At 47.2% G+C, this 71184-nt stretch overlaps 2 protein-coding genes and 1 pseudogene across 2 annotated transcripts; 1 reads left to right on the forward strand and 2 right to left on the reverse strand.

The window, feature by feature from the left end:
- The first annotated feature begins 17282 nt into the window (after positions 1 to 17282).
- On the forward strand, positions 17283 to 20899 carry MAP1LC3C (microtubule associated protein 1 light chain 3 gamma). The gene is made up of 4 exons (XM_003267322.4): positions 17283 to 17431; positions 17532 to 17587; positions 17744 to 17850; positions 20005 to 20899. The coding sequence occupies exons 1-4, from the start codon at positions 17374 to 17376 to the stop codon at positions 20225 to 20227; spliced, it is 444 nt and encodes a 147-aa protein (XP_003267370.2). The 5' UTR covers positions 17283 to 17373; the 3' UTR covers positions 20228 to 20899.
- Positions 20900 to 22720: 1821 nt separating this feature from the next.
- LOC100603203 lies at positions 22721 to 44525 on the reverse strand (annotated as a pseudogene).
- A 10059-nt stretch (positions 44526 to 54584) lies between these two features.
- Positions 54585 to 55880, reverse strand: BECN2 (beclin 2). The gene has a single exon (XM_030812483.1). It carries the CDS (start codon positions 55878 to 55880, stop codon positions 54585 to 54587), a length of 1296 nt encoding a protein of 431 aa, XP_030668343.1.
- Between the last annotated feature and the right edge of the window lie 15304 nt (positions 55881 to 71184).

Here is a 71184-nt window from a genome sequence, read left to right on the forward strand (position 1 = left end):
AAATCCATATACCAAAGCTAAGACTTTAAAGCGAGAGATTTAAAGGTGGCCTGGCTGCCCTTGGGTGGTTTTAAGTACATGCTATTCCATGATTTGAATCATTCTGTAATACTCTCCACCCAGGAGAGGAACATTCCCAGCTGTGTTCTTGGCTTAAACAGAGCTTCTGAAGCTTGGAAACAGATAACCCAGTTGATGCACAATTGAGAACATAAACAGAGAAGAAATGATCCACTCTTACCTTCCCAGTGAGTGAAGAGGCTGTATCAAGCACATCTTTGCATATTGCACAATTCTCACTAATTGTTGGTTGAGAGTAAGCCAAATCCATTCATATTTACTGAGCCCATGAGCACATTCAAAGTTAAATATAAATGCACCTGGCGATGCCATACCTACAGGAGATATTTTAGGATAAAAGATATTCCCTGGAATAAGATCCGTGCAAGAGCGAAAGGAAACACCAAGAGCATCTAAGACGCAAGGATAAAAACTCAAAGTTTGGAGGAGGAAATTGGAATGGGTGCTAATGGGGCAAGGAGGAGCTGGGCTGGAGGGTTTGTAGAGCAGGATGAGACACAGTGTTGGAGGGATTGAGATCAGACCATGAAGAGTCCTGCCTGGGATTTGCACTTGACCCTAGGTGTGAGGAGTCATATTTAGGAGTTTTGTCTTTTCCTTAGATTTCTTTGTCCCTCATTTTCGTGTTCCAGGGGGCAATGGCTATGTGTGATGAGTAGGAAGATTTATATAGGGATGGCCCAGACTGAGTAGATAGGACATATATCTCTGAATCTCTCCTCTTTACATCTGATCCTTTCCTTGTTGCAGAGAGAATCTTGGAGGCTCCCAGTAAACCAGACAAGGCCAAACAGGACATGCTGGTGATGTCAATGACTGAAGAAAAACCCTTTTCCACCCAGGTGCGGTGGCTCACGCCTGTAATCCCAGCACTACGGGAGGCCAAGTCAAGAGAATCGCTTAAGCCTAGGAGTTCAAGACCAGCCTGGGCAACATAGCAAGATGCTGTCTCTACAAAAATAAATGTAAAAAAAATATAAACCTTTTCCACAACCTCTCCTGCCTTTCCCTTCTTCTCCATTCCTAAGTTATCTTTCATTCCCCACATCATAGTCTGCAGGTTGAGAACATCCTTGTTATTTTAGAAAGGGCACACAGGAACAGAAGAGAGTTAGACAGAGGCCAGGTCATGGGGGTCTTTGTCAACTGGGATAACAATATGATATCTAAAGTAACCAGCAGTGCTTTTATTTAAAAATAGTATTTATTTGGCCGGGCGCGGTGGCTCACGCCTGTAATCCCAGCACTTTGGGAGGCTGAGGCAGGCGGATCATGAGGTCAGGAGATGGAGACCATCCTGGCTAACACAGTGAAACCCCGTCTTTACTAAAAATACAAAAAATTAGCCAGGCGTGGTGGTGGGCACCTGTAGTCCCAGCTACTCGAGAGGCTGACGCAGGAGAATGGCGTGAACCCAGGAGGCGGAGATTGCAGTGAGCCGAGATCGCGCCACTGCACTGCAGCCTGAGAGACAGAGTAAGACTCTGTCTCAAAAAAAAAAAAGAAAGCATTTATTTTACCACTAATGGTGAATGATATTGGGGTGGGGTCCATCAGTGATAAAAAGTTTCCTTTCAAAATAAATGTGCCATGTTAAAAAAAAAAATTAAGCAATTTAAGGCAAAACTTTTTTTTTTTTTTTTTTTTGAGACGGAGTCTCGCTCTGTCGCCCAGGCTGGAGTGCAGTGGCTCCATCTCGGCTCGCTGCAAGCTCCGCCTCCTGGGTTCACACCATTCTCCCGCCTCAGCCTCCCGAGTAGCTGGGACTACAGGTGCCGGCCACCAGGCCCGGCTTATATTTTTTTTAATATTTTTAGTAGAGACAGGGTTTCACCGTGTTAGCCAGGGTGGTCTCGATCTCCTGACCTCATGATCCGCCCGCATCAGCCTCCCAAAGTGCTGGGACTACAGGCATGAGCCACCACGCCAAGCCAGGAAAAACTATTAAGTAATAGTATTACAGGGCTACTGCAGATGCCCTTAGCATGATATACAAACGATTGAAGTTTAAGAAGCCATGCCTTATTCCATTCAATCTGCAAATATCACCCAACCACATTAACTCCTTCTCAGGACTTAAATGGCCTGCATGTGTTAAAAAAAACAAAAGGGCGGCCAGGCATAGTGGCTTACAGCTGTAATCCTAACACTTTGGGAGGCCGAGGTGGATGGATCGCTTGCGCTCAGGGATTTGAGACCAGCCTGGGAAACATGGTGAAACCCCATCTCTACCAAAAACACAAAAGTTGGCCGGGCGTGCTGGTGTGCAACTGTGGTCCCAGTTACGTGGGAGGCTGAGTTGGGAGGATCACTGGAGCCTGGAAAGTTGAGGTTGCAGTGAGCTGTGATCATGCCACTGCAGTCCAGTCTAAGCAACAGAGCAAGACCTTGTCTGGGGAAAAAAAAGCATTTTCCTTCTTTTTCAGTCCTCAGCAAGATTTGAGGGACAGTCCCTCCTTTCAGGCATACACCTTGCTTCCATCACACACAGCCTCTGGGTTCACCCCTGTCTCATTAATTCACTTGTGTCTCATTATCAGGCTCAGCCTCTTCTCCACCGTCTTTGATGATTAGAATTGCTCTAGGCTCCAACCTAGCGCCCCTCTTTTCTTACGAGATATTTTTTCCCAGGCATCTCAGCAACACCCATATCTTCAACTCTCTTCAACATGAACTCCAGTTGCTTAAGCCATAAACTTAGAGTTATTTCATTCTATGCCATTGATCTTCTTAAGCCAAACTTCCAACTTTTCTCCACTAAACAATGACAATAGCCCCACCTCCAGTCTATTCTCCACGGTCCTAACCGAACAATTTTTTCAAACTGCAAATTGAATCCATTCTTCTCTGTTTAGGTGGTTTCACTGGTTTGCATTGACTTTACAATAAAAATCACACCGTAGGCCCCTGACACTTCAGCCCCATTCCACATGGCTTTCCTCCTGGAGGTCCCAGCCACAGTGGCCTCCAGTACTTTCTTCTCTTCTCTCTCTTTTTTTTTTTCTTTAACAGATGGGGCTTATGTTGTCCAGGCTGGCTTTAAACTTCTGGGTTCAGGCAATCATCCTACCTTGGCCTCCTGAGTAGTTGAGACTACAGGCACATGCCAGCACGCTGGCTTCTAGCACTTTCTTAAACAATATCCCCTCTTTCCAAAGCTATTATCATTGCCTCAAACACTGCCCTACCCCCTCTTCCCACCTCATGCCATTGCCTTACTTTGCCTGGTTAACACCATATGAGCTCAAACATCATTTTAGGAAAACTTCCTTGACCTTCCTCTACATCAACTAAGTCAGGTTCCCTAAGAAATTCTCTCCCAGCACCATGGACCCCTCTTCATTACATGTGGCACAGTTGGGTTCCTTTGATCATCATCTGCTGCCCCACTAAGCTGTAGGCTCCCTGCTTGACATAAGAGATGCTGTTGGGTATTATTTTTTTAGACAGAGTTTCGCTCTTGTCACCCAGGCTGGAGAGCAATGGTGTGATCTCGGCTCACTGTAACCTCTGCCTCCCAGGTTCAAGCAATTCTCCTGCCTCTGCCTCCCAAGTAGTCAGGATTACAGGTGCCTGCAACCATGCCCGGCTAATTTTTATATTTTTTTAGTAGAGATGGGGGTTTCACCATGTTGGCCAGGCTGGCCTCAAACTCCTGAACTCAGATGATCCACCCGCCTTGGCCTCCCAAAGTGCTGGTATTACAGGCATGAGCCACCAGGCCCGGCCTAGTTTTTACTTTTCTATTGTATCCCTATAACATATTAGTACACCTATCACATGTTAGATATGATAAATATTTGGGGAATTAAGAGTGAATGAATATTGTCATCAGGCTCGGTGGCTTGCGTCTGTAATCCTTGGGAGGCCGAGGCAGGTGGACCACCTGAGGTCAGGAGTTTGAGACCGGCCTGGCCAACATGGCAAAACCCTGTCTCTACTAAAAATACAAAAATTAGCTGGACATGGTGGCACACACCTGTAATCCCACCTACTTGGGAGGCTGCGGCAGGAGAATTGCTTGAACCCAGGTAGTGGAGGTTGCAGTGAGCTGAGATTGTGCCATTGCAATTCAGCCTGGATGACAGAGCAAGACTCTGTCTCAAAAAAAAAAAAAAAAAAAAAAATATTGTTGTGAAGCCAAAATAATTGTCTCCATTTTTTAAGAGATGAGATCTTGCTATGCTACCCAGGCTGGACAATAACTTCCCTTCATTTTTACAGATAGAAAGCTGAAGTTCACTGGCAAGAAGTAAACTCCCAGAAGCAGGGAGCTGAGACGTGTCTGACTCAGCTTGCATTAGGGCTGGAGTCAAAGCTGATACATTCCCAGGGCTTCAGAGCAGCAGACTCTCGTGAGAGGTCACCGTTGCATCCTCCTCAACCACCAAAGGTGCTAGAAGTGGGTTTCCTAGTAGACAACGGACTAATACCCAGTTTCCTTCAGGTCCAGGTAGATCCTGAGCGCCACAGATGCTGAAAACAAGAAATGCCTCTGGCTCTTGAAAAAAGGAATTTGACAGCTGGCTACCTCTAGGAAAGCCTGCAGTCCTTCCCCAGCCAGCTTCCAGACTCCCTCACCCACCACATTAGATATTTTTCCCCCTTTTTCTACTTTCCTGTGTCTAAGGGATTACTAAGCCCTTAATGCCTCCTGATGTGAGCGCATCATTCTTCATCCCGGGTGGTGGCGTGGGGGTGGGACGCAAACACCTGCAAGGCTGAGTCACAGAGCAGGAGAAGCTGGGCTTTCTGGCAGTGGATGGCGGGAGCTGGGAAAAAGGCCACAGCTCATTCCTTCTGGCAGGCAAGGATCTGGAAACAGCCTGCCCCGCCACAGTCTGGGCCACTTGGCCTTCATTTCCAATGGTGTACCCGTGAGAAAAGTGGTTGGGAGCTGGGTTATTTGCACTTTGGGAGAATCTCAGGCGCATAGTCTGTTTTAATAAGAAGTTGGGGGGTCCCTTCGGCATAAAGAATAGAGGTTTTGTGCATGTAGAGCACGAACCCTGGAGCTGCTAAGAGAATGTTTCAGGAAGTATTTTCCTTATGATGGTGATGGTTCTATTTTAAGCCAACTTTAACAATTCTAGAACAGAGGCCAGGTGCAGTGGCTCATTCCTGTAATCCCAGCACTTTGGGAGGCCAAGGAGGGCGAATCGCCTGAGGTCAGTAGTTCGGGACCAGCCTGGCCAACATGGTGGAACTCCGTCTCTACTAAAAATACAAAAATTAGCCAGGCACGGTGGCAGGCACCTATAATCCCAGCCACTCGGGAGGCTGAGGCAGGAGAATCGCTTGAACCCAGGAGGCGGAGGTTGCAGTGAGCTGAGATCGCACCACTGCACTCCAGCCTGGGCAACAGAGCAAGTCTACATCTCAAGAAATAATAATTATAAATAAAATAAATAAATAATAAAAATAAGAATAAATTCTAGAACGGAAAGCATTATGTCATAACGGGTTTCAGTGGCATCAAGTCATAGGCTCAGATCCCAGCAACTGAGTGATCTTGAGCAAATGACCTCAACTCTCTGAGTTTCAGGTGTGTTTTTGTTTCCAGAAAGATTGAATAAGAGAGTGGCATAATCATAGCTCAATACTGAACATGTGTATGTGCTCCGTAACGATTAGTTTCCACCTTAGCCCAGTGACTGTACATGATAAAATCCAACAAATGAAGATAACGACAATGATGGTGAAGACTGTGGTGGATGCAGAGTTAGGGTGCCCAGATCCCTTGCCCAGAACTGAAGCACTGATCGCCCAGCTGTGGGGGTATTGGTGAACTAGGTGGTAAATGGTGGAAGGAAGTCACTGGTGGCTTGAGAATTAAAGAAAAAGTAATTATAGCTATTACCGGGAGCTATTGATGCTTTCCAGAAAGTAAAAGAAAGGCTGAAAATGATTAATAATTCTTTTTTTTTTTTGAGACAGAGTCTCAGTCACCTAGGCTGGAGTGCAGTGACATGATATCGGCTCACTGGGACCTCCTCCTCCTGGGCTCAAGTGATTCTCCTGCCTCAGCCTCCCAAATAGGTGAGATTACAGACATGCACCACCACACCCATCTAATTTTTGTATTTTTAGTAGAGACGAGGTTTCACCATGTTGGCCAGGCTGGTCTCAAACTCCTGGCCTCATGTGATCCACCTGCCTCAGCTTCCCAAAGTGCTGGGATTACAGGCGTGAGCCACCGCACCCAGCCCTGATCATCAATTCTTTAATCGATGACATCATGTTGATCTAATCAATGACATTATGTTGATTTGATCAGGTGACCAAGGAGTAAGACGTCTTTTGGAAGCCTTGGTAAGACACATACGCCCTAGAGGTAGGACATGAAACCCTGAGGGCCTCCTTGGCTGAGACTCATATCCATTATCTATAGGGCAGAAAAAGCTAAGGATTAGGGCCAAAGCACAGTTACAGGGGTAATAGAACACCAGAGAAGGTTGAACTGTCAGTCTAGGCATGTCTTCTATGCCAAGGTCAGGGCGCTGGTTGGGAAGTATTGGAACCTAAAATTTGGGATAGATAAATCTGGGTCAATACACTTGAAAATCGTGGACCCCTTGAAAGACCTGGCCTGTTTTTGAGGGCGAAATGTTAGTACTTTTCCCTCTTGCCTGAAGATTATGTGGACTCATTTGCCTTCCAAGACAACATGTATCCCTGCTTAGGATAAGCCTCACCTCTTCTGCTGGCCATTATGCTAATAACTAGGCTTAGGTTATGACATTACCCGGCTGCATAAATTGTGACCTCTATTTGGTCAATAGCATAATGGCCAGCAGGAGAGGTGGTGCATGTCTTCCTCTCAAAGGAGATGCTGGATGGAGCCAATATGTACCCCCAGGATCCAGAAGAGAACATGAGGACCTGGATTCTGAATGCCCTGGATGGGAGGCAAAAGTGGAGTGGGAAGGCATGGAACATAAAGTAAGGTAAGGGAGAAGTTATTGATATAAGAGCATTTTCCTGACCAGGCGCAGTGGCTCATGCCTGTAATCCTAGCACTTTGGGAGGTCGAGGAGAGTGGATCACCTGAGTTCGGGAGTTCGAGACCAGCCTGGGCAACATGATGAAACCCTGTCTCTACTAAAAATACAAAAAATTAGCCAGGCATGGTGGCATAATTAAAGTAGCTGTAATCCCAGCTACTCAGGAGGCTGAGACAGGAGAATCACTTGAACTCGGGAGGCAGAGATTGCATTGAGCCGAGATCACACCAGAGAACTCCGGCCTGGGTGACAGAGCAAGACTCCATCTAAAAAAAAAAGAGCATTTTCCCATTATATGGACTTTATATCCTGGCAAGGAATTTGGAAGATGCTGCGTTTATGCGAGGGTGGTTCTTGGAAGCTCAGCCAAGCAGCAGCTCCAATTGCAGCTGCTTCTGCCAGATGCTGTAGAATATCTGCTGGCAAACATTAACATGGGCTCAGATGCATGGCATCTGGTTCTTTATCTTGCAAATGTATTCTTTTTCATTCCTACCAAAAAGAACTAAAAACAGTTGGCATTTACTTGGGACAGATAATTATATAAATTAATGGACATGCTCCAAGACCATGTTAATTCTCCCATCCTTTGTCATATTTTAGTCCAAAGAAAAATAGATTGTCTGGACATCCCAAATAACATGGCGCTAATCCACTTTTTTAGTGACCATTTGATCTAATCAGATGAGCAACGAGTGAGAAGTCCCCTGGAAGCCTTGGTAAGACACGTGCACCCCAGAGGTGGGACATACAGTTTCCAGTGACTCAGGAGGCTGCAAAGTCAGTGAAGCTTCACAGATTCAGTGGTCTGTGCGTGCCAGGACATCCTCTCCAAAGTAATGAAAAAATTATTGCATTACGTATCTTTCTTTTTTCTCTTCTTTTTTTTTTTTTTTTTTGAGACAGAATCTTGCTCTGTTGCTCAGGCTGGAGTGCAGTGTCACAATCTCGGCTCACTGCAACCTCTGCCTCCGGGTTCAAGTGATTCCCCTGCCTCAGCCTCCCAAGTAGCTGAAACTACAGGCACATGCCACCACGCCTGGCTAATTTTTGTATTTTTAGTAGAGACAGGGTTTCACCATGTTGGCCAGGCTGGTCTTGAACTCCTGACCTCAGGTGATCCACCCTCCTCGGCTTCCCAAAGTGCTGGGACTACAGGTGTGAGCCACCACGCCCAGGCACAAAGAAGAAAAGGCAATGCCTGATTGGCTTCTTTGGGTTCCAAACATAGCCACATTTGAGAATTCTGCTTCAACTCATATTCTAGAGGACACAAAAGTTGCCAGCTTTAAGTTGGGCCAGAGTAGGGAAGAGTTCTGTTGAAAGCACCCCTGCCACTTGTACCCCATAACCAGGCAGACCTTATGGTACAGAGGTAGATAGGGTGGGAAAAGACGCTGTGTGGGTCTATGGTCAACTTCAATCTACGAAACACAATGTAGCTCACTAGGGTTCAGAAATGTAGTTATGCCATTTGCAGCAGAGAACGATGTATCTTTCAAAAATTAGTTGACCATGAGCCATTTAGAGACAACGTGTCCAGAACCGGCCGTAATGAACAATATTTTGTCTGACTCACGAAGTCATTAGCGGCAGCAACACATCATAAAGTGGAAGTGGTGTTTGTAGGATCAGACATGTGCATGAATAAACTGCATGATCAGGTGGCCCAGAGCCCCAGGAAATCTGCCACTGTTGCACCCATATCCCTTCCTTCCTTTGTTCACTACTGGCCATTGTAGGGGAGGGTCGCTTGTGATCAACTGACAGAGGAAGAAAAAGGCTAAACTTAATTTACAGATGAGTAGCTTAGTTGGTGGTGCAAGCCAAACATGGGCTGCACCTGCACCAAGGGTGGCCCTGAGAGACAGTGTTGAGGGGAAATGCTCCTGCTGGGCAGAGCTTTGGGCAGCACACCGAGTGCTTTACTTGGGTAAATACAGATTCATGGGCTCTGGCAAATGACTTGATTGTCGGTCAGGGGCTTAAAGAAGAAAAACTTGAAGATCAGGATAAAAAAAAAGTGCCTGGGGAAGGGGCATAAGTATGGATCTGTAGGCATAGACGTGAAATGTGAAGATCTATGTATCACATGTTCATGCCCCACAGAGAACATCCACATGGAGGAGGCACTACAATTTGTCTAGTTGACCAGTTGACTTTGGTCACCATCCCTTACTTCTCCCAAGACTGGAACAAGAAATGAATGAGGGAGTATCCATGGTGGCAGGGATAGAGGTTATGCATGAGTTCAGCGGCATGGACCCCAACTCACCAGGCCTGATGTAGCTACACTGTTGCCAAATGTCCAATCAGCAGAGACCAGTGCTGAGGCCTTGATATAGCACAATCCTCAAGGAGACAGCTCAGTGGCAAGTAGACAAAGTTGGCCTCGTTCTACCCCGTGGAAGGGGTTGCAATTCATTTTGCATTTAACCAACATGTATTCTGGATATGAGTTTGCCTTTCCTGCTTTCTGGACTTCACAAGCAACATCACTCTGTAGCTGGGCACTTTTCCCTGTTAGCAATTTGCATGCAGATAAATCAATTCAACTTTTATAAGCATGTACTACGTGCCAGGCTCTGTGCTAGCTACTGGGGATGCGCAGATGAAGTCCTGCCCTCAATCATGTAATAGCTATTATGGACTTTTTAAAATCCTGCCTTAGAGTAGGATAGCAAGATTGCCAATTCTAAAACCATTTCACAAGTTTTAACTAAGCAGATTTTGAGCTCAAATGACTTCATGATTCTGTGGCTCACTTGGGACTGGGAACCAGAATCATTTATTTCCTTTGATGGCCTGACTCTTAAATAAAATGTTTTTATCCCATGTTGATCAGATCAATAAGTATTACTGGTAAGTAGCATCTTTGTTTGTTTGTTTTTTGAGACAGAGTCTTGCTCTGTCACCCAGACTAGAGTGCAATAGCACGATCTCAGCTCATTTCAACCTCTGCCTTCCAGCTTCAAGTGATTCTCCTGCCTCAGCCTTCCGAGTAGCTGGGACCACAGGCACATGCCTCCACGCCTGGCTAATTTTAAAATTTTTTTGTAGAGACAGAGTCTTGCTATGTTGCCCAGGCTGGTCTTGAACTCCTGGGCTCAAGCAATCCTTCTGCCTTGGCTTCCCAAAGTGCTGGGATTATAGGCGTGAGCCACCACGCCCAGCCAACCTCTTATTTTAGGTGTACACATTTCACTTCCATGTTGTTAGAGTTCCCAAACTTGTTTCTCCCTATATCAGAAACTGTAGCGAGGAAGGATGAAGGACAGCAGCCACAGGAAGCAAACTTGATCTATCCCAGTCACTCCCTGAGTCCCAGACACCCACACTTGCCAAGAGGCAATCTTATTTTTAATCACATTGCAAAAGCTGAGTCACCTTAGGAAACTCCTCAGGAATGATTAAAATCATCCCAGAAAAGCATAGAGAACAAGGAGAGAATTGTGGGGGAACCAGGGCAAAGCCAACATCAAGGGTCAAAAAGGCCACTCGTGGCTCTCAAATCTATACACAGTAAGGGCTGGCTGTAGCGATGGTTGCAAGGACTGGTGATCCTTTCAGAACCTCATCTTAAAGCTCCATTTGCCTATCAAGTCTGTTGCATTTTCGCAAAATTGCCTACTACAGATAAGAATGCTGACGAGTTTTGTGAACTTTTTTTTTTTTTTTGAGACGGAGTCTGGCTCTGTCATTCAGGCTGGAATGCAATGGCACGATCTCGGCTCACTGCAACCTCCATCTGCCGCGTTCAAGCAATTCTCTTGCCTCAGCCTCCCAAGTAGCTGGGACTACAGGCATGTGCCACCATGCCTGGCTAATTTTTTGTATTTTCAGTAGAGAAGGGGTTTCACCATGCTGGCCAGGCTGGTCTCAAATTCCTGACCTCATGATCCACCTACCTCAGCCTCCCAAAGTGTGCTGGGATTACAGGAGTGAGCCACCACTCCCGGCCTTTTTTTTTGGCGGGGGAGGGCGGGGGAGACGACATTTCGCTCATGTTGCCCAGGCTGGAGTGCAATGGCACGATCTCGGCTCACCACAACCTCCACCTCCCAGGTTCAAGCGATTCTCCTGCCTCAGCCTTCTGAGTTGCTGGGATTACAGGCATGCACCACCACACCCGGCTAATTTTTGCATTTTTTTGTAGAGACGGGTTTTCTCCATGTTCATCAGGCTGGTCTCGAACTCCTGACCTCAGGTGATCTGCCCACCTTGGCCTCCCAAAGTGCTGGGGTTACAGGCGTGAGCCACAGCACCTGGCCAGAAATGAGGACATATCTTAGTCACATATATCAGCTGTCCAATCTCAGACTGGGTTGTCTTGCAGGCCCTAAAGAGAAGTGGTCCTGCAAATAAAGGAGAGGTAGCAGCAGGGCCCAAGAATAAAGGTCAGAGGACAGGGAGAAGAATCCAAAGAATGTGGTGTCTTGAAATCAGACAGAGAGTTTTCAGAATGAGAAAAGAAAATGTTGGCTGGGTGTGGTGGCTCATGCCTATAAGTAATCCCAACACTTTGAGAGGCCAAGGCGGGAAGATCCCTTGAGGCCAGGAGGTCAAGACAAGCCTAGGAAACATAGCAAGGCCTTGTCTCTACAAAAAGCAAAAAAATTAAGCAAGTATGGTGGTGCATGCCTGTGGTCCCAGTTACTTGCAAGGCTGAGGTAGGAGGATAGCTTGAGTCCAGGCGGTCGAGGCTGCAATGAGCCATGATTGTGCCAATGCACTCCAGTGTGGGCAACAGAGCGAGATCCTGTCACGAAAAAAAGAAAAAGACGAAAAAAGAAAATGGGCTGGATGCAGTGGCTCAGGCCTGTAATCCCAGTACTTTGGGAGGCCAAGGCAGGAGGATCACTCTCAAGCCCAGGAGTTCGAGACCAGCCTGGGCAACATAGTGAGACCCTTGTCTCTAAAAAAAATTATTTTGAAAAGGAGAAAATGGCCAATTCCAAATGTTGAAGAATCAAAGATGAAATAATACGATAAGGACTAAAAAGAGTGCTTGCGCGTGTGATTGCTGACCTGCCAGGAGCACCTCATGAGTGCTGGGACAGACTCCAGATGGTAGGAGTTGAAGGAGTGAAGAGGCGGTGAGCTAAGTGGAAAGAGTGAGGTGGGACAGCCCTTTCAAAAGGTTCCAGGAAGTACAAGCAGAGTGGGCTAGGCTCTGAGCTTCACGAGGCATGAGCGATGTGAGAGATCTCCCATTTATTGAGCTCCAACTGTGTCATCCCATACACATGAGTTTATCATACAGATTTCCTCACTCAATCATCTCACAACTCTATGACACAACTGAAAACATCTCCATTCTGCTAACAAATAATATGAATTTCAAAGAAGTTTGCTTTCTTTTTTGTGTGTGTTTTATTTTTTATTTTCGAAATGGACTCTTGCTCTGTTGCCCAGGCTGGAGTACAGTGGTGCGATCTCGGCTCACTGAAACCTCTGCCTCCCGGGTTCAAGTGATGCTTTTGCCTCAGCCTCCCAAGTAGCTGGGATTACAGGCCCCCTGCCACTATGCCGGCTAATTTTTGTATTTTTAGTAGAGATGGGGTTTCGCCTTGTTGGCCAGGCTGGCCTTGGACTCCTGATCTTAAGTGATCCACCCACCTCAGCCTCCCAAAGTGTTGGGATTACAGGTGTGAGCCACCAAGCCAACCTATTAGCATTTGTTGTAGAGACAGGGGTCTCACTTTGTTGCCCAGACCAGTCTCAAACTCCTGTCTCGAAGCAATCTTCTCAGTTCAGCCTCCCAAAGTGCTGGGATTACAGGCATGAGCCACTGCACCCGGCCAGTTTTTTGTTTACTAAAATATTAGTAGACTGGACATGGTGGCCCATGCCTGTAATCCCAGCACTTTGGGAGGCTGAGGCAGCATTGCTTGAGTCCAGGAGTATGAGGCCAGCCTAGGCAACATAGGGAGACTCCATCTCTACAAATAATTTAAAAAATTTGCCAGGCGTGGTGGTGTGAGCCTATGGTCTCAGCTACCTGGGAGGCTGAGCCGAAAGGATCGCCTGGGCCCAGAAGGTTGATGCTGCAGTGAGCTGTGTTCATCCCACTGCATTCCAGGCTGGGCAACAGAGTGAGACCCTGTCTCAAAAACTCAAAACGAAACAAAAAAGAAATTAAAATATTGATAGACAGACCTCCTAATCCAGCGAGGGCACTCTTGCTCCAGCTGTTCTCCACAGAACTGTTCTTATTTCCTTCCCCATGGTCCATGTAGCATCCATAGTGTGTGGTTTTGGTCACCTCCCAGCCACCGAGGTCTCACTCCACTGCCAGAGGAGCACCAGCCAGGAGCACAATGCCATCAGACAACACACCAGACACTGCTGCCCTCAAAAGATGGCTTTCAACCCCCAGAAAAAGAAAAGAAAAAAAAACGGGCCAGGCACCGTGGCTCTCGCCTGTAATCCCAGCACTTTGGGAGACCAAGGCAGGTGGATCACCTGAGGTCGGGAGTTCGAGACCAGCCTACCAACATGGAGAAACCCCGTCTCTACTAAAAATACAAAATTAGCTGGGCGTGGTGGCGCATGCCTGTAATACCAGCTACTTGGGAGGCTGAGGCAGGTGAATCACTTGAACCCAGAAGGCGGAGTTTGCAGTGAACCGAGATTGTGCCATTGCACTCCAGCCTGGGCAACAAGAGCAAAACTCCGTCTCCCTCCCCACCCTCCAAAAGAAAAGAAAAGAAAGAAAAAAACGACCCAGCCCATTCCTCTGCCTGAAAGATGATGGATCTGGAAGTGTTGCTGCATTTTGTTTTTTCCCAATGCTTCATTCTATTACCTCCTTCATCTCCATTCCATCTGAGAGGCAAGCCTGCTTGCATTAGATAGCAATCCCCGTGCCTCAGCCCAGAAAGTCAAACGCAAGGCAGTTAAGAAGCATCTCAAAGCCCTTATAATCATTGACCAAACACCACAGCTGGGATTTATTTTCTCCTGGCCCCAACTGAGCACTATTTCCTTCTACCTCTGCCTTCAGCATTCAGACCTGAATGCACATAAAGTTTCTTGGGATTATAAAGATTTGGGGGAACCATGGCTTGGGGAAGTGAGGGGAAAATACATATACTGAGGGACAGTGGCAGGCACTATGCTAGCTGCTTTACAGAAACCAGTTCCTTTAAGCCTCACATAATCGTTCTGAGTTACAGATTACCATAACCATTAAAAGCCATATTTAGTAAAGTGAAGCCATGTATCCAAGATCAGAAATTAAGGTGCATAGGTGGGAGGGCCAGGCTTGGAACCAGCTTTGCCTGGTCTTAGAGTCTGGGCTGTTCCTGGAGATTGGCCAGTCTGGGTTGGATCCCGGCGCAGTTTGCATTCTGGCTGAATGATCTAGACCAGAGCAGTGTGAGCATCCCGCCTGCCCTTCCCACCTGCAAGGCGACTGGGAAAGTTTACATGAGATTGCAGATTTGAAAGGTACTTTAGCGCAGAGCACTGCACACCTGCTCCTTACTATTCACACCTGACGGGATGCCTTCTTTTTTAAGACAGAGAAAGAGGATGAGGCCACCTACCTCTTCAGTGATGCCATCATTTAATCTCTTGACATCTATTTCTTATCATTGACCTAAAGCCCCGAGAGTCAGGCCCTTCAATTCACCTAGCAAATGTACCATCTCCTTCTCCTTTGTCACATTTTGTTCATTTTAAGACTCTTCACTGCTGAATGACTACAGAAAATCATGGCATACACTGCTAACAATAAAGGAAAGGCAAGCCTTCCGGCCGTGCAGAGTCCGAAGGGCTACCTGGATGGGCATAAGTACCGGGAAGCAACCCCTGGCCCTGGGAAATGGAAGAGCTGTGTCTTGCCCTTCCTAGCCCCTTTGATCCCAGGCAAGGGATTAATTTCTCAGGCCCTGTGATACTGAGAAATATATGTTTAGTTTTCATTCAATTTCCTGGCATACAAGTTCTAAAAATTCTTTGAATTTTCTTTTTTTGTTTGTTTCTGTTTTTTGTTTCTGAGACGAAGTCTCACTCTGTTGCCCAGGCTGGAGTGCAGTGGCACAATCTCAGCTCGCTTCAACCTCCGCCTCCCGGTTCCAAGCGATTCTCCTACCTCAGTCTCCCACATAGTTGGGATTACAGGCACCTACCACCACGCCTGGCAAATTTTTGTATTTTTAGTGAAGACGGGGGTTTCACTATGTTGGCCAAGCTGGTCTCGAACTCCTGACCTCAAGTGATCCACCCACCTTGGCCTCCCAAAGTGCTGGGATTACAGGTGTGAGCCACCGCACCTGGCAATAAGTGTCATTTTTTAGTTCATCAGTTGACTGACGGCTGGCAGCCCCTGGGTAGCTTCTGGATGGGGTCTGGTCGCCAGAAAGACAAAGGTGAGATTAGAGGGTTGGAATTTTTAGCCCCACCTCCAGCCTCTGGGGAGGGTAGAGGGGGTTGAAAGTTAAATTGATTACCAGTGGCCAGTGGTTTAATCAATCTTGCCTACATAATGAAGCCTTTATAAAAACCCAAAAGGCCTAGGTTCTGATAGCTGAACACGTGGAGGTTCCTGGAGGGTGGCATGCCCTTCCCCCATACCTCGCTATGCATCTCTTCATCTGTATCCTCTGTGATATCCTCTGTAATAAGCCAGTAAATGTGTTTCCCTGAGTTCTGTGAGTCATTCTAGCCAATTAATGAAACCCAAGGCGGGGGCTGTGAGAAGCCTGATTTATGTCCCGTAGATCAGAAGCCACTGAAAACAAGCTAGAGGCCGGTCGCGGTGGCCTATGCATGTAATCCCAGCTCTCTGGGAAGGCAAGGCAGGCAGATCACAAGTTCAGGAGTTTGAGACCAGCCTGGCCAACATGGTGAAACCCCATTTCTACTAAAAGTACAAAAATTAGCCAGGCCTGGTGTCATGGGCCTGTAATCCCAGCTACTCGGGGGAAATCGCTTGAACTCAGGAGGCAGAGATTGCAGTGAGCTGAGATTGTGCCACTACACTCCAGCCTGGGCAACAGAGCAAGACTCTGTTTCAAACAAACAAACAAACAAACAACAAACACAACTTGGGGCTTGCAATTGGCATTGAAAGTGGGGGACAGTCTTGTGGGACAGAGCCCTCAGCCCGTGGGACCTGACACTGTCTCCAGGTAGACAGTGTCAGAGTTGGATTGGAGGACACCTAGCTGGTGTCCACTGTAGAACTGATTGCTCGGTGTATGGGGAATCCCCCGTCCCCCCGCCCACCCACACACACAAATCTAGTGTCAAAAGTGATCTGTGTTGCGGCAATATAGGAGAAATGGAGTTTGGTTTCCCCTATGTATGACCAGGGAGGCCCAGTTTCTTAACTCTAAAAGCGAGATCTTGAGGACAATTGTCCTTCCTTCCTTCTTCTATCCCAGAGAAAACGAAGTGACAGAATATACCGGAGTGTAGTACTTGGACTTCCTTGTAACAACTCTGGGTTTTTTTGTTTGTTTGTTTGTTTGTTTTTTGAGATGAAGTTTCGCTCTTGTTGCCCAGGCTGGAGTGCAATGGCGTGACCTGAGCTCACTGCAACCTCCGCCTCCCAGGTTCAAGTGATTCTCCTGCCTTAGCCTCCTGAGTAGCTGGGATTACAGGTGCCTGCCACCATGCCTGGCTAATTTTTGTATTTTTGGTAGAGACAGGGTTTCAGCATGTTGGCCAGGTGATCCACCCGCCTCGGCCTCGCCAAGTGCTGGGATTACAGGCATAGGCCACTGCACCCAGCATGCAACTCTAGGTTTTAATCCATACTGCCTCTCTTACTAGCTATGTGCCCTCGGGCAAATCACTTCACCTTTCTTGGTATAGGTTTCCTTCTGTGATAAAGGGCATGGACCATTGTAAGACTCACACAGCACACTTCAGGCTGAGGTGGATCCAGCTTGGACCCCTCTTGCTACTGAAGGACAAAAATGTCCCAGCACAAGGCAGTTTTACCCCCTCTACAGTCCGCTGCCCAGCCAATGATTTTATTACAAACCCTAATTTCTTTTGCAAAGAAACATCTTGAACTGGTCATGAACAAAGTGGCTTTCTCTGACCAGCAAGCAGGTGGCGATTCCATTTCCATCAGAACTGACCTCCTGCTGCCCAGGGAGGGGGAGTGGGGAGAGGGGAGGGAGAGGAGAGGCCTGATGTCACTCAGCCCTACATAAGGGCCTCCTTCAGGCTCCTGCAGGCAGTTTGGAAGCAGCTGGAGGAATGAGTTAGGTTCCTGGTTGCGGGACAGTTTTTTTTTTCTTTTTTAAAACAGACACAGCTGTTGAGTGCAATGCCGCCTCCACAGAAAATCCCAAGCGTCAGACCTTTCAAGCAGAGGAAAAGCTTGGGTAAATTTCTTGGGGTAGCTTTCCGGGTTATCTAAAGAGAGGAGAAGATCTGGCCTTCTCTTGATCTTTGCTTCTTCTCTTGTGCTTGAAATATTCACAGCAATCAGACAAGAGGAAGTTGCTGGAATCCGGGCAAAGTTCCCCAACAAAATCCCGGTAAGACACCACTGGACTTCCGCTGGGAGGCGTGGGGGTGGGGTTCCGAGCCCGTTCTCTGAAAAAACCAAGAGCAGCCAACAGCTTCCCTCTCTCTGTTCCAAGTTCCTAAGACTCACGCTGAGTCACATTCTTAAGGATTGACACTCTTGACAGGTGGTAGTGGAGCGCTACCCCCGGGAGACCTTCCTGCCCCTGCTGGACAAAACTAAATTCCTGGTCCCGCAGGAGCTGACCATGACCCAGTTCCTCAGCATCATCCGGTAGGTGGCGCCGAGCATGCCCGGGGGGAGGAAGGTGCGCTGGGTGCGCCGGGGCTGTTCGGCTTTCTTCCTTTGGCGGTTTTATTTTGGGGATGGGGGCGTGTCAGAGGAAGAGAGGAAAGAGATTTTTTTTGAAGTCATCTTTTAGATTCACTAGTACCCTGAAAAGATGCGCTTAGAATTACTCTATTTTAAACCCGGGTGCAGTGGCTCATGCCTGTAATCCCAGCACTTTGGGAGGCTGAGGCAGGTGGATCGCAGAGGTTAGGAGTTTGAGACCAGCCTGGCCAACGGGTGAAACCCCGTCTCTACTAAAAATACAAAAATTAGCTAGGTGTGGTGGCGAGTGCCTATAATCCTAGCTACTTGGGAGACTGAGGCAGGAGAATCGCTTGAACCCGGGAGGCGGAGGTTACAGTGAGCCGAGATTGTGCCACTGCACTCCGGCCTGGGCAACAAGAGTGAAACTCTGTCTCAAAAAAAAAACAAAAACAAAAACAAAAAGAATTACTGTATTTTAAACAGGTAAGGAGAATCCCTCAGACAACAACAACAAAAAAGACCTGCCAACATTTCTAAGAATTTCCTAAAGTAGTTAGTCTTGGCTCTCAAGCTAGTCCAGGAGGTCCTTTCTTTCAGCTCTTGTGTGAAACTGAGTCTGCGCGTCCGTTGCAGAGGCCAGCACCTTTTCCAAGTGTATGTGCGCCTGGGGGTGGGGACTTCTCCCCAAAGGAAACGTTCCCTGCTCAGAACACTGAGAGAGAAAAGCATCCCCCAAACACACTCCTCCCTTGGTTAAGCCAGAGGTACAGCAAAGAACAGGCAGCTATTCTTAAAGCTTAAAGGACGTCACTTGACACACAGATTCAGTAAAAAATGATTTGGGAGTAAGGTAAATAGACCTGATGAGTAAGTTTTCAACAGGGTTGAAAAGTGCTTGGAAGCTGTGTCGCTGTTGCAGCCTGTTCTTTAAGAACACACGATGAATGAGTGTCTTTTTATTTTGCTTTATTTAGCTCTGTTGCCCAGGCTGGAGTGCAGTGGCGTGATCCTAGTTCACTACAGCCTTGACCTCCTGGGCTCAGGCAATCCTTCTATCTCAGCCTCCTGAGTAGCTGGGACTACAGGAAAGCACCACCGTGCCCGGCTAATTTTAAAGATGTTTTGTAGAGAGGGGGGTCTCACGATGTTGCCCAGGCCTCTTTTTATTTTGTTTTACTGAGTTAAGAGCATTCTGATTTCCTCTCTCTAGGCAAGCTTACATGTTAAAGTTAGTTCAGTGTGAATGGAAGATGGCCAAGGGAGAATGCAAGTTAGGATTAGGGCCAGGCGCGGTGGCTTACACTGTAATCCCAGCACTTTGGGAAGCCAAGGCAGGCGGATTACCTGAGGTCAGGAGTTCAAGACCAGCCTGGCCAACACGGCAAAACCCCGTCTCTACTAAAAATACAAAAATTACCCAGGTGTGGTGTTGCATGCCTGTAATCCCAGCTACTTGGGAGGCTGAGGCAGGGGAATAAAAAAAAAAAAATGTGAAATATCAGAGAGACTGTGCATCACCTTTGTACCTCTAGGGAAATAGCTTTAATTTCTTTTCTTTTCTTTCTTTTTTTTTTTTTTTTTTTTTTTTGAGATGCAGCCTTGCTCTGTCACCAGGCTGGAGTGCGGTGGTGCAATTTCGGCTCACTGCAACCTCTGCCTCCTGGTTCTCCTGCCTCAGCCTCCTGAGTAGCTGGGACTACAGGTGCACACCACCACACCCAGCTAATTTGTGTATTTTTAGTAGAGACCGGGTTTCGCCATGTTGGCCAGGATGGCCTCGATCTCTTGACCTCGTGATCTGCCTGCCTCGGCTTCCCAAAGTGCTGGGATTAGAGGCGTGAGCCACAGCACCCAGCCCAATAGCTTTAATTTCATAGCAAGTAGAAGTTATTTGCTTAGCATTTTTGTGTTGTCCTGTTTCCTCACCCTGTTTGTGTTGTCATATTTCATCCATGAAATGGCCTCACCCTTTTGACCCAACTGGGAAGCCTTGTAGTTCCTAAATCTCAGGGAAGAAGAAGGGAGCAATTCAGTCTTCTTGAGTGTCATGAGGCTGCAGATCCCTGGGCTGTCTCGCAGGTCACCCCCTCACCACCCTCCTGCCCATCCCAGGAGCCGCATGGTCCTGAGAGCCACGGAAGCCTTTTACTTGCTGGTGAACAACAAGAGCCTGGTCAGCATGAGCGCAACCATGGCAGAGATCTACAGAGACTACAAGGATGAGGATGGCTTCGTGTACATGACCTACGCCTCCCAGGAGACGTTTGGCTGCCTGGAGTCAGCACCCCCCAGGGATGGGAGCAGCCTTGAGGACAGACCCTGCAATCCTCTCTAGCCCATGTCGGGAAGGATGTGTGCTCTGACAGACGCGTCAGATGCTGGCAGAAGGGATTGGTTTTCTCCTGTGTATACAGTGGAGGAGTCTGAGAAGCAGGGATGCCTGGGGTGATCAGCTCCAACCAGTGGCAGCAGAGTGGTGGCTCTTCCTAGTTTACTTTTTGTGCTCCGTGCTCTTGTGTCCTTCTAAGAAAAATGTGGGCTGCTCCTGAAAGTTATATAATTATCTTTTTTTTTTTTTGAGACAGGGTCTTGCTCTATTGCCCAGGCTAGAGTGCAGTGGCACGATCTTGGCTCACTGCAACCTCCACCTCCCGGGTTCAAGTGATTCTTTTGCCTCCACCTGCCGAGTGGCTGGTATTACAAGCACATGCCACCACACCAGGATAATTTTTGTGTTTTTAGTAGAGACGGGGTTTCACCATCTTGGCCAGGCTGGTCTCGAACTCCTGACCTCAGGTGATCCACCCACCTCAGCCTCCCAAAGTGCTGGGATTATAGGCGTGAGCCACCACATCCAGCCATATAACCATATTCTAAATAAGAAATGGTTGACTTGTGGGATGGTTTTGTGTGATGAGCTGGAGATAATATTTTAAGTGTCTTCTGTGGTATATGTGAGAGGGCCATTCAGGAGTGGGTTTCACTCCCTGCATGTGGGCAGGTGTCCCATCTAGGGCTTGGTCCTAGAGAACCTCTGGCCTGCAGGCTGTTTCTGTGGAAGCCAGTGAAGCCAGCGTGAACCATGGTAAGCTCATCTGGAGGTGCCCTTATCTGTGTCATTAGAGAGATTATTCGATTTCCCCAGCATTCACTCTCTTTGGTTATTTTCTGTCATTCTCTTTTTGTCCTTCTATACCATACATATTTATGCCAAAGCTGTAACTTCTCAACATAAAGTCATTTAAACCATGTGCATGTTTACTATGTGCCAAGCTGTATTCTAAAATAAATATTCTTTATTTTAAAGGAGCTTTATTCTTTGGCTCCTTATCACAACACTCTATGGTTAACTACTGTTACAGCTAACCCACACAATGGGTGAGTTTGATCACTTGGTGGGTGACAGTCCAATGACTACTCCCAAGGAGGACTTAAAAAGGGGATTTTATTAATTCTAACAAGTAAGGAGGACACTGGGGATAGTTCCCAAAGCAGTGCCTCCCCGAACAAAAGTGAACGCAGGGCACTTATTGGGCTGGTTGGCTGAATCATTGTATGCAGAGGTAGAGTCAAGGAGTACAGGTAGTCACCGGCCATGCTTCCACATAGGTTGCATGTGTAGAAAATGGTAAATAAGCTTCTCCCTAGGAGGGGATTTTTTTTTCCCCATTAGTGAGCCTTTCTATTATTGTCTTTTTTTTTTTTTTTTTTTTTTTTTTTGAGACAGAGTGTCACTCTGTCGCCCAGGCTGGAGTGCATCATTGCTATCTCAGCTCACTGCAAACTCTGCCTCCTGGGTTCAAGGGATTCCACTGCCTCAGCCTCCTGAGTAGCTGGGATTACAGGCATGCGCCACCACGCCCAGCTAATTTTGTAGTTTTAGTAGAGTTTTTGTACTTTTAGTAGAGTTTCTCCATGTTGGTCAGGCTGGTCTCGAACTGCCAACCTCAGATGATCCGCCCACCTCAGCCTCCCAAAGTGCTAGGATTACAGGCATGATCCACTGCACCCGGCTTTTTTTTTTTTCAGTCATAGGTTTCTTACTGGTCCTGCTTCCATGAGTGGCTGTGACCAGGGGAAAAGGAAGAGGAACCAGCCGGCACAGGGAGGGGTCATCTCCACAACATTCCATTTATACACAGAACTAGACAAGCACAGAGTCACTACTGTGTTTAGAAGTTGGCAGCATGGGGCCGGGTGCAGTGGCTCATGCCTGTAATCCTAGCACTTTAGGAAGCTGAGGTGGGCAGATTGCCTGAACTCAGGAGTTCAAGACCAGCCTGGGCAACACAGTGAAACCCCATCTCTACTTAAATACAAAAAATTAGCCGGGCATGGCAGTGCACACCTGTAGTCCCAGCTACTGGGGAGGCTGAAGAAGGAAAATTGCTTGAACCCAGGAGGTGGAGGTTGCTGTGAGCTGTGATCGCGCCACTGTATTCCAGCCTGGGCAACAGAGTGAGCCTCTGTGTCAAAAAAAAAGAAGTTGGCAGCATGCGAAGGGGAAGGAACAGGTGGAGAGTGGGGGTGTTGTTAAAAAAAATACAGTCTCCCTCACAACTGGGATGCCTGGGGGGGGACTTGATCTGCTTCAACCCAAGAGGAATCAGCAGATCCAAAGCAGTTTGGGAAGGCCAGAACCGTCCAGGATGGACAGAGGAGGAAAACCCAGGGATAGGGGGTCTGTTTGGCAACTGGTGTGAAGGGATTGCCCTCCTCCTACTGGGGTCCCCCCAGCCCCTCAGGTCTGGCAGGAAGGGGGCAGCCTGCAACCCCTGAGGACAGGGGTGGGGCTGCCAGATGCTCTAGGCAGCCAGCCAGAAAGGGCTCACAGAGGCTTGTCCTCCAGGGGGATGAAGGCACTGCCCTCCAGCTTCTCTGCCAGGGTGCAGCAGTCCTTGACCTCCTCATAGCAGTTTGCTTGTAATTCATGCTTGATCCCTGTCAGCTTCTTCTTGATGGCATTTTTGGCGCTGGCATAGATCATTTTGCTCATAAGGGGTGCAGATTCAGGGGCCCAGAAGATAAACACCAGGTCCTCCTTCTTGCTCTCCTTGGTCTTGTAGATTGTGTCATAGAGGGCATAGCGGCAGTTCTTATCTGGCAGCATCTTGACAAAGGTGGTGTAGGGGTCATGGACGGTCTGGCCCATGTCACCCAACAGGATCTCATTGCCTTCCCCCAGGATGATGTTCTTCTTGTCCTCACACAGGCAGAAGAGCACTGCCTTCCTGTGCGTCACCTTCTCTGGCATCAAAGATTTACACACCTTCATGTCGTTGAACACCTTGATGACACCATCAGAGGTGACTGAACCTTTTTTGTTGTTTTTGAGATAGGGTCTCACTCTGTCTCCTAGGCTGGAGTGCAGTAGTGCAATCTCAGCTCACTGCAACCTCCACCTCCCGGCTCAAGCGATTCTCCTGCCTCAGCCTCCAGAGTAGCTAGGACTACGGGGGTGTGGACCACCATGCCCAGTCAATTTTTTAAATTTTTTGTTGATACGGGGTCTTGCTATGTTACCCAGGTTGGTCTCAAACTCCTAGGCTCAAGTGATCCGCCCGTCTTAGCCTCCTAAAGTGCTAGGATTACAGGCATGAGTCACTGCACAGGCCAGGGAGAGGATTTTTAATGTGGTAATGAAGAGAGTTCTCCAAAGTTCAGCTCCAACTCAGGCATCTCTGGATCCAACTGGTTTTTGTGTTTTCCTGGGGCTGAGCTTCTTCATGGTACTTTTGGAAACAAGAACTTAAGGTGCAGCAGGTCACAAGTGGATACGTTTTCACAGTGCATACCCAACAAACGAGCGACCTTGGGTTATATTACTGTCATTTTACAGATAAGGAAACTGAGGCCCAGAAAGACCAAGAATATTTTCCATTTTCACATAACATAATCTCATCAGGACTTGAGATTGGGGAGCCACATTTACAAGCCACGCTGCTGAGAGGTGACAGCTTGCTGGCAGTCCTCACAGCCCTCGTTCGCTCTCGGTGCCTCCTCTGCCTGGGCTCCCACTTTGGCGGCACTTGAGGAGCCCTTCAGCCCACCGCTGCACTGTGGGAGCCCCTTTCTGAGTTGGCCAAGGCCGGAACCGGCTCTTTCAGCTTGCAGGGAGGTGTGGAGGGAGAGGCATGAGCGGGAACTGGGGGTGCGCGGGGGCGCTTGCGGGCCAGCTGGAGTTCCGGGTGGGCGTGGGATTGGCGGGCCCTGCACTCAGAGCAGCCGGCCAGCCCTGCCGGCCCCGGGCAATGAGGAACTTAGCACCCAGGCCAGCGGCTGCGGAGGGTGTACTGGGTCCCCCAGCAGTGCCAGCCCACCAGCGCTGCGCTCGATTTGTCGCCAGGCCTTAGCTGCCTTCCCGCGGGGCAGGGCTCGGGACCTGCAGCCCGCCATGCCTGAGCCTCCCACCCCCTCCATGGGCTCCTGTGCGGCCCGAACCTCCCCAACGAGCGTCACCCCCTGCTCCACGGCGCCCAGTCCCATCGACCACCCAAGGGCTGAGGAGTGCCAGCGTACGGCGCGGGACTGGCAGGCAGCTCCAACTGCAGCCCCAGTGCAGGATCCACTGGGTGAAGCCAGCTGGGCTCCTGAGTCTGGTGGAGATGTGGAGAACCTCTATGTCTAGCTCAGGGATTGTAAATACACCAATCAGCACCCTGTGTCTAGCTCGAGGTTTGTGCATGCACCAATTGACCCTCTGTATCTAGCTGCTCTGGCGGGGCCTTGGAGAACGTTTATGTCTAGCTCAGGGATTGTAAATACACCAATCGGCACTCTGTATCTAGCTCAAGGTTTATAAACACACCAATCAGCACCCTATGTCTAGCTCAGGGTCTGTGAATGCACCAATCGACACTCTGTATCTAGATCCTCTGGTGGGGCCTTGGAGAACCTTTGTGTCCATACTCTGTATCTAACTGATCTGATGGGGACGTGGAGAACCTTTATGTCTAGCTCAGGGATGGTAAACGCACCAATCAGTGCCCTGTCAAAACAGACCACTGGGCTCTACCAATCAGCAGGACGTGGGTGGGGCCAGATAAGAGAATAAAAGCAGGCTGCTCGAGCCAACAGTGGCAACCTGCTGGGGGTCCCCTTCCACACTGTGGAAGCTTTGTTCTTTTGCTCTTTGCAATAAATCTTGCTACTACTCACTCTTTGGGTCCACACTGCTTTTATGAGCTGTAACACTCACCGCGAAGGTCTGCAGCTTCACTCCTGAAGCCAGCGAGACCACGAACCCACCAGAAGGAAGAAACTCCCAACACATCCGAACATCAGAAGGAACAAACTCCAGATGCGCCACCTTAAGAGCTGTAACACTCACTGCGAGGGTCCGCGGCTTCATTCTTGAAGTCAGTGAGACCAAGAACCCACCAATTCCGGACACACTGCTAGCTCTCTGTTGGGCTCCCTACCTAAGTTGAAGTTACTTTACTTGACGAGTACGGGATCCTTGAGCTACAGTGTTGAGTGGCACTAACACAACCTACAGAGGGGACAGGAGGTACAGTGGAGCCCCATGAATGCATTAACAATAGGGTGTTTCAAGGCCGGGCGTTGTCGCTCACACCTGTAATCCCAGCATTTTGGGAGGCCGAGGCAGGTGGATTGCTTGAGCTCAGGAGTTTGAGACCAGCCTGAGCAACATGGCAAAACCCCATTTCTACAAAAAATACAAACATTAGCTGGGTGGTGGTGTGCACACCTGTAGTTCCAGCTACATGGCTGAGGCAGGAGGATCGCTTGAGCCTGAGAGACAGAGGTTGCAGTGAGCTGAGATCTCGCCACTGCACTCCAGCCTGGGTGACAAAATGAGACCCTGTCTCAAAAATAACAACAAAAAATAGGGTTTTTCATTCACCAACAGTACAACAAGAACAAGTGCTTGGAGAGTATGGTCACAGGAGATACTGCAGCCTCAAATTCCTGGGTTTGTGAACTGGGTTTCGAAGTGTGGATGAGAGTTTATCTAGGAAGGACTTTTACTGATTTTCAGCAAACATTTATTGAGCATTTACTGACTATCTACTAGCACTATTTTGGGTCCTGAAAATACCTCATTGAACAAGGTAGGCAAGGTCCTGGCCCTCATGGAGCCCAGTTTAATGCTAGCAAGGGAAGGAAGATAGCATTCAGATATTTATAAGTACAATAAAAAAGAAGAAAAAAACTCAGGGATTGGCAGATGGAATGCATTTTCCAGGTGATCAGAGGGAGAATAATTTTCACTTGGGCCAGAGTGATGGCACGGAGCCAGTGGTGGAGATGGAACACACCAGGCAGGGGAAGGCATGATTGAGAAAAGGGTCGTACTGTCTAAGTTTTACAGACAGGATTCCAGGGTGGCTGCAGCCAGTGACAGGGAGAAAGAACCAGGCGGGTCTTCAGGGCCCTGTAAATTTTGTGAAGGTGTTTGGACTTTTATTAAAAGATGAATGATGGGAAAGAGGAAGCATTCTAATGGGAGAGAGTTTGTTTTGTTTTGTTTTGTTTTGTTTTTACTGAGGCAGAGTCTTGCCCTGTCGACCAGGCTGGAGTGCAGTGGCATAATCTCGGCTCACTGCAACCTCTACCTCCCAGGTTCAAGCGATTCTCGTGCCTCAACCTGCCGAGTAGCTGGGATTACAGATGTGCACCACCACACCTGGCTGATTTTTGTATTTTTAGTAGAGACGGGGTTTAACCATGTTGGCCAGGCTGCTCTTGAACTCCTGGCTTCAAGGGATTCACCCGCCTCAGCCTCCCAAAGTGCCGGGATTACAGGCATGAGCCACCGTGCCCGGCTGAGAGAGAGTATTTGTTCAAGAAGCTGAGACTCACAGAAGATGTGAGCTCCCTAAAGTCCCTCAACAGTGCTGGGCCTGGCAAATCTCCTGGGCTCACTCCGTCCGGGGCCTGCTGTTTCCTCCTCCGGGCTGCTTTCCCCACTCCCAGGTGGCTACTCATCCTCTCTCCTGCCTGTGGCTGTCCTTGCCCTCCCTGGCTCGCCTGCTGTAGTCAGTTCCTCTAACATGTCCTTCAAGTCATCTGTGCCATATGCCAAGTAAAAACCCTGGCTCCTAGGTTCCTTCTCCAGACATACTCTTACTGCTTAGCCTGGATCAATGAATATTCTTCCCAAAAAAATCTCCTTTCTGGAGCGATTTTTTTTTTTTTTTTTTTTGAGGTGGAGTCTTGTTCTGTTTTTTATGCTCATGGAGTCTGTGGGTAAGGGGATTTCAGAACGCATACACGGTGACAGCTTTTCTATGCTCCACGGTGCCTGGGGACTCAGCCAGAAACACCTGAAGGCTGGGAGTGACTTAAATGTCTGGGAGTTGAGGGCACAGTTGCTCACGCCTGTAATCCCAGCACTTTGGGAGGCCGAGGTGGGCAGATCATGAGGTCAGGAGATCGAGACCATCCTGGCTAACACGGTGAAACCCCATCTCTACTAAAAATACAAAAAATTAGCCGGGCGTAGTGGCAGGCGCCTGTATTCTCAGCTACTCGGGAGGCTAAGGCAGGAGGATTGCTTGAACCCGGGAGGTGGAGGTTGCAGTAAGCCAAGATCACGCCACTACACTCCAGCCTGGGCGACAGAGCGAGACATCTCAGGAAAAAAAAAAAAAAAAAAAAAATGGCTTGGAGCTGAAATCATCCAGAGGCTTCTTCATTCGCAAGTCCATCCCCTGGGCTGGGATGACTCAAGGCTGGGGCCAGCTGGGAATGAAGACTGGAGTGACTCCAAGTGGCCTCTCAGCAGGTGGCTGGGTTCCAGGAGGGAGCATGCTCGGGGGCAGCGGCCAGAGAGCACGTGACCCCAAAACCAAGACAGATGCTGATCTGTCCACAAGGGATGGATTTCAATTGTTTTTAGTCTGGATTTTTTTTTTTAAGCATCTACTCGGGTACTTAAAATTAATCAGTGATTTGTACTTCTGTGAAGTATCACTTTTCTTTAGGCTTTTCATAATTTTCTATTGATTGTTGTAGTTGAGTGATTAACTCATTATGTGTCATATATATTAAAAAGAATTGCTCCATTTATTATGACCTTGTTTATACAAATTTTCTCATGTTATTTGTTTTTGTTTTATTTTACCTTTTTTCGAGATGGAGTCTCGCTCTGTCACCCAGGCTGGAGTGCAGTGGTGTGATCTCGGCTCACTGCAGCCTTTTGCATCCTGGGTTCAATCAATTCTCCTGCCTCAGTCTCCTGAGTAGCTGTGATTACAGGCATGCGCCACCACGCCCGGCTAATTTTTGTATTTTTAGTAGAGACGGGGTTTCACCATGTTGGCCGGGCTGGTCTTGAACTCCTGATGTCATGATCCACCCGCCTTGGCCTCCCAGCCAGGTTTCATCTTTTTCCAAATGCCTAATGAATTTCTCATGCACATTTACTGAATAATCTCTCCATGGGTGTTTGAAAGTGCTGTGATTGTGTGTCTATATCTCAGCACCATAGTAACCCCAAGGAAACTGCTTAAGAATATGGACTGTGACATGTTTTTTAATTCCTCACGGCTCCCAGAAATGCTAAGTACATCTTAGGTAGTTAATTAATACTTTGTGATAAATTAGAGCACCTGCAGTGTCAACTTCAGAGGGAGAAAATAGAACTACTTATATTGAATTTCGGTGGTGTGAGTGGCTGTTTTTAGTCACTGGGTCAAGCTGGGAAACCATTATTTTTTTGCGAGCAGTTGGCTTGTTGCAATGTATTAGTCACTTTCTTCCCACCCCCTAAAATAAATAGGGGCCAGCTGCTTATGTCACTGCTAACATGGGATCTACAGCCGGCCCCAGATTCACTTCAGTGCCTAGACTGGAGGTCAGCAAACTACTGCCCATGGGCCATTTGCCTTGGGGTCTATTTTTATAAATAAAGTATTATTGGAACGCAGCCAGACCCACTGGGTAACTATTGTCTCTGGCTGCTTTTGTGCTACAGTGACAGCACTGAGTAGTTGCCACAGAGACCATAAAATCTGCAAAGCCTAAGATATTTACTATCTGACCTTTTACAGAAAAAGTTTGCTGACCTCTCTTCTAGGTTTACAGTAATAGTTCTATCAAGATATCCTGGGGAATAAATCACAATAGAAAGGGTCTTTTAGGGCTGGGTGCAGTGGCTCATGCCTGTAATCCCAGCACTTTGGGAGGCTGAGGCAGGTGGATCACCTGAGGTCAGGAGTTCGAGACTAGCCTGGCCAACATGGCAAAACCCCGTCTCTACTAAAAATACAAAAATTAACCGGGCATGGTGGTATGTGCCTGTAATCTCAGCTACTTGGAAGCGGAGACAGGAGAATCGCTTTAACCTGGGAGGTGGAGATTGCAGTGGGCTGAGATTGCGCCGCTGCACTCCAGCCTGGGCAACAGAGTGAGACTCTGTCTCAAAAGAAAGAAAAAGAAAGAGAGAGAGAGAGAAAAGGAAGGAGGGAAGGGAAGGGAAGGGGAGGGGAGGGGAGGGGAGGGGAGGGGAGGGGAGGATCTTTTTGTTGTTGTTTTGGTCTCGCATGAGATAAGAAGAAAAGCATTGCCAAGTCTACTGGGCTTCCTGATTTCTCTACTGCCAAGCCCTTGCCTGGAGGAGTTAATACAGGCAGAGTTCTTCACAACTCAAAAGGCCTTCTTAGTCTCACAAGTGTCTTCGACATCCCCGCACCTTTCCTTTGCTGCTAAAATACATACAGGAGGGTCTTTTATGTAGGTTTTTGTTTGTTTGTTTGTTTGTTTTTGTTTTTGTTTTTGTTTTCTTGACACAGAGTCTCGCTCTGTCGCCCAGGCTGGAGTGCAGTGGTGCGATCTCGGCTCACTGCAAGCTCCGCCTCCCGGGTTCACGCCATTCTCCTGCCTCAGCCTCCCGAGTAGCTGGGACTACAGGTGCCCGCCACCACGCCCGGCTAATTTTTTGTATTTTTTAGTAGACACGGGGTTTCACCGTGTTAGCCAGGATGGTCTCGATCTCCTGACCTCGTGATCCACCCGCCTCGGCCTCCTAAAGTGGTGGGATTACAGGTGTGAGCCACTGTGCCCGGCTGTACGTGGTTGTTTGTAAGTTGATGTGTCAGTTATGTTGGCTGTATTGTATTTAATTTTTTTTTTTCTTTTTTGAGACGGTCTCACTCACACTGTCACCCAGGCTGCAGTGCAGTGGTGGGATCACAGCTCCCTGCTGGGACTACAGACGCATGCTACAATGCCCAGCTAATTTTTTTTTTTTTTTGTAGAGACAAGGTTTTGCCATGTGCCCAGGCTGGTCTTGAACTCCTGGGCTCAAGCGGTTCTCCTACCTTGGCCTCCAAAAGTGCCAGGATTACAGGCATGAGCCACTGCACCTGGCGGGAGGTTTTTTATTTTTTATTTTTTTTATTAAAAAAAATTTTTTTCTTAGAGCCAGAGTCTCACTCTGTCGCCCAGGTTGGAGTGCAGTGGCACGATCTTGGCTCACTGCAACCTCTGCTTCTTGGGTTCAAGTGATTCTCATGCCTTAGCCTCCTGAGTAGCTGGGATTACAGGCACGCACCACCACGCCCAGCTAATTTTTTGTATTTTTAGTAGAGACAGCGTTTTGCCATGTTGGCCAGGCTAGTCTCAAACTCCTGAGCTCAGGCAATCCGCCCACCTTGGGCTCCCAAAGTGCGAGGATTACAGGCATGAGCTACTGCACTTGGCCAAGTTTTAAAAATTTTTGTTTATTATTATTATTATTATTTTTAGAGACAGGGTCTTACTTTGTCATGCAGGCTGGAATGCAGTGGCACAATCATAGCTCACAGCATCCTCAGATTCCTGGGCTCAGGTGATTCTCCCACCTCAGCCTCCTGAATAGCTAGGACTACAAGTGTGTGCAACTATGCCCAGCTAATTAAAAGAAAAAAGTATAGAGTTGAGGCCTTGCTATATTGCCCAGGTTTGTCTTGAACTCCTGGCCTCAAGCAATCCTCCTGCTCTGCCTCCCAAAGTGCTGAGATCACAGGCATGAGCCACCACACCTTGCCTGTATAGGAGAGTTCTAAGTGTGTATTATTTTCCTTCACAAACAAAAGAAGCTAGTTCAGGCCAGGCCCAGTGGCTCACATCTGTAATCCCAGCACTTTGGGAGGCCAAGGATGGCTGATTACTTGAGATCAGGAGTTCAAGACCAGACTAGCCAACATGGTGAAACCCGTCTCTACCAAAAATACAAAAATTAGCCAGGCATGGTGATGCATACCTGTAATCCCAGCTACTTGGGGGCCTGAGGCAGGAGAATTGCTTGAACCCTGGAGGGTGATGGTTGCAGTGAGCCGAGATCATGCCACTGCACTCCAGTCTGGGCAACAGAGTGAGACCTGGCCACCAAAAAAAAAAAAAGAAAAAAACTAGTTCACACTTATTTCTCAGCAAACTCCAGGTTAGAAGACCTGAGCTTCTCACAGCAGATGAACCCAAGTCATCATCTAGGACAGAGTCTCCCAACTTCTGTGCAATTGACATTTGGGAAACTAATTCTTTGTTGTGGGAGGCTGCCGTGTGCATCGTAAGATGTTCAGCAGCATCCCTCCCTGGCCTCTATTTACTAGATGCCAATAGCACTGCTCCCCCCATAGTGATACCAAAAATGTTCCTAGATGTTGCCAGATGTTGGGGGAGGGCAAATTGCCCCCAGCTGAGAACCACTGGTCTAGACTTCACTCTAGACCCCGAGGGTGGTCTATAGACTAGCAGCATCAACATCACCTGACAGGAAGTTAAAAATGCAGAATCTCAGGTTCTTCCAAACTACTGAATCAAAATCTGCAACTTATCAAGCTGCCCAGGTGATTGCTAATGTGCATAGGAATTCTGCATCTGAAGCCTTTGATTCCTGTGCACATTAGGAATCACCTGGGGAGCCTGATCAATTGCAGATTTTGTGTTTGAAAAGCACAGGTCCGAACAGTGTTGGGTGGTAACACTGCGGCTGCTTTCTCCTCCTGCCCGCTGGAAAAAGGCCATCATTATGCTGCATCTATATTCATCCTGATTCCGGTTCAAATACAAGACAACATATTGAGCACATTCCTTGGCCCAATACTGCATTTAGAGACAGCATAGTGTCCTGGGAAGCGCTGGAGCTTTGACATCAGACAGACCTGGGTTCAAAAGGAGGGTCTGCCCTGCCTTGCCCTGCCCTGGGGAATCATTTAATTCCTGCACCAGGTTCTTCATCTGAAAACCCCTAGTCCAGGCTTCAGAACAGAAAGTCCTTCCGAACAGCCCATCATGAAGAGACTGGTACACTTTTAGCTTCAAAGTTTTTGTATCATTTATATGTTCCTCACAAGCGATGAGATCTCAACCGCACCAAGTTTCCAACCAACAGGACTGTACTACGTGAAATAGCTTCCTCTGTCAGGAAAGCTCCAGCTAGTTCACAAGTGGCTCCTATGACATTTAAGTCAATGCTGACAAAAACCAGCAGGTGGCAACAGCCTGGCTTCTTTGGGTTTGGAAATGGCCAAGCAGTTTGTGGTCAATAAAAATAAATTCTCCCCAATTAATTAATTAATTCTTCCCAATTAATTAATTATTTTTTTAGACAGAGTCTCGCTCTGTTGACCAGGCTGGAGTGCAATGGCGCCATCTCGGCTCACGGCAACCTCTGCCTCCTGGGTTCAAGTGATTCTCCCGCCTCAGCCTCCCAAAGTGCTGGGATTACAGGCATGAGCCACTGCGCCCGGCCTTAAGTTACTTTGGAACCAAGATCAATTCAAGGAAGAACTTTGCCCCCCCCCACCCCGCCCACATTTAGATTCTTATTTCCGGTTGATTCAGGAGTCTACACTGATGAGTTTGAGGTGTTAATCTGATTCTGGAACTGACAAGGCATTCTAATACCATAGCTTAGTGTATCTGTGGCATGCTGGTGGCTATGTTTTCTAGATTTTCAGGCTGTGTTTATCTTTTGGTAAAAGTGGCATATAAAGGTAAAATGAGTCCTGGCACGGTGGCTCCAGGTGAATCACTGGATGTCAGGAGTTCAAGACCAGTCTGGCCAACATGGTGAAACCCCATTTCTACTAAAAATACAAAATGAGCTGGGCATGGTGGCAGGGGCCTATAATCCCAGCTACTCAGGAGGCTGAGGCAGGAGAGTCACTTGAACCCAGGAGGCAGAGGTTGCAGCGAGCGGAGATCACGCCATTGCACTCCAGCCTGGGCGACAAGAGTGAAAAAGTAACTTGGTATCAAGAGAAGGATGCAGGCTGGGCATGGTGACTCATGCCTGTAATCCCAGCACTTTCAGAGGCAGAGGCAGGAGGATTGCTTGAGGCTAGGAGTTTGAGACCAGCCTGGGCAACATAGTGAGACCCCATCTCTAAAGAAAAAAAAATTATTTAAAAAAAATTTTTTAAAGGAGAGGGATGCTCTCAATAGGAGACAGAAGGTTTGCTTTTTTTTTCTTTTCTTTTTTTTTTTTTTTGAGACAGTCTTGCACTCTTGCCCAGGCTGGAGTGCAGTGGCGCAATCTCAGCTCACTGCAAGCTCCACCTCCTGGGTTCACACCATTCTACTGCCTCAGCCTCCCCAGTAGCTGGGACTACAGGCACCCGCCACCATGCCCAGCTAATTTTTTTGTATTTTTAGTAGAGACGGGGTTTCATTGTGTTAGCCAGGATGGTCTCGATCTCCTGACCTTGTGATCCGCCCTCCTCGGCCTCCCAAAGTGCTGGGATTACAGGCGTGAGCCACTGCGCCCAGTAGAAGGTTTTCAATTACTGAAAACGACCAGCCCCAATTGTAAAACAAAATGGACAGTGTCTTGTGGATTTAAATGACACGGTCCTTTCTAAGTGCCATATTTTCTGGGAACAGCCCCTTGCTTTGGCCCTCAAAGATGTTGCAATGGCTTTTTATGCCACATCCTAACATTTCACGAGCTGGCCCTACTCAGTGGCTCATTCGGTCCGGCCCATGGCCTGCTTCTCTGTCTCTACTAAAAATATAAAAATTAGCCAGATGTGCTGGCGCATGCCTGTAATCCCAGCTACTCAGGAGGCTGAGGCACAAGAGTCGCCTGAACCTGGGAGGCGGAGGTTGCAGCGAGACGAGATTGCACCACCGCACTCCAGCCTGGGCGACAGAGCAAGACTCCGTCTCAAAAAATAAATAAAAAATAAAAGTAAATAAACACTACTCCCCTATTCTGGAAACAATTTTTTTTTTTCTTTTAAGAGATGGGGTTTTGTGCTGTTGCCCAGTCAGGGCTTGAACTCTTGGGCTCAAGCAATCCTCTCACCTCAGCTTCCCAAAGTGCTGGGATTCCAGGTATGAGCTACCGTGCTCGGCCAAAACTCTTTTGATTCCCAGTTGTACACTGGATAATTACTAGCATCCATGGTATGTTATGTGAGGTTCTCAGTGAACTACCTGTCTGGCCTCGTTTCTTGGGTCTCTACTTCTAATGCCAAAGCTACAGACAGATTGTATTTGTGTTTAAGGACTATCTTCAAGTTCGTCTGGCACCTTGTGTCTGTAGCATGTTTTAGTGACTGCTGCTTCTTCATGTGGCTTTTCCTTTTTTGTACTTAACATTCTTCAGAGGCTGGGCATGGTGGCGCACGTCTGTAATCCCAGTACTTTGGGAGACTGAGGTGGGAGGATTGCTTGAGTTCAGGAGCTTGAGACCAGCCTGGACAACATATGGAGACCTTGTGTCAATTAAAAAAAAAATTCCCCAGATGAAACCCTGAGAATTCCTGTTCTAACTAGCCCTCTTCCAAAGACATTCCCAATGAGCCTAAGAAAATTTAGCTCCCTGCCCCATATTTGCTCTGTAGAGAAATAGGTAAACACCAGCTGGGCACATCTGGCAACATTTTCAGCAATAAAAGCAAAAGTTTGGGTTGTGAAAACCAGATGTATTTATTTGGATATGGGACTGGATGGGCCTTTGGAAATTTTTCTAAACCTCAGTACCATTTTTAGCATCTTTTAGAGATGCAAAATAATTTAACTTGGTGGCACAGAAATGGATTCTACGTGGCAGAGCCTGGGATAACTGATTTCCCTCCGTGGAACTGGCCTGTATTTGGGGTGCAGCTGACAGCTGCCGCACCTCAGCAAACACTGAGAATTCAAAACAGCTTTGCCCAGAGCAGAGGTCCACAAACTTTTTCTGGAAAGGGCAAAATCATAAATATTTTAGACTCAAAGTTGTCTGCCACCACTCACCGACTCTGCCATTGTAGTTCCAAAGCAGCCAGAGACGATAAGTAAATAAAAGGCTGTAGGATAAAATTATCTTTATGGATACCGAAATTTGAATTTAAACTTTTTCACATGTCCTGAAATGTGATTTTTTCTTTTGTTTTTTCCCAATCATTTGAAAATGCGGAAAGCATTCTTAAAGAGCTGTACAGAAATATGTTATAGGGTGGATTTGGCCCCTGGGCCACAGTTTGCTGGCCTCGGCTGGATCAATGGCTCTGAAACATCAGCACTCACCAGCTTCCACGTGGAGGGCTTATTTCATTTATTTATTTGAAGCCTACAACTCATAGAATCGGAGGACTTATTTTAAGCAAGATTGCCAGGCCCCACCCGAAGGGTGACTTTCTGAGTCAGAATGTCTAAGACACGTCCCCAGCCCCCAGGCCACAGACCTGTAACCACGAGTGGCCTGTTAGGAACCAGGCCGGACTGCAGGAGGTGAGTGGCAGGTGAGGGAGCATTATGGCCAGAGCTCTGGCCAGACCAGGGGCGGCATTGCATTCTCACGGGAGTGTGAATCCTGTCGTGAACTGCGCATGCGAGGGATCCAGGTTACGCACTCCTTATGAGACTCTGATGCCTGATGATCTCAGGGGGAGCGGTTTCATCCCCAAACCATCCCTCATCACACCACCTCTGCCCTCGGACCGGATGTTGTCTTCCACAAAACTGGTCCCTGGTGTTAAAAAGGTTGGGGATCACTGACTTAGGGTGTAGGGTGGGGCTAGAACAACATTCCTACCGCCCCCCCATAACCATTTCATTCACAGCATCAAGAGCCTGAACATTTTTAACACATTTCCAGGTGACCTGTTGCTACAGGTCTGGCCCAGAACTCTTTTTTTTTTTTTTTTTTTGAGACAGAGTCTCTGTCGCCCAGGCTGGAGTACAGTGGTGGGATCTCGGCTCACTGCAACCTCTGCCTCCCAGATTCAAGCAATTCTCATGTCTCAGCCTCCCAGGTAGGGGGAACTACAGGCAGCTGCCACCATGCCCGGCTTATTTTTTGTATTTTAGTAGAGATGAGGTTTGGCCTTGTTGTCCAGGATGGTCTCAAACTCCTGAGCTCAGACAATCCACCCAGCTTGGCCTCCCAAAATGCTGTGATTATAGGCATGAGTCACCGTGCCCAGCCTGGCCTAGACCTCTACAAAGGCTGCTGTCTTGTTTCATTCAACAGCTTGAGGTTCCAGCCCCAATGACAGTCACATTGTATAAGGACTGATCCTTCATCCGCTGTGGCTGTGGTACAGAAAGTCAGGGCTGGGCCTCCACCAGAGAGGCCTTGGGGCAAAAGGGAAGCAAGACAAAAAGAAGTATTCCCATGTAGGCAAGCAGCAGGTCCAGAAGGAGAATAAGAAGTCGATGCTGGAGTAGCTTGAGTCTTCTAGGAATGCCAGTGAGTCAACCATCTAACCCTGGCCTGGGATTGGGTCCTGGCTCTGGGTTCACGGCAGCCTCAGCTCAATGCACTGGAGGGTCAGGAGCAGGCTCTGTAAGGGTGGGGCCTGGGATATGTGTGGGGCCAGGAACAATCTCTCCATGATCTTTGCAAAAACTTTCTTCACCAGAGACAAGGAAAACCAAGATTGGGAAAACAGATTCTAAGTGGAGTTTCGCTATTGTTGCCCAGGCTAGAGTGCAATGGTGCGATCTCAGCTCACTGCAACCTCTGCCTCCTAGGTTCAAGCGATTCTCCTGCCTCCGCTTTCTGAGTAGCTGGGATTACAGGCATGTGCCACCACACCCGGCTAATTTTGTATCTGTAGTAGAGATGGGGTTTCTCCATGTTGGTCAGGCTGGTCTCAAACTCCTGACCTCGTGATCCACCCCCCCTCCCCACCCCCCAACCTTGGCCTCCCAAAGTGCTGGGATTACAAGCGTGAGCCACCGCGGCCAGCCAACACAGCAAGATCTTACCTCTGCCAAAAGCAAGACAAAGAAATTAACCAAGCTCACAGTCAGTGTGCCTGTAGTCCCAGCTACTCAGGAGGCTGAGGTGGGAGGATCCCTTGAGCCCAGGAGTTCGAGGTTGCAGTGAGCTATAATCACACCACTGCAATCCAGCCTAGATGACAGAGCAAGTCCCTCTCTGGAAAAATAAGAAAAAGAAAAAGGGGTTTGGGATTTGACAGAAAATAAGTTATGGGGAAGTGACTAGGAAATAGATGGGGAGGCCAGTGAAAGATAAAGGCTATTCTAGGGAGGTGTTTGTCTTTATGCCAATTTACTTCATCGTTGACTCTTTCTCCAGTGGAGAGAGTAACTCTTTGGGGAGGGGCGGGGAAAGCACCATCACACAGAGAAATTGATGCCCGGCTTTTAGGCAGATAAGGGAAGGGCGGAGAACTCTTCCTCCATCTGTCGATTCTCAAGTGCCTTCAACTCAAAATAATCCTTATGCCGAGGCAGTATATTTGGGGTGATGTATCCTAAGCCCCTTCATTCCCATCATCACTGGTTTGGGAATCGGCCTACTGGGACATGAATACTATTTCCCCCACTCCCTCTGTGACTTTGGTAAAGTTACTTAACATCCCTTTTGCCTCAGAACCCCCGTCTGCAAGAACAGAGGTAAAAATAGCACATATCGGCCGGGCACGATGGCTCACGTCTGTAACCCCAGCACTTTGGGAAACCAAGGCGGGTGGATGACAAGGTCAGGAGTTGGAGACCAGCCTGGCCAACATGGTGAAACCCCATCTCTACTAAAAATACAAAAATTAGCCGGGCGTGGTGGTGCGTGCTCCTAGTCCCGGCTACTCGGGAGGCTGACGCAGGAGAATCACTTGAACCCGGGATGTGGAGGTTGCAGTGAGCCAAGACCACACTATTGCACTCCAGCCTGGGAAACAGAGTGAAACTGTCTCAAAAAAAAAATTATATACTCAGCTGGTGTGGTGGCTCATGCCTGTAATCCCAGCACTTTGGGAGGTTGAGATGGGTGGATCACCTGAAGTCAGGAGTTCAAGACCAGCCTGACTAACATAGTGAAACCCTGTCTCTAGTAAAAATACAAAAATTAGCCGGGCGTGGTGGTGGGCTCTGTAATCCCAGCTACTCGGGAGGCTGAGGCAGGAGAATCGTTTGAACCCGGGAGGCAGAGGTTGCAGTGAGCCAAGGTCACGCCATTGTACTCCAGCCTGGACGACAAGAGTGAAACTCTGTATCAAAAAGGAAAATAAATTAAAAAATCATATACTCAAAGGGAATGAAATCAGCATCTCAAAGAGATGTCTGTACTCCCGTGTTCACGGCAGCGTTATTTACATAGCCAAAATATGAAAACTTGTGTCCATTGACAGATTAGTTTTTAAAATGTGGGGGGTACATGTATACATGTATAGACTTTTTTCTTTATATGTACACAGTGGAATATTAGCCTTAAAAAGAAGGAGATCCTGCCATGTGTAACATGAATGAACCTAGAAGACATTATGCTAAGTTAAATAAGCCAGACACAGAAATAAAAATACGGCATGATTTGGCCGGGCACCATGGCTCATGCCTTTAACCCTGGCAGTTTTCGAGGCCGAGGCGGGCGGATCATGAGGTCAGGAGATCGAGACCATCCTGGCCAACATGGTGAAACCCTGTCTCTGCTAAAAATACAAAAATTAGCAAGGTGTGGTGGCGCGTGCCTGTAATCCCAGCTACTCGGGAGGCTGAGGCAGGAGAATCACTTGAATCAGGGAGTCAGAGGTTGCAGTGAGCCGAGATCGCACCACTCCAGCCTGGCGATAGAGCGAGACTCCGTCTAAATAAATAAATAAATAAATAAATAAAATAAAATACCGCATGATTTCTTTTATACGTGGCATGTGAATGAAGTTTAATACATAGAAAAGGAACAGAATGAATGGCGGTTACCAGTATAAAGGCAGGGTTGGGATTTGGCGGAAGAATGGGGAGCTGTAGATCAAGGGGTACAAAGTTGCAGTTATGATGGATGAATGTCTAGGAATCTAGTGTACAGCATAAGGACTATTGTTAATATTGCATTATATACTGGAAATTTGCTAAGAGAGTAACTTACTGTAGTAATCATTTAAACTATGCATATGCATAGACAAGCATCATGTTGTGTACCCTAAATATGTACAATATAGTTCAAATCCATGACTCCAGCCACAAGGCCTGGCATGACCTATTCCATTCGCTCCTCTAGCTTCACCTTACACCACTGTCTCCTTTGCTGAGTACTTCCTCTTCTCTGCTTTTTCCCAGCCCCAGGTAGTCCTTATCACCACTGTAGGTCAATTTTAATTTGTGAGCTGTTTGTTCGACCTTTGCTTCTTCTACCAGATAAACAAGTGTGTGTGCTGAATATTCAGCAATCCTGAACACCCAGCATCTGGCACAGCTCCTAGCACCTGTAGGCACTTGGAAAAATACATGTAGAATGAATGAAAGAATATGAGTAACAAAAGAAGTCATTGGAGAATTTCCCATACTGCAGGCTTGTTGAGGTTGCTTAGCTGGTACTTTACTGAGAAGGCATTGGCAAGCTGGCTTCACTAACAGTTCCTACCACTCACTGTGCCCGCTATCTCTCAACAAGCATTCATTAAACACCTACTGTGGTCAGTCCCCTGAGCTTGGCATTGTCAGAGGCATGTAAACCAGAGCAACTCCATCTTGAATGAAGCTGGGTAAAATGAGGCTGAGACCTACTGGGCTGCATTCCCAGACAGTGAAGGCATTCTAAGTCACAGGATGAGGCAGGAGGTCGGCACAAGATACAGGTCATAAAGACCTTGCTGATAAAACAGCTTGCAGTAAAGAAGCCGGCCAAAACCCACCAAAACCAAGACGGCCACGAGAGTGACCTCTGGTCGTCCTCACTGCTACACTCCCACCAGCGCCATGATAGTTTACAAATGCCATGGCAACGTCAGGAAGTTACCCTGTATGGTCTACCAAGGGGAAGCATGAATAATCCACCTTTGTTTAGTATATCATTGAGAAATAACCATAAAAATGGGCAACCAGCAGCCCTCAGAGCTGCTCTGTCTATGGAGTAGCCATTTTCTTATTCCTTTACTTCCCTAACAAATTGGCTTTCACTTTTCTGTATGGACTCGCCCTGAATTCTTTCTTGCACAAGATCCAAGAACCCACACTTGGGGGTCTGGATCAGGACCCCTTTCCTGTAACAGCACTAGCCATAGCAATGGACACAACAGCCAGAAAGCTCTCACCTCATGAAGCACCAGGCATAATAATCTAATTATTTTGTTGTTACTTTGCATTTTGATAGAATTTCCAACTCAGAGGTGAACTGCAAGATTAGTACAAGGGGCCGGGCGCGGTGGCTCACGCTTGTAATCCCAGCACTTTGGGAGGCCGAGGCGGGCGGATCACGAGGTCAGGAGATCGAGACCATGGTGAAACCCCGTCTCCACTAAAAATACAAAAAAATTAGCCGGGCGTGGTGGCGGGCGCCTGTAGTCCCAGCTACTCGGAGAGGCTGAGGCAGGAGAATGGCGTGAACCCGGGAGGCGGAGCTTGCAGTGAGCCGAGATCGCGCCACTGCACTCCAGCCTGGGCGACAGAGCGAGACTCCGTCTCAAAAAAAAAAAAAAAAAAAAAAAAAAGATTAGTACAAGGAACTTCCCCATGCCCTTCCCTAAGATTCACAAATGAATTTTATTTTGCTCCATTTTGAGAGAAAATTTTCCTTCTAATGTTAAACATTAATGAATGAGTTTAGAGAAATTTTGGTAAAGAAAACTTTGGGGGTTTAAATGAGTTAGCAATATTTAGTACTGTGGCCGGTTGCTGTGGAATGTTTTATTCATACAATTCCTTTCCTTCCTAATTATGAGTCACTGAGCTGACCATATTGCCTATAAAATGGGGTGACTGCACCCTCAGCATGGTGCTAGGGGAATGAATTAATGATAGTGAAGTGTATTTTAATAATATTTGGTGAAAGACATCATGCACAAATGAAATATGCTTACTCCCTTTTCCCTTCTCCTACAGCTCACAGCTGTGACCAATTTTATTTTCATTACCAGGATTAGCGTACATTTTCCTTGCCTGGTTTCCACTTCCCTCATGGTGGGATCTTGCCCTCACTCTCCCCTCCACCCCCAGCCCCAGCTTCCAACAGTCACATGTGCAAGTGTCCAGCTGCCTTTGCAATTGCATCATTTGTGAGCTCCCGTTGCCATGGCAGCATGAGGGGTTTGGTGGCTGTTTTCCTCCATGAAGGTGGCTGCATTCCTCATCTCAGCAGTTCAGCATTCTGAACTGACCGACAATTTGATGCCCTGTGGTTAATATTCATGTCCTATTGGAACTCTTTTAATTTGCCTAGCTGCTTTTTCCCCCAACATTTTGTCTCATTCAGGACAGCCATGTTGCATAATGCAAGGGACACAATGGCCAGAAAGCCCTCACCTCATGAAGCACCAGACATGTATAATCTAATTCTTTTGTCTCACTTAGGAGAGACAATATGAGGTTTCTATTCTTTTTTTTTTTTTTTTTTTTTTTTTTAAGATGGAGTCTCGCTCTGTTGCCTAGGCTAGAGTGCAGGGGCACCGTCTCAGCTCATTGCAACCTCTGTTTCCCAGGTTCAAGTGATTCTCCTGCCTCAGCCTCTTGAGTAGCTGGGACTACAGATGCCCGCCACCATGCCTGGCTAATTTTTGTATTTTTAGTAGAGACAGGGTTTCACCATGTTGGCCAGGCTGGTCTCGAACTCCTGGCCTCAAGTGATCTGCCCACCTTGGCCTCCCAAAGTGCTGGGATTACAGGCGTGGGCCACCATGCCCAACCCAGGGGTTTCTATTCTCATCGTGGTCAGTGGAAGTGCAGCCTCCAGACTTGCGCAGTCCGCTTTCTCGTATGCTGCACACTGCTGCCCTCTCAAACCCGACGCCTATCCCCAGACTGATGAAGGTCCTTTCAGACAATTCAGAATCACTCATTTAGGTTTTTTTAAATGTCAGGCTTTATGATGTGTATTGGACAATACACAGGGAATCTCTAAACTTTAAGACGCTGAGTTTAATGATCTACATTTGCACAAGTATCCAGGTAACTATATTCTACTTCAAGAAACCTTCTTGGTGAGAGACAAAAAAGCATTTGCAGTTGGCCATTTCATTCATTTTCCTAAGAATAGTTTAGCTTTAAGTGTGTTATTGCAGCTGGGCATGGTGGCTCACACCTGTAATTGCAGTGCTTTGGGAAGTCAAGGTAGGAGGACCACTTGAGCCCAGGAGTTGGGGCTAGCCTGGGCAACATGGCGAGACCCTATCTCTACAAAAATATAATAAACTAGCCAGATGTGGTGGTGTGCACCTGTAATCCCAGCTAATCAGAAGGCTGATGCAGGTGGATCGCTTTAGCCCAGGAGTTTGATGCTACAGTGAGCTATGATCGTCCCACTGCACTCCAGCCTGGGTGACAGTGAGGCCCTGTCTCTAAAGAAAAAACAAAACTACATGTGTTAGTACTCTCCTGCCAAAGGCCACCAGCAATGCACCTATAGTGAATAAGTTGGGCTTATTACCCATTACAGTGAGGGAGAATACACACAAGGGGCTATAGGAAATTGGTGATAGAAAGGTGGTACAGGGTTTGGGTCTGTATTACGTAATTTTGGGAGGGTTTGGAGAAATGGTTTTGCTCTGGATTGGATGCTGTCAGGAAGCAGGGGTAATTAGATATATTAATAATTCTTATATATGAGAAGAATAAAGGGAGGTAAAGGCTTCAATTGAAAAGAAGCAGCAGGCTGGGTGCAGTGGCTCATGCCTGTAATCCCAGCACTTTGGGAGGCCAAGGCGGGTGGATCACCTGAGGTCAGGAGTTCGAGACCAGCCTGGCCAACATGGAAAAACTCTGTCTCTACTAAAAAATACAAAAACTAGCTGGCCGTGGTGGTGTATGCCTGTAGTCCCAGCTACTTGAGAGGCTGAGGCAAGAGAATTGCTTGAACCTAGGAGGCGGAGGTTACAGTGAGCTGAGATCGCACCACTGCACTCCAGCCTGGGCAACAAGAGCGAGACTTCCTCTCAAAAAAGAAAAAGAAAGAAAAAGGGCAGGGCACAGTGGCTCACGCCTGTAATCCCAGCACTTTTGGAGGCCGAGGCGGATGGATCACAAGGTCAGGAGATGGAGACCATCCTGGCTAACACGGTGAAACCCCATCTCTACTAAAAATACAAAAACAAAATTAGTTGGGCATGGTGGTGGGCACCTGTAGTCCCAGCTACTCGGGAGGCTGAGGCGGGAGAATGGTGTGAACCCAGGAGGTGGAGCTTGCAGTGAGCCAAGATCGCGCCACTGCACTCCAGCCTAGGCAACAGAGGGAGACTCCATCTCAAAAAAAAAAAAAAAAAGAAGAAAGAAAAGAAAAGAAAAAGAAAGAAAAGAAGCAGCATTCACTCATTCTAGCCAGGATGGGGGCTGTGTGGTCATTTTTGTGGCTTGGACAATATTCATGTTTCTGTCCATGTTCAGACATGATTACGGAGTGGTCTGGTTTTTGTCTTGACTCGGTGTTAGGGTTTGGACATAGTTTGTGTGGCCCTGCCAAGTCTCATGTTGAAATCTGATGCTCAGTGTTGGAGATGGGGCCTGGTGGAAACTCCTGAGGTCAGGAGTTTGAGACCAGCCTGACCAAGGTGAAACCTCGTCTCTACTAAAAATACAAAAATTAGCTGGCCATGGTGTATGTGCCTGTAATCTCAACCCGGAGGTTGAGACAGGAGAATTGCTGAAACCTGGGAGGCAGAAGTTGCAGTGAGCCGAGATTGCACCACTGCACCCAGCCTGGGCTATGGAGTGAGACTGTCTCAAAAAAAAAAAAAAAAAAGTAATGTCATCTATTACTTTTTATTTATATTCCAGTTTAATCTAGAGATTATATATATGCGCACACACCCTTCCATCCTCCAACACAAGTTCCCATCCTCCTAGGGCATAGCTTCCCTTTATGTGTAATGGAGTTAGCTGAGCTGCGATACTCTAATACTCTGTATTATTCTAATACTCTGCATGGTTAAAAGCCTGGAATTCATTTCTGAGACAGGGGGATTTGGAAGGATAGGGATCTTTGCATCTTTTGGACCTCATCAGAGATTGCCTCATGGAAAGAGGGTCTTCCATGAATGTTTATTGCATTTGTGGCCATGAGTGTTGAAGGTGATGGGGCAGTGAGGGGCACAGGGTGGTGATCTTTAGAAAGACGTACGTTTACTCCTCTAAGACTAGATGAAAGGAATTCCTCTCTACCAATCTTTACATGCTTCTAGTCAACTACCCACATAGCAGCTTCACTGCTGAATTTCACAGACCGTTCACACCGGGTCCACAATGGCACTCTGGGTGTCTTCCTGAGCATCGTCTCCAGCCTTCTTCTTCTGCCAGTATTTCCCCATCATAAATGACACCGGTGAACAACAAGACAGTGGATGAAGTCAGAAATTTAGGGCCAGGGGTGGTGGCTCATGCCTGTAATCCCAGCACTTTGGGAGGCCAAGGTGGGTGGATCATTTGAGGTCAGGAGTTTGAGACCAGCCTGGCCAACATGAGACTCCATCTCTACTAAAAATATAAAAATTAGCCAGGTGTGGTGTCTCATGCCTGTAGTCCCAGCTACTCGGGAGGCTGAGGCAGGAGAATGGCATGAACCCAGGAGGCGGAGATCATGCCACTGCACTCCAGAGTAGTTTTGTGTCTTGAATATGATAATATAAAATTGAGTCTTGGATTTATTATGAGTCAACAATAATTTTCTGTAAAATACCAGATAGCAAATATTTTAGACTTGAGGGCCACATGGTCTTTGTCATATTCAACTCTGCTGTTACAGTGAGAAACGTACGAAATTGAGCCTAATATGAACAAGTTAGTGTGGCTATGTTCCAATAACACTATTTATGATGACTGATATTTGAGGTTTTTTTTTTTTTTTTTTTTTGAGACAGGGTCTTGCTCTGTAGCCCAGGCTGGAGTGCAGTGGCATGACCACAGGTCATTGTAGCAGGAAATTCCTAGGCTCAAGTGATCCTCCTGCCTCAGCCTCCCAAAGTGCTGGAGGTGTGAGCCACTGTACCCAGACTGAATTTCACATAGTTTTTACATGTCATGAAACCTTTTTATTTTGTACCAACCATATTAAAATGTGAAGACATTCTAAGCTTATGAGCTATAAACAATCAGACTGTAGACTTGATTTGGGCCCAGGGACATAGTTGGTTATCTAATATTTGCTCTGTATAAGTTTAAAAATTTTACTTGAGGCAATTGTTATTGCATTTCACGTATTTCACATCAGATTAGAAATCTGAAAAAACAGAAAAACCAGTCCTTACAACGTATAATTTAGGAAGCCTTGCCCTATGTCTCAGATCTAATGCCACCTCCTTAAAGAGGTGTTCCTGAGCCAATATATTAAAAGCAGTTTCAATCACTGATTAGAAAAAGAGGAGCTTGTTTCTGTTTCTGGTATGATGATGGCTTTGTGTCTAGGTCTTAGAATATACGTACAAAAATCTTTTTTAAAAAATAGAGACAGAGTCTTGCTATATTGCCCGGGCTGGTCTCAAACTCCTGGGCTCAAGTGAACCTCTTGCCTCAGACTCCCAAAGTGCTGAGATTACAGATGTGAACAACCACACCCAGCCCATACTAAAATCTTTATGGGTGAATTGATATGGATTTGCTCCAAAAAAATTGGAGAGGAGTAAATTAGTAGGTGTAGACAGCACAAAATTAGCTACTTATTGAAGACTGTTGAAGACGCATGGTGGATATTTATTATCCTTCTAGAAACTTCTGTGTATGTTTGAAATATTCCGTAATAAAAGGTTACAAAATAGACCTGACGAGGCGGTGCCTGCCTGTAATCCCAGCACTTTGGAGAGGCTGAAGTGGGAGGATCACTTGAGGTTACAGTGAGCTATGATTGTGCCACTGCCTTCCAGCCTGGGCCACAGAGTGAGACTCCGTCTCAAAAAAAAAAAGAAAGAAGAAAAAAAGAAAAGTCACAAAATTGGTTCCATTCTCTTCCTTTTCCCTCAACCTATGTTTTGTTTTGTTGTTGTTGTTTGAGATGGAGTCTCACTCAGTCACCCAATCTCTGCTCACTACAACTTCTGCCTCTCGGGTTCCAGTGATTCTCATGCCTCAGCCTCCCAAGTAACTGGGACTAGATGTGTCTGCCACCACGCCCGACTAATTTGTTGTAATTTTAGAGGAGATGAGGTCTCGAACTCCTGACTTTAGGTGATCCGCCCGCCTCGGCCTCCCGAAGTGCTGGGATTACAGGCGTGAGCCACCTTGTCTGGCCTCTGGTTTGTTGTGTTAGTTTTCTTTATCAACTCCATCACAATTTAAGATGGTTTTGGTTTTTATCTACCTTCCCCCACACCCGGCCAATTATCCCATTCTTAAAGGAGTCTCTGAACCAAAAAGTTAACAACTATTTCTCTCCTTTAACATTTTTGGACCATCCTGGCTAACACAGTGAAACCCCGTCTCTACTAAAATTACAAAATATTAGCCAGGTGTGGTGGCACGCGCCTGTAATCCCAGCTACTTGGGGGCTGAGGCAGGAGAATCTCTTGAACCTGGGAGGCAGAGGTTGCAGTGAGCCAAGATCACACCACTGCACTCCAGCCTGGGGGACAAAGTGAGGCTGTCTCAAAACAAACAAACAAAAAACAAGTTTTTATTTGGGAGAGACACAGATTCCAGAGAAATACGGTCAACGTTCCATGATCGCATCTAAAAAATAAACTCAGGGTCTGGCGTGGTGGCTCACGCCTGTAAACTCAGCACTTTGGGAGGCCGAGGCAGGTGGATAACCTGAGGTCAGGAGTTCAAGACCAGCCTGGCCAACATGGTGAAACACCATCCCTACTAAAAATTAAAAAATCAGGGCTGGGTGCAGTGGCTCATGCCTCTAATCCCAGCACTTTGGGAGGCTGAGGTGGGTGGATCACAAGGTCAGGAATTCGAGACCAGCCTGGCCAAGATAGTGAAACCCCGTCTCTACTAAAAATACAAAAATTAGCCTGGTGCAGTGATGGGCACCTGTAATCCCAGCTACTCAGGAGGCTGAGGCAGGAGAATCGCTTGAACCCAGGAGGCAGAGATTGCAGTGAGCCGAGATCGCACCACTGCACTCTAGCCTGGGCGACACAGCAAGACTCCGTCTCAAAAAATAATAATAATAATTAAAAAATTAATTGGGCATGGTGGCAGGCACCTGTAATCCCAGCTACTCGGGAGACTGAGGCAGAAGAATCTCTTGAACCGAGGAGGCAGAGGTTTCAGTGAGCCGAGATCATGCCATTACATAACAGCCTGGGCAACAAGAGCAAAAATCTGTCTCAAAAATAAATAAAAATAGGCCGGGCGCGGTGGCTCACGCTTGTAATCCCAGCACTTTGGGAGGCCGAGGCGGGCGGATCACGAGGTCAGGAGATCCAGACCACGGTGAAACCCCGTCTCTACTAAAAATACAAAAAATTAGCCGGGCGTGGTGGCGGGCGCCTGTAGTCCCAGCTACTCGGAGAGGCTGAGGCAGAAGAATGGCGTGAACCCGGGAGGCAGAGCTTGCAGTCAGCCGAGATTGCGCCACTGCACTCCAGCCTGGGCGACAGAGCGAGACTCCATCTCAAAAAAAATAAATAAATAAAAATTAAAAAAAACTCAGAAAAATGATTCATGCCCTCTGTATCTCATGTTCAATTAAAATTAATACTAACTTTTTTTATAAAAAGAAATATTTAATGAGATCTAAGAGTTTTATGTTACTTATTGTAGGTTGCAGTTTGAAGACCAAATGAAAGACTACTAGAGATCAAATGCTCCAGTTCCCCACCTCCAAAAATCAGGGATCCCCCTTCTTTTTAATTCACTTATTCCATAAAGAGTAAGCAATATTTTCTTTTTCTTCTTTCTTTCTTTTTTTTTTCTTTTTTGAGATGGAGTTTCGCTCTTGTTGCCCAGGCTAAAGTACAATGGGACAATCTCGGCTCACCACAACCTCCGCCTCCTGGGTTCAAGTGATTCTCCTGCCTCAGCCTCCCAAGTAGCTAAAACTACAGGCAGGCACCACTACGCCTGGCTAATTTTGTAATTTTTAGTAGAGACAGGATTTCACCATGTTGGCCAAGCTGGTCTCAAACTCTTGACCTCAGGTGATCTGCCCACCTCAGCCTCCCAAGGTGCTGGGATTACAGGCGTGAGCCACCGCACCCAGTGTAACCAGTATTTTCACCATGCCAGAGGGGAACAAAATCACTGGAGGGTCTTACATCAACAATGAAATTCCCTGACCAGGAAGTAACACATCACTTCTGCTTATAATACAATGACCAGAACTAGTCACATGATCTCATCCAGCCTAGTGCTAAGAAATACAATTCTACATGGGTGTGGTGGCTTATACTTGCAATCTCAGCCCTTTGGGAGGCTTAGGCAGAGGATAACTTGAGGCCAGTAGTTTGATGCCAGCCTAGGCAATATATGGAGACCCTGTCTGTATAAGATAAAAAATAAAAAATTAGTTAGGTGCGGTGGTGTATGCCTGTGGTCCTAGCTACTCTGGAGGCTGAGGTGGAAGGATTGCTTGAGCCCAGGAGTTCAAGGCTGTAGTGAGCCATGATTGCACCACAGTACTCCAGCCTCAGCTGAACTTCTCTTTTGTAAAACTGATTGCTGACTTCTCTTTTATTTCAGTCACCTAAAATCTCTTGGCCCAGCAGTTTCTGCCATTCAAGTGATTTCAGTGGAAAATGTGTGCCTATGTGAGAAATTTGGGGATGGGGCAGGGGATGAAGGTAGATAGTCTTAAAATGAAACAGAATGATGTAACAGCTGCCTAACTTGGCGTCTATTCACACCCCTTAATCTCTTTTATTTAAATAAAAAAAAATTTATTAAGATAAAAGAGGCCGGGCACAGTGGCTCAAGCCTGTAATCCCAGCACTTTGGGAGGCCAAGGTGGGTGGATCACCTGAGGTCAGGAATTCAAGACCAGCCTGGCCAACATGGTAAAGCCCCGTCTCTACTAAACATACAAAAAATTACCCACGTGTGGGGGCACATGCCTGTGATCCCAGCTACTCGGGAGGCTGAGGCAGGAGAATTGCTTGAACCCGGGAGGTGGAGGTTGCAGTGAGCCGAGATCGTGCCATTGCGCTCCAGCCTGGGCGACAAGAGCAAGACCGCATCTCAAAAAAAAAAAAAAAAAAAAAAAAAAAAAAAGATAAAAGAAATTAAGAATATTAAATACACTTAATTAAGTACTCCTAATCTAGGATTAAATACTAGAGAGTATTTAATAAACCAAAAGGAAGACAATAAAATTTCCCAGAATCTCACCAGTCAGTATAATTTAGTGATTTATTCATTCAACTATTCATTGAATGTCTACTCTGCAGGAGGCACCATGCAGGCTGTTAGGGACCTAATTGCAAACAAGAGTCCATGACCTGATAGATTCTATCATTTAACGCAGGAGTCAGCAAATTATGACCCATGGGCCAAATCCAGCCTGCCACCTCTTTTGGTAAATATAATGACTGCTTTTTACACTATAATGGCACAAATGAGTAGTTGCAACAGTGAGCACATGGACCCAAAATCCTAAAATATTTACCATTTGCCCTTTTATTGAAAAAGTTTGCCAAACCCTTGTTTAGAGGCAATTGGTCACTAATTTTGTCAGATTATTCTTAGTTATTTAGTAATTTAAGCCATTTTAGGCCAGACACCAGTGGCTCACGCCTTTAATCCCAGCACTTTGGGAGGTCAAGGAGGGTGGATCATTTGAAGCCAAGAGTTCGAGACCAGCCTGGCCAACATGGAGAAACCCCATCCCTACTAAAAATACAAAAGTTAACATGGCGTGGTGGCGTGCACCTGTAGTCCCAGCTACTTGGGAGGCTGAGGCAGGAGAATCGCTTGAACCTGGGAGGCGGAGGTTGCAATGAGCTGAGAGATAACTCCACTGCGGTCCACCCTGGGTGGCAAAGCAAGACTCTGTCTCAAAAAAAGAAAGAAATAAATAAAAACAAATAAATAATTTCAGCTATTTTAATTTTTTTTCTAGTTGTTGCTTATATAAAGAAATACATTTGAGGCTGGGCATGGTGGCTCAACACTTTGGGAGGCCGAGGCGGGTGGATCATCTGAGGTCAGGAGTTTGAGACCAGCCTGGCCAACATGGGTAAACTCTATCGCTACTAAAAATACAAAAATTAGCCAGGCATGATGGCAGGTGCCTGTAATCCCAGCTACTTGGGAGGCTAAGGCAGGAGAATTGCTTGAACCCGGGAGGCGGAGGTTGCAGTGAGCCAAGATTGCACCATTGCATTCCAGCCTGGACAAAAAGAGCGAAACTCTGTCTCAAAAAAAAAAAAAAGAAATACATTTGATTCTTGTATTAATGTTGTAGCCAATATCTTTCTTAATTAATCTATTAATTCTAATCATTTTATTTGGATTTTTGGGATATTGTTATGTGATCATGTCATATGCAAATAACAATTTTATTTATTCCCCTCTAATTATTATACTTTTTTTTATATATTGCACTAGCTAGGATTATTAAATAGACATGCTGATAGCCAGTATCCGGTCTAGCACATTATTAAATAGAAATGCTGATAGCCAGTATCCTTTCTCTTTCCTAATCTCGGGCAGAAAGCTTTAATTTGTTTTTCAATTGTTTTAGAGACAGGGTCTCACTGTGTTGCTTAGACTGGAGTACAGTTTTTTATAACACTATTTACAGGCACATTAATTGCCCACTACAGCTTTGAATTCTTGGTCTCAAGTGATCTGCCTCCCAAGTAGCTGGGATACAGGCATGTGCCAACTCACCTGACTTTTTTTTTTTTGAGACAGGGTCTCTATTTGTCTTCCCAGCTGGAGTGCGCTGGCACCCTCACGCCTCACTGTAACCTTGACTTCCTGGGCTTAAGCGATTTTCCCACTTCAGTCCCCAGAATATCTGGGACTACAGGCACATGCTACCACTCCTGGCTGATTTTTTAACATTTTAAATTTTTTTGTAGAGACTAGGTCTTACTCTGTTGCCCAGGGGGTTCTCAAACTCTTGGTTTCTTTTTTTTTTTTTTTTTTGAGACGGAGTCTCGCTGTCGCCCAGGCTGGAGTGCAGTGGCGCAACCTCGGCTCACTGCAAGCTCCGCCTCCCGGGTTCACGCCATTCTCCTGCTTCAGCCTCTCTGAGTAGCTGGACTACAGGCCCCCACCACGCCCGGCTATTTTTTTTTTGTATTTTTTAGTAGAGACGGGGTTTCACCGTGGTCTCGATCTCCTGACCTCGTGATCCGCCTGCCTCGGCCTCCCAAAGTGCTGGGATTACAAGCGTGAGCCACCGCGCCCGGCCTCAAACTCTTGGTTTCAAGCAATCCTCCCACCTCGGCCTCCCAATGTGCTGAAATTACAGGTGTGAGCCGCTGTGCCCAACCCTGGCTTATTCTGAAGTACAAAATTTTCATGGAAATGCCTTCATGTATATCCAAGGAATACATATTATTGGGAACATTTTCCTTCTTTTTTTTGAGACAGAGTCTTGCTCTGTCGCCCAGGCTGGAGTGCAGTGGCATGATCTTGGCTCACTGCAAGCTCCGCCTCACGGGTTCACACCATTCTCCTGCCTCAGCCTCCTGAGTAGCTGAGACTACAGGCGCCCGCCACCACACCCGGCTAATTTTTTGTGTTTTTAGTAGAGATGGGGTTTCACCATGTTAGCCAGGATGGTCTTGATCTCCTTACCTCGTGATCCGCCCGCCTTGGCCTCCCAAAGTGCTGGGATTACAGGCGTGAGCCACCACGCCCAGCCCATTTTCCTTCTAAATACTTCTCTGAGTTTTGAAACTGCATATTTTATAATCTAATCTTTGTACTTTACATATTATAGAATGCTTAATACGTAGGGGTTATTCTAGGTACATCTGCATGACAGAGTTAAATCAGCCCCCCAGAAGTAGTTTATAGTTTGAAGACATTGACACACAGGCCGAGTGCAGTGGCTCATGCCTGTAATCCCAGCACTTTGAGAGGCCAAGGCGGACAGATCACCTGAGGTCAGGAGTTCAAGACCAACCTGGCCAAAATGGCGAAACCCTGTCTGTACTAAAAATACAAGTATCAGCCGGGTGTGGTGCAGGCGCCTGTAGTCTCAGCTACTCAGAAGGCTGAGGCAGGAGAACCACATGAACCTGGGAGGCGGAGGTTGCAGTGAGTTTAGATTGAGCCACTGCACTCAAGCCTGGGTGACAGAGGGAGACTCCGTCTCAAAAAAAATAAATACATAAAAAAGAAGACATTGACACACAGGGAAGAGCACAGGCAAAGGTGGAGTGATAGGCTTGGCACATTTTGGCACAGAAAGGAACTGGGAGAAGTATAATCTGGGCCTGGAGAGGCAGCAGGAACAGATCTTCTGGGGCTGAAAGCTGTGGTCAGGATTTGAGATTTTATGAGGGCGAAGGAGAAGCTGGAGGATGGCATGATACAATTTGCATTTTAAAAGGTTTCTCTGATTGGCTTATTTTACTTTTTATTTTTTAGAGATGGGATCTCACTCTGTTGCCCAGGCTCGAGTGCAGTGGCCGAGTCACAGCTCAGCGCAACCTGGACCTCCCAGGCTCAAGGGATCCTCCCATCTCAGCCTCCAGAGTAGCTAGGACTACAGATGCACACCACACCATGCCTGGCTAATTTTTTAAAAATATTTTGTAGGCCAGGCGAGGTGGCTCACACCTGTAATCCCAGCATTTTGGGAGGCCAAGTCGGGCCTGTCACCTGAGGTCAGGAGTTCGAGACCAGCCTGGCCAAAATGGTGAAACCCTGTCTATACTAAAATAATAAAAAAACTAGCTGGGCGTGGTGGCACACACCTGTAATCCCAGCTACACGGGAGGCTGAGGCAGGAGAATCGTGAATCTCGGAGGCAGAGGTTTCAGTGAGCTGAGATTGTGCCACTGCACTCCAGCCTGGGCGACAGGGTGAGATTCTGTCTCAAAAAAAAAAAAAAAAAATTAGCTGGGGTGTGGTGGTGGATGTCTGTAATCCCAGCTACAAGGGCGGCTGAGGCAGGAGAATTGCCTGAACCTGGGAGGCAGAGCTTGCAGTGAGCTGAGATCGCGCCACTGCACTCCAGCCTGGGATACAAGAGCGAAACTCTGTCTCAAAAAAAAAAATTTAAATTAATTAATTTAAAAAAATTTTCCTTAAGATGTGGTCACCCTATGTTGCCCAGGCTGGTCTCGGAACTCCTGGGCTCAAGCAATTCTCCCTCCTTCACCTCTCAAAGTGCTAGGATTCAATCTTCAGCTTTCTGGAAGGGTTCACCTCAAGACCTCTTAATTTATCTACCAGCCAATGTTACCAGTCACTTCCTGGCCACCCCAGCCCCTCACCTCACAGTTAATCTCAACATCACGACACAGTCCAGTAAGACTCACCTCTCACTTTGAACATGTCGAAATTTATTGAAAGTTTCTCAAGGATGAAGATGAGGGGCTTACACTATGCATCACAACAAAAACGAAATTTTTGAGTATTCTCTCCCCTGCCCCGACTCCAACGTTCCATTACATACATCCATGGCCCAAAATGTTTTTAAATTAAAAAGCTGAAAACCCCCACCTTGCTCCTCACCATGCCTTCTTTCCTCCCCACCCTTAGTCCGTGCTTTGTCTCCCATTATCCCTTTATGCGGGAATAATCTTAGCCTCTTGTAATTTAATTTTTCCTGTCATTTTGAATGTTCAGGTGGAGAAGGGGAGTGGAAGTTACAAGGAAGAAGGGACAAAGGTGTGTTGGGGAAGACTTATCTGATAATATATATACAGTACTTTAGAAAAAAAGAAAGTGGGCTGGGTGGGGTGGCTCATGCCTGTAATCCCAGCACTTTGGGAGTCCAAGGCAGGCAGATCAGCTGAGATCAGGAGGTTGAGATCAGCCTGGCCAACATGGTGAAACCCCATCTCTACTAAAAATACAAAAATTAGCTGGTTGTGGTGGTGTGAACCTGTAATCCCAGCCACTCGGGAGGCTGAGGCAGGAGAATTGCCTGAACCCAGGAGGTAGAGGTTGCAATGAGCCAAGATCATGCCACTGCACTCTAGCCTGGGCCACAGAGTGAGACTCTGTCTCAAAAGAAAAAGGACGGATGTGGTGGCTCACACCTGTAATCCCAGCATTTTGAGAGGCCGAGGCGGGTGGATCACCTGAGGTCAGGAGTTCAAGGCCAGCCTGGTCAACATGGCAAAACCCCGTCTCTACTAAAAATACAACAATTAGCCATGTGTGTTGGCGGGCACCTGTAATCCCAGCTACTCGGGAGGCTGAGGCAGGAGAATCGCTTGAACCCAGGAGGTGGAGGTTGCAGTGAGCCGAGATGGCGCCACTGCACTCCAGCCTGGGCGACAGAGCAAGACTCAAGAAAGCTACTTTTGATACCTTGAGGCAACCCAGACGAGACTCCACTGGAAATTTATAAGCAGGAACTTGAGTGCCTTCGTCCACAGCTCCTGCGTGTTCAGATGGGTTCTGATGGAATAGCATTCCCCTCGGCCGCTAACGTCCTCCAGCAGGCCTGTCTCCACCTGGATCCTGTAGGGCAGACAGAGGCCCAGCTCACCCTTCTCAGCCTCTTCCTTGAACTGCTGCATGCAGGCCAGGAAGGCCACCATGGCGCGGTCAAACTTGTTATTGAGGAAAACATCCTGCCCCCCATAACAGAACAACGGCAGCTCAGTCCGGTCCTCTGTTAAAGACTTCAGATACGAATGGTTTCCGCAGGGGATGAGTCGATACCGCTGAAACTGCAGTCCAATTGCATTGGCCAGGGCAAGGAGCAGCAAAGCCGCCTGTCCCCAGGCAGTGTTAATCTCATTCCAGCCCACAGGGACAGTGGGGAGGCGGCCCAACCTGAAGTTATTGATGACGCCCAAGGGGCCCTCCAACCAGATCTCAAACGCGGCGGTGAAACAGTTGATTTCCTTCAGCCGGTCCATCTGGACCGTGGCATATTGTAGCTGGTTCTCCACGTTCCCCAGCTGGTCAAGCAGTTCCAGCTGCTGCCACTTCAAGGCACTGTAGTCCCTGTCGTACTGCCTCTCCTGCTGGTCCAGCTCCGCAGCCTCTGCCTGGGCTGCCTCGAGATCCGCCGCTGCTCTTGCATTGTTCCTGTCCACATCCTCCAGCTCCTGCACCAGCCTGGCCTCCTCCAGCTCCAGGTCCCGCAGCTCCGCCCGCAGCGCCGCCATCTCGTCCTCGCTGGTCGCCAGCTCCCCGGTCTCCAGGCAGCGTTGGTAGTTCTGACTCTCAGCTTCTGTGACAGCGAGCTGGTTGTCCAGCTGCTCTAAAAGACTGTCGGTGCATTCTTCACACAGGGGATAGTCCACAACTTCTTGGCCAGAGACTATGTCAAAAATGTCACCAGCTGCCTTCTGGATGCTACTGAGCATATGCATGGCGCCAAGCTCCCCCAGCAGGGTGAAGATGTTGGCATGGTACTTGGACGCACTGCCATCACCTGGAAGGGGTCTGCTAGAGGCACCGTCCTGTTTCTCCTCAGCGTCTGTCACCTCCCTGGTGGTGGCGCCGGGCTCCCGGGTGTCTCCTGGCTCAGCCTGACTGGAGGTGGGCGCCGGGGCTGCAGGGAGGCTCCCAGACTCCAAGGAGCAGCTCAGCTTCAGGGCCTGGTGGCAGCGCTGGCACAGGAAGCGGATGGAAGACATGGCTGAGGGCCTAACTCCCGCCTTGAGTCTAAGTTTCCTCTGGCTCCCAGTTACTTATCATTTTATACCTTTTCAGGTCTTTCTAGAAGAGTGATCCTTTTAAAATGCACATGTCATCTTATCACTGTCCTGCTGAAAAGCCTACAGTGGTACCCTCCCTCCGTACCTGCAGACCTCCTTCAGCTCCTTACAGACCAGGGATTATTTCCAAAAGGAAAACCTGATCATTTCCATTTCCTCCTGTACCATGTCCCAGGCACGCCTTAAGAGTAATCTTGCTAAAACTAAAATCTCATCATGGCACTGCCCTCCTTAAAATGTTTAACACCCTTATCTAAACTTAAGATCGAGTCCGATCCGCTTTGGCCAAGGGCGTTGGCTCACGCCTGTAATCCCGGTACACTGAGAGGCCGAGGCCGAAGGATCGCTCAAGGCCAGTAGTCGCAGAATACCCTGGGCTACATAGGCAGACCCCTTCTCTACAAAAAGTGAAAAAATTAGCCAGGTGGGGTGGCCGCTTACAGTCCCAGTTACTTAAAAGGGTGAGGTGGGAGGATTGCTTCAGAGCTTGAGTTTGCAGTGAGCTATGGTCCACTACACTCCTGCCTGGGCAACAGAGTGAGACCCTGTCTCCAACCCCGACCCCCTCACCCCATGCCTTTTACACACACACACACACACACACACACACACGCACACACAGATTTTTAAAAAGAGGAAAGTTCAGGCTGGGCGCGGTGGCTCACGCCTGTAATCCCAGCACTTTGGGAGGCCGAAGTGGGTGGATCACCTGAAGTCAGGAGTTTGAGACCATCCTGGCCAACAGGATGAAACCCCGTCTCTACTAAAAATACAAAAATTAGTCGGGCGTGGTGACGGATGCTTGTAATCCCGGCTACTCAGAAGGCTGAGGCAGGAGAATCGCTGGAACCCAGGAGGTAGAGGTTGCAGTGAGCCGAGATCACACCACTTTCCTCCAGCCTAGGTGACAGAGAGAAACTCCGCCTCAAAAAAGGGGGGAAAGTTCAATCATTTTAACCTAACACCAAGGCCGGGGGCCATCTTTCTGTCTTCAAGGCCTGCTCTCCTGAGCCGTGGGCTCCTCTGTGTTACTAGTTACATGCATGCTAGTTACATTTCGGTTCTTCCAGCATGTAACATTGTTCCCTCTAACTGTAACACTCTTCCTTCCCCTCTCCACCTGGCCAACTCACTTATCCTCTAGGGCTGATTAATTGCTAAATCCACAGTAAACAGTAGATTATTGTTTTATGTTTTTTGAACGATTGATCTGTCTCCTAATCAATTGTGGTTGCCTCTCATGCTTGGCCCACTTGGAGGTTCTAGGGAATAATGAAGGACCTGAAAAGGGGTAGGGGCTCTGCAGTCAACTGCTAGAGGATGCTTCTGTTATTGATTCAGGAATATTTCAGAGAGGCCATTTTCTCCAAGCAACTTCCCTGGCCCCCATTTTAAGGCTGTCTGCTCTTGTGACAAACTATTTTTTTCAGATGGAGTCTCTCTCTGTCACCCAGGCTGGGGTGCAGAGGCACAATCTCAGCTCACGGTAACCTTCGTGTCCAGGGTTCAAATGATTGTTGTATCTCAGCCTCCTGAGTAGCTGGGACTAAGGGCGTGTACCACCCCGCCCAGCAAATTTTTGTATTTTTAGTAGAGCTGGGCTTTTGCCATGTTGCCCAGGCTGGTTGAACTGTTGACCTCAAGTGATCCTCCTGCCTCAGCCTCCTAAAGTGCTGGGATTACAGGCAGGAGCCACTGCACACCTGGCCACACTTAACTTTGTTTTTTTATTTTGTTTTGTTTTTGTTTTTGTTTTTGGTGGAGTCTCCCTCTGTCACCCAGGCTGGAGTGCAGTGGTGCAATTATAGGCTCACTGCAAACTCCACCTTGGGGTTCAAGTGATTCTCCTGCCTCAGCCTCCCAAGTATCTGGGACTACAGGCACATGCCACCATGACTGGCTACTTTTTGTATTTTCAGTAGAGACGGGGTTTCACCGTGTTGGCCAGGCTAGTCTCGAACTCCTGGCCTCAAATGTTCTGCCCACCTTGGCATCCCAGAGTGCTGGGATTACAGGTGTGAGCCACCGCACCCAGCCCCTGGGGTCACAGTTGGAAGGGATCCTCACAGAATCTGTCTTTCCTCACCCTGACACTTCTCCCTACAGGGTCGAGGAGCAGCAGAATGGGGTCGAAACTGCTTCCAATGCCGTGGTCAGTTCTGAGTCCTGATTCATTCTCCAGAAGTAGAATGGCAAAGTAAATTCTCTGGTAATGGCTATGCCTTATTTTAATTATGATTTCATGAAAACCAAACAAAAATGGAGCCACATGCCTTTTGGGTTGGAGTCAGCCCAGAGGGACAATGCCACAGGCTAAGGGAATATAGTGGGGAAGGGGAGTGGGAATTCTTTCTGACTCTAGGTTATCCAACTGAATAATGCCTCCAGGATACTCCAAAATCTATGTGTAGAGTCCTTGTCGAAGAAGGGAATCAGTGGAGCTGAATGAAGTGTTGCTCTCAGTTGGAAAGGAAATCCCTTCTTATTTCTGGAGATTTCCCCCTTCAATTCCTGCCTTCTCATAAGATCGGGTGCATTCAGGGTGGTATGGCCATAGACATCAATTCCTGCCTTCTGTTTCCAAGATCTCATTTTTTTTTTGTTTTTTTTTTTTGACGGAGTTTCTCTCTTGCTGGCCAGGCTGGAGTGCAGTGGTGCAATCTCAGCTCACTGCAACCTCTGCCTCCTGGGTTCAAGTGATTCTCCTGTGTCAGCCTCCCGAGTAGCTGGGATTACAGGTATGCACCACCAAGCCCAGCTAATTTTGGTATTTTTTGTAGAGACAGGGTTTCACCATGTTGGCCAGGCTGGTCTCGAATTCCTGACCTCAGGTGATCCACCCCCACCTCAGCCTCCTAAAGTGCTGGGATTACAGGTATGAGCCACCGCGCCCAGCCCAAGATCTCATTCTTGAGGGGTTGGGGGAGCCAAGAGGGAGGATTCTATGGATTGAAGTGTATGTGGGTCAGGGTTTTTGTGCACTACTGTGTTGCCAGCACTTAGGTGAATTATCTTGACCCTCAATTCTCCTTCCAAACTTCACTTATTCCCTTGGGTTCCTTTGCCACAAAACCCTGGGAGGGATTTGTCTATACTCACTGTCTCCAATTCCTCTCTGCACATCTCCTCTTCTTTTTGAGATGGAGTCTCGCTTTGTCGCCCACGCTGGTGTGCAGTGGCGTAATCTTGGTTCACTGCAACCTCCACCTCCCAGGTCCAAGTGATTCTTCTGCCTCGGCCTCCTCAGTAGCTGGGATTACAGGTGCACGCCACCACACCTGGCTATTTTTTGTATTTTTAGTAGAGACAGGGTTTCACCATGTTGGCCAGGCTGGTCTCGAACTCCTGACCTCATGATCTGCCCACCTTGGCCTCCCAAGGTGCTGGGATTGCAGGCCTGAGCCACCGGGCTCAGCCTTCTTTTTTTTTCTTTTTTTAATGAGGAGAGAATGGCAATCATTTACAATGTTTAAGAATGAAGAGCCAGCCAGGCACGGTGGCTTACGCCTGTAATCCCAGCACTTTGGGAGGCCGAGGGGGGCAGATCATAAGGTCAGGAGATCAAGACCATCCTGGCTAACACAGTGAAACCCCATCTCTATTAAAAAAATACAAAAAATTAGCTGGGCGTCCTGGCGGGCGCCTGTAATCCCAGCTACCTGAGAGGCTGAGGCAGGAGAATGGCGTGAACCCGGGAGGCGGAGCTGGCAGTGAGCCAAGACCATGCCACTGCACTCCAGCCTGGGCGACAGAGTGAGACTCCCTCTCCCAAAAAAAAAAAAAAAAAAAAAGAATGAAAAGTCGATTAAGAAGAGGACTGAGATTGGGCAACATGGTGAAACCCTGTCTCTACAAAAAATACAACAACAAACATATTAGCTGGGTGTGGCGGCACAGACCTGTAGTCCCAGCTACTTGCAAGGCTGAGGTGGGAGGATTGCTTGAGCCTGGAGGTCAAGACTGCAGTGAGGTGGAATCGTGCCACTGCACTCTGGCCTGGGTCATAGAGTGAGATCCTGTCTCAAAATAAAGTCTCAGAAAAGAGAAGGGAGGGGAGGAAAGGGTAAGGGAAGGGAGGGGAGGGAAGGGGAGATATTCTTACTTGGATTCCAGAGAATAGCTGCTTCAGATTCTTCTAGATCTCTGAGCTCCCATTTTGACCCACTGGCTCTCCCTCCTTATCTGGCCAAGAGAATATGCATTAAAAAAAAACTCTCAAATCTATTTTTTTAAATTTATTGATTTAAACAGGGTCTTGTCTCTGTTACCCCGTGTCACCCAGGCTGGAGTGCAGTGGCACACTCATAGCTCACTGCAACCTAAAACTCCTGGACTCAAGTAATCCTCCTGACTCAGCCTCCTGAGTAGCTAAGACTATAGGTGTGTGCCACCACACCTAGCTAATTAAATTTTTTCTTTTTTTGTAGAGATGGGGGTCTCACTTTGTTGCCCAGGGTGATCTCAAACTCCTAGGCTCAAGCAACTCTCCAACCTTGGCCTCCTCAAGCACTGGGATTACAGATGTAAGCCATCACACCCAGCCCCCCAAAAATCTAGTTTTGATATGAACAATTGTTTTTGTTTTCGTTTTTGTTTTGACAGGGTGTCGCTCTGTTGCCCAGGCTGGAGTGCAGTGGCATGATCTTGGCTCATTGCAGCCTTGACCTCCAGGGCTCAGGTGATTCTCCCCCCTCAGTTTCCTAGCAGCTGGGATTATAGGTGGGCCACCACACCCAGCTAATTTTTGTATTTTTGGTAGAGACAGAGTTTTACTGTTGTCCAGGCTGGAACAATTGTCTTTTTCTGAAGCTTGCAAAATGTGAATAAAAGCTTCCATTAAAAAGTCAAGGCTACGAAGTTTGCAGTTTAGGCATAAAAAATTAAATAACATTTAAAAATAATAAATAAATAAATAAGGTAATTCAAGGCTGTGTACTTCTATGCTCATAGTAGTATTATTCAACAGTATCTGGCCGGGCGCCGTGGCTCACGCCTATAATCCCAGCACTTTGGGAGGCTGAGGTAGGTGGATCACCTGAAGTCAGGAGTTCGAGACCAGCCTGACCAATATGATGAAACCCCATCTCTGCTAAAAATACAAAAGTTAGCTGGGTGTGGTGGCATGCACCCGTAATCCCAGCTACTCAGGAGGCTGAGACAGGAGAATCGCTTGAACCTGGGAGGCGAAGGTTGCAGTGAGCCGAGATCGCGCCATTGCACTCCAGCCTGGGCAACAAGAGCAAAACTCTGTCTCGAAAAACAAACAAACAAAAACACAATATCTTAAACATGGAAGCAACCCACGTACCCATCAATGCATGAATGGATCAACAATAGGTGGTGGATGAATCTGATGGACCTTATGCTAAGTGAAGTATGCCAGTCACAAAAAGACAAATACAGTCTCATTCCACTTATATGAGGTACCTCGTGAAATTCACAGAGACAGAAAGCAGGACAGAAGTTTCCAGGAGCTGGGGTGAAGGGAGGATGGGAGTTAATGTTTAATGGGTACAGAGTTGAAGTTTGGGAAGATGAAGAGTTCTGGGGACAGATAGTGGAGTGGCTGCACAACAGTGTGAAGGCACTGAATGCCACTGAACTGCACACTTAAACATGGTTACAGTGGTACATTTTATGTATACTACAATTTTTTTAGAGACGGGGTCTCACTATGTTGCCCAGCCTCAAACTCCTGGGCTCAAGTGAACTTCCTGCCTCCGACTGCCAAAGTCAGCTTTCCAAAGTGCTGGGATTATAGGTGGGAGGCACCGCGCCCAGCCAATGTATATCATACGACGATTTTTATTTTATTATTTGTTTATTTATTTAATTTTTGAGACAGAGTCTCACTCTGTCACCCAGGCTGGAGTGCAGTGGCGTGATCTCAGCCTACTGCAACCTCTGCCTCCCGAGTGCAAGTAATTCTCCTCAATCAGCCTCCCAAGTAGCTGGGACCACAGGCATGTGCCACCACACCCAGCTAATTTTTGTATTTTTAGTAAACACAGGGTTTCACCATGTTGGTGAGGCTGGTCTCAAACTCCCGACCTCAGGTGATCCGCCCACCTCAGCCTCCCAAAATGCTGAGATTACAGGTGTGAGACACTGCACCTGGCCTCATACAACAATTTTAAAAAACCTCTAGGCTCCCCTGGGTTTTGGGCCCCAGAGTAGCCCTTGTTTCTTTTACAAACCTTTGCAGACTTTGCCTGCGGCTTCACAGAATTCAGTGTGAGAGATGTCAGGTATCTGAGGAAGAGCTGCTTCTGCTGCAGAGGCCAGAAACCTAGGCCAGATACACCTCACACAGCTTGGGAAGACAATGCTCCTAAAAACAGGGATGCTCAGCTTTGTGGTTCATGTTAAAAGTCAAAAAGGAGGCCGGGCGCGCTGGCTCATGCCTGTAATCCCAGAACTTTGGGAGGCCGAGGTGGGCAGATCACCTGAGGTTAGGAGTTAGAGACCAGCCTGGCCAACATGGTGAAACCCCATCTCTACTAAAAGTACAAAAATTAGACAGGCATAGTGGCAGGAGCCTGTAATCGCAGCTACTCAGGAGGTTGAGGCACAAGAATTGCTTGAGCCCGGGAGGTGGAGGTTGCAGTGAGCCATGCCATTGCACTCCAGCCTGGGAGACAGAGCAAGACTCCATGTCAAAGAAAAAAAAAAAAAAGTTAAAAAGGAATGTCAAGCATTGTTTTATTTTGTTTGGTTTCAGACTAACCAGGTATCCTTTCAGATTCTTTGCCAAAAGACTGTAGATGAGTAGATGAGTTAATTGGATCAAGCTGGAACCAGAGTTATTTTTTCAAGGCTCAAACTATCAAAAGAGCCAAGATCCTGACTTTTTGTCCCAACTCAGCTGCTGATGTAGGAAGTCATTTAAGCTCACAGTCTGCTTAGTTAATCTCTGTGAAATAGGTTTAATGCTAGCAATTAAGTGTTGCTCACAATAAGAAACAATATGTGGCAAGGCCACATACACGTTGCCTCCTCAGTATTTGGCAGAGTGGGTGATGTAAAGTAAGTGTTCAGTAATTGATTGATTGATTCCACATGCCATGACTAATGCTTCGAAGCACTCAGCCTAAAGGCACGGAGCTCTGTCCTCTTCCCAGAGCGCTCATTTCTGGCTAATACCATGCCATAAAAATAAAATATAAATTTACAACAGAGCTAACTTAGGGAAATTATACACATAAAACAAATACGATCTATTTGCAAAAGGATTCACAGAATTTCTACAAATGGATCTTTGATAAGCGTGTATTCCAGATCATTAACTATTTATAATCAATGTTGAAATGTTGAGAGTTAATGCCAATTGAAGGTCTGAAACTTCTTGCAAGCCAATCAAACCTGTGAGGGTTGACACCACTTTCTTTTTCTTCTTTTTTTTGAGATGGAGTCTCACTCTGTCGCCCAGGCTGGAGTGCAGTGGCGCAATCTCGGCTCACTGCAAGCTCTGCCTCCCGGGTTCACGCCATGCTCCTGCCTCAGCCTCCCGAGTAGCTGGGACTACAGGCACCCGCCACCACGTCTGGCTAATTTTTTGTATTTTTGGTAGAGACAGGGTTTCACCGTGTTAGTCAGGATGGTCTCGATCTCCTGACCTCGTGATCCACCCGCCTCGGCCTCCCAAAGTGCTGGGATTACAAGCGTGAGCCACCGCGCCCGGCCATTACTACTCATTTATTAAATGCTACTGTAGGCATTGGGGAAGGGGTGGAGGCTAACATCTGTTAAGCACCTAACATAACATGTTCCCGGCCTTAATGTGACAATTGTTCACATGTTCACCCTTCCTTCCCTCTCTATGGGGACTTCTTTTGGACAATGGACTAGGCTGAGGTGACAGCATGCTAGTTCCAAGGCCACCTTTCATCTAGTCCTCTTGTCCTGCTGTATTCCAAGAGAGTATCCTACTCCGTGTAGCAGCTGCTCCTTCAGCCTCATTCCCCGAATGAGAAGACACCTAGAGCCCAGCCCAGCACAGCCAATGCCAGCCTGCGAAACTCAGAAATAAATGCTTGGATCATAAACCACTAAAACTGACGATTATTATCACAGCAAAGGCTGACTAATAGATACAATTACCTTACATATATTTTCTCATTTTAATTTTGAAACAGGCAAAGGATATCAGAATGCTGAATATCAGGACCTCTCAGGTTCTAGGATTTGAACGCATGTGTATTTGACATTGAGAGTTTTGTGCTTTCTATAAGAACATGAAAACTCTTGGATTTGATGAGTAAAGCAAAAGTTGACAGAATAAAACAGTGACCTTAGAGAAATGCTAACTGAGTATTACTGGGGTAGCCCTAGGTACATGATTCTCAGCCGGGTGCATGGCTCATGCCTGTAATCCCAGCACTTTGGGAGGCTGAGGAAGGTGGATTACCTGATGTCAGGAGTTTGAGACCAGCCTGGCCAACATAGTGAAACCCCATCTCTACTAAAAATACACAAAATTAGCCAGGCATTGTGGTGCGTGCCTGTAGTCCCAGCTACTCGGGAGGCTGAGGCAGGAGAATTGCTTGAACCTGGGAGGCAGAGGTGGCAGTGAGACGAGATCGAGACACTGCACTCCAGCCTGGGTGACAGAGCAAAACTCTGTCTCCAAAAAAAAAAAAAAAAAAAAATTATCAGACCCTCCTGCTGAACAGATCTCATAATAGGAGGTTCCACATCAACAAATCAGCCTCAGATGCCCCCAGGATGCAAATGGTCAGCTGCTGATAGTTCCTTCTTTCCCTGTGTACTTTCACATACATAGTGCAGTTAGTGACAGACCAGCATCCCAGAGTGAAGATGATCAGGCTGCTTCCAATAGCTTTGGTGAGAGTGAAAACATCCATGACCTTGTCTCACACTCCTGCACTTCTCTGCCAGAAAGCCCTGGCTCCTGTCCTTTCATGAGTCAACCTTGCAGGTGTTTGTGTGGGACCCTCAGGGATGAAAAATGATGCTCTGGCATGGAGAAGCACTGCAGGGCTTACTAATCTCTTAACACCGCGAAGTAGGAAAGGGAAAAACAGCTAACGGGATGGAAAGGCAGTTTGGGAATTGGTTTGGGAAGGACAGCAGACCTTCATGGAGTCAGCCAGAAAAGGTGGTTCAAACATGTTTCTTCAAAGACCCTGAGCAATTTTTCAGTTTTTCGTGTTTACTGCATTAGGGTCCGCCTGGCCCCTTGGGCAGTGGAACGTGGCCCTGGAGCCTCCTGAGAAACTTCTCTGGCAGGTCAGGGAGTGAAGGAATGGTCAACCTCTGCCAGTGCCCTGCTGCTCTGGTGCCTTCAGAATTCACCCAGCCTGGCCCAGTCACACAGGTTGGGAGGCTCAGCATGTTTGTTCTTAGCTGTGCAAAATTCAGGAGTTTCTTCTCCTCTCTAGAACATGTGGAGCTCTCTCACTGAGTCTGTTTCTTGCTTTTCCTGGAAAGCTCTTCAAGCACAATTGGCTCTTTCTCACCCTTCAGGCCCCAGCTGAAACTTCACTTACTTGAGGGGGCTTTAACCGACCATTCTGTGTAAGTGGGTCTTCCGAGGTACTCTCTGTTAGAGTACCTTTACCAAACTGGTCACCGTCTGTCATTAGTTGTTGTTCAGCTGTTTATCATCTGTCTTTCCATTAGGATGTGAGCTCCATCAAGCCAGGGACTGCATTTGTCTTCTTCATTGCTCAGGCCTTTATGCCTGGCCCCTTATGAACTTGACAATGAGTGACTTGAATGAATACATGTGAATGAATGAATGCATGCCTCCTTGTATCAACTCTGAAAGGCAAGTATAATTTTGCTATTAACTGCTGAAATCCTTCTAGACTTTTCTTTTAAAATGTTGCTTTAATTGTGTCACATACGCCTTATATGAAGATTTGATTCTGCAGAAGTTTCAAGCACTTTTTTTTCTTTTCTTTTTTTTTTTGAGACGGAGTCTCTCTCTGTCGCCCAGGCTGGAGTGCAGTGTGGCGCCATCTCGGCTCTATGTGACTTCTGCTTCCCGGGTTCAAGCGATTCTCCTGCCTCAGCCTCCTGAGTAGCTGAGACTACAGACACGTGCCACCACACCCAGCTAATTTTTGTATTTTTAGTAGAGACGGGGTTTCACCATGTTGGTCAGGCTGGTCTCGAACTTCTGACTTTGTGATCCTCCTGCCTTGGCCTCCCAAAGTGCTGGGATTACAGGCATGAGCTGCTGTACGTGGCCTAGATTGAAGCACTTCTAAAGAAATGGAAGACAGGGCCAGGTGCGGTGCCTCAGGCCTGTAATCCCAGCACTTTGGGAGGCCAAGGCGGGTAGATCACGAGGTCAGGAGATCAAACCATCCTGGCTAACAGGGTGAAACCCCATCTCTACTAAAAAAAAAAAAAAAAAAAAAATAGCCGGGCATGGTGGCAGGTGCCTGTAGTCCCAGCTACTCAGGAGGCTGAGGCAGGAGAATGGCATGAACCCGGGAGGCAGAGCTTGCAGTGAGCCAAGATCGCGCCACTGTACTCCAGCCTGGGCAAAAAAAAAAAAAAAAGAAGAAGAAATGGAAGACAGTAGCAGCCCCCAAGAGGCAACCACTTGCAAATGTTCTTGTTCTCTTTTCTCTAGCGTTTTCCTTTCTCTGCTATTACATATCTGTGTACATACAGAGATATCTTTTAATATAAATGAGTTTGATTTTTCTTTAACAATGACTGGAATCTTCCCAGTCGTTGCTGTAGTAAGCACTTCTCATAGTGCTTATTATAGACGAACCATGATTGTTTCCACTGGTGTTCTCTGGGTGGAAAATTAACATAAGGTAAGCAAGCATTTATGATTTATCTCTTTCTGATATTTTGCAATTAGCTCTGTCATCCTAAAGCAGAATTTACTAAGATTGGCTGGTTCACTGAATAAAGGGTAATGGAAGCTGGTGTTCCATAGTGAGCAGGTCTATGCAAATCTGCCCCCAAAGGCCAAGGAAGCTGAGAAGCCAAAGAAAGAGGCTGACAAGGGCCGGGCGCGGTGGCTCACGCCTGTAATCCCAGCACTTCGGGAGGCTGAGGCGGGCAGATCACGAGCTCAGGAGATCAAGACCATCCTGGCTAACACGGTGAAACCCCGTCTCTACTAAAAATACAAAAAGTTAGCCGGGCGTGGTGGCGGGCGCCTGTAGTCCCAGCTACTCAAGAGGCTGAGGCAGGAGAATGGCGTGAACCTGGGAGGCGGAACTTGGAGTGAGCCGAGATTGCGCCACTGCACTCCAGCGTGGGCAACAGAGCGAGACTCCGTCTCAAAAAAAAAAAAAGAAAGAGGCTGACAAATCCAGTTTCTGGGAAAGAAACATTTAATAGGCACTTACAAACAGAAATGATGACTCAGGTGGTTGCAAGATAAGATGGTGGAACTCCATGCTTACCTCCAGACCCAGGGCTCATATAGATAGGGAGTTTGCCTAAGGGTAAGATTTACCGAAAGTATGTGAAAGTGAAAGTAGAAATCGTAGAGGCATTCCCAGAACCAGAGTTAATCAGAAGTCAAAGTGGCGGATTAGCATCCAAGATGGAGTTGCTTTAGCTTCCACAGCTGGTTTGGACTGCTGAGACACAAGTTCGTTTTACTCTATTATTATTTTGTAATTTTCTTTCATCAGAAACTCACTCTAAGGATTGATAATTCCACCATTTAGCAAAGTGTTTAATCCTTAATATAGAGGAAATTCATATTCAATAAAAGCCTACTTCGGTGCTTCTGTACCTCCTGGGGCTCATAAATGCACTAACCAGCAGTTTCAGGCTGGGGGTCCTCAGTCTCCCCAACCAGTGCTGACAGAGGCCGAGTTGAATTTGAAACAGTGGGAGATCTAGAGATGGTAAGAAACCATTTTTGTTTGTTTGTTTGTTTGTTTTAGAGACAGGGTCTTGCTCTGTTATCCAGACTGGAGTGCAATGGTGTGATCATGGCTCACTGTAACCTCAGACTCCTGCGCTCAAGCCATCCTCCCACCTCGGCCTCCCAAAGATGTTGGGATTACAGGCTTGAGCCACCACACCCAGCCAAGAAAAATTTTTGACATCTTCCTAATCCTGACTCTTTGTGACCTCTCTGGTTTCTTTCTGAGAGATCACTGAGCATTGGGCAGACTCACTGCCTCTGCTGCAAGATAATGATACTCAGGCTTGCCAAATCCAACACAAGTCTTTAGACAAAATGCCCCAAAAAGTGCTTTCAGTCTTTTTCTTCCTCTGTCATTTCTTGGAGTGTCTTTTGACTTAAGGATATTTTGAAAAGCTCATTCATCAAGTAGTTCTTTTTCTACGCTGATGTCCTGACCAGCACCAATCTTAGATCACATCCTATATAAATTTGCTAGCAGGATTTCGGTGAGGAATGTTATCAAAAACACATGATTTTTCCTTGAGAGTCGTATTTGAGTACAGGATTAAAATTTTCAATCACGTGTCCTCTGTGGATGCTTAATGATAGTACCTAATAGACAATAGGTTTCCCATTAAATAATAATTGAATGAATGAAATGCTAAACCTGAAGCATTCATATTTTTCTTTTTTTTTTTTTTGAGATGGAGTCTCGCTCTGTCGCCCAGGCTGGAGTGCAGTGGCGCGATCTCGGCTCACTGCAAGCTCCGCCTCCCAGGTTCGTGCTATTCTCCTGCCTCAGCCTCCCAAGTAGCTGGGACTACAGGCGCCCACCACCACGCCTGGCTAATTTTTTGTATTTTTAGCAGAGATGGGGTTTCACCATGTTAGCCAAGATGGTCTCCATCTCCTGACCTTGTGATCGTCCAGCCTTGGCCTCCCAAAGTGCTGGGATTACAGGTGTGAGCCACCACGCCCAGCCCATATTTTTCTGACTATGTCGTGATGTTACTAGTGGTTCTTGTTTTTTTCTATTTTTTAGGTTTTTTTTTTTTTTTTGAGATGGAGTTTCGCTCTGTTGCCCAGGCTGGAGTGCAATGGCGCAATCTCAGCTCCCTGCAACCTCTGCCTGCTGGGTTCAAGCGATTCTCCTGCCTCAGCCTCCTGAGTAGCTGGGATTACAGGCATGTGCCACCACGCCCAGCTAATTTTTGTATTTTTAGTAGAGACAGGGTTTCTCCATGTTTGTCAGGCTGGTCTCGAACTCCCAACCTCAGGTGATCCACCTGCCTTGGCCTCCCAAAGTACTGGGATTACAGGTGTGAGCCACCACGTCCAGCCTCTATTTTTTAATTTTCAATTTTTATTTTTTTGAGACAAGGTCTCCCTCTGTCACCCAGGCTGGAGTGCAGTGGCGTGATCACAGCTCACTGCATCCTTGAATTCCTGGGCTCAAACACTTCTCCCATCTCAGCTCCCAAGTAGTTGAGACTATGGGTGCACGCCACCACACCTTGCTAATTTTTTAAAAAATTTTTGTAGAGACGGGATCTCCCTATATTGTCTAGGCTTTATGTTTGTTTTGAGATAGGCTCGCTTTGTCAACCAGGCTGGAGTGCAGTGACACAATTATAGCTCACTGCAGCCTCGTCCTGGGCCCAAGTGATCCTCCTGCCTCAGCCTCCCAAGCAGCTGGGACTACAGGCACGTGCCATGCCCAGCTGACTAGTGGTTGTTTTATTTTAAAACATATTCTGTCTCCCCTCTAGCCACAGTTATATGAATTTGGCCACTCTAAAAAAAATGGTAAGGGGTGTGATTTTTCTTCCTGATGAAAAAATAAAACTTCGAAAAATACATTTTTATTTAATAAATATTTATTATAGTTTCTATGCCTAAGAGTGAATGCTTAAACTAGTTTTGCCAAAAGGAGCTTCCTCTACTATTGCCACATAATTGTAGTGATCTTTTTCAATCTAATAACTATATAATGGGTGAGTAATATTTGCCTGGTTGGTTACAAAAATAAGTACATGATGTTTGTGTGTTATGCTCTTTTTAATTTTTTTGTATATTTAGGTTTGTATGTATGTGTTTGTGTGTATATATGTATACATTTTCTTGGGTAAGTATCCAGCAAGAGAGTTTATAAAAGCAAGACGTTTCTGTTGAAATGCTCTGTGTTGGCCAGGCACAGAGGTTCACGCCTGTAATCCCAGCATTTTGGGATGCTGAGGCGGGCAGGTCACTTGCAGTCAGGAGTTGGAGACCAGCCTGGCCAACATGGCGAAACTCAGTCTCTAATAAAGATACAAAAATTAGCCGGGCATGGTGTCACATGCCTGTAGTCCCAGCTACTTGGGAGGCTGAGGCAGGAGAACTGCTTGAACCCCAGAGGTGGAGGTTGCAGTGAGCCAATATCACACCACTGCACTCCAGCCTGGGTGATAGAGCGAGACTCCATCGCAAAAAAAAAAAAAAAAAAAGAAGGAAAGAAATGCTCTGTGTTCATAGCTGCTCTCAAAAACTTTTATTAAATTGTGACATCATCATCAGCATAGGGTATCCTTGTAAACATATACATAATTAAAAGATTAGTATCAAAATATATAATGAATTCCTGCAAGTCAATTAGAAAAATCTATAACTTAGTAGGAAAATGGGAAAAAGACATGACTAGTGATTTCTTTTTTCTTTTCTTTTTTTTTTTGAAACAGAGTCTTGCTCTGTTGCCCAGGCTTAAGTGCGGTGGTGCAATCTCCTAGGGTTCAAGTGATTCTCGTGCCTCAGCCTTCCGAGTAGCTGGGATTACAGGCACGCACCACCACGCCTGGCTAATTTTGGTATTCTTAATAGAGATGGGGTTTCACCATGTTTGCCAGGTTGGTCTCAAACTCCTGACTTCAGGTGATCTGCCTGCCTCGGCCTCCCAAAGTGCTGGGATTACAGGCATGAACCACCGCACCCGGCCTGACTAGTGATTCTTAATTCTGGCTGCCCATCACTGAGGACTTAAAAAAACACAGATGTGGTCGGGCACAGTGGCTCACACCTGTAATCCCAGCACTTTGGGAGGCTGAGGCAGGCGGATCACCTGAAGTAAGGAGTTCAAGATCAGCCTGGCCAACATGGTGAAATCCCATCTCTATTAAAAATACAAAAATTAGCCAGGCATGATGGTGTGCGCCTGTAATCCCAACTACTTGGGAGGCTGAGGCAGGAGAATCACTTGAACCTGGAAGGTGGAGGTTGCAGTGAGTGGAGATCGCGCCACTGCACTTCAGCCTGGGTGACAGAGCGAGACTCCATCAAAAAAACAAAACAAAAATGTGCCCTGCCTTTGCTAGATTCTAATTTAATTTTAGT

This window comes from Nomascus leucogenys, chromosome 5 (genome assembly GCF_006542625.1).
Source record: "Nomascus leucogenys isolate Asia chromosome 5, Asia_NLE_v1, whole genome shotgun sequence".
Lineage (NCBI taxonomy): Eukaryota > Metazoa > Chordata > Mammalia > Primates > Hylobatidae > Nomascus > Nomascus leucogenys.

Coding starts and splice junctions, on each gene's coding strand:
- MAP1LC3C (XM_003267322.4), top strand. CDS start 17,374: ATGCCGCCTCCACAGAAAATCCCAAGCGTCAGACCTTTCAAGCAGAGG. Junction 17,432..17,531: donor CAAGCAGAGGAAAAGCTTGG/GTAAATTTCTTG, acceptor AAATATTCACAG/CAATCAGACAAGAGGAAGTT. Junction 17,588..17,743: donor AGTTCCCCAACAAAATCCCG/GTAAGACACCAC, acceptor CACTCTTGACAG/GTGGTAGTGGAGCGCTACCC.
- BECN2 (XM_030812483.1), bottom strand. CDS start 55,880: ATGTCTTCCATCCGCTTCCTGTGCCAGCGCTGCCACCAGGCCCTGAAG.